Source organism: Zeus faber, assembly GCF_960531495.2.
Source record: "Zeus faber genome assembly, chromosome: 20".
NCBI lineage: Eukaryota > Metazoa > Chordata > Actinopteri > Zeiformes > Zeidae > Zeus > Zeus faber.
The window spans coordinates 4,935,312-5,007,073 of NC_137207.1; the positions used below are offsets into that span (position 1 = coordinate 4,935,312).

At 41.9% G+C, this 71,762-nt stretch overlaps 4 protein-coding genes across 4 annotated transcripts in view; 3 read left to right on the forward strand and 1 right to left on the reverse strand.

The window, feature by feature from the left end:
* Positions 1-12,855, forward strand: part of zc3h7bb (zinc finger CCCH-type containing 7Bb) — a gene marked incomplete at both ends in the record, with an annotated part of 37,427 nt that extends 24,572 nt beyond the window's left edge. Inside the window, 8 exons of the mRNA XM_080020858.1 lie at positions 340-440; positions 1,615-1,796; positions 8,239-8,318; positions 9,063-9,301; positions 9,874-9,979; positions 11,018-11,126; positions 12,579-12,712; positions 12,820-12,855. Of these exons, the coding sequence (XP_079876984.1) occupies positions 340-440; positions 1,615-1,796; positions 8,239-8,318; positions 9,063-9,301; positions 9,874-9,979; positions 11,018-11,126; positions 12,579-12,712; positions 12,820-12,855 (987 nt within the window). The remainder of the gene's footprint in view (positions 1-339; positions 441-1,614; positions 1,797-8,238; positions 8,319-9,062; positions 9,302-9,873; positions 9,980-11,017; positions 11,127-12,578; positions 12,713-12,819) is intronic.
* A 13,303-nt stretch (positions 12,856-26,158) lies between these two features.
* On the forward strand, positions 26,159-34,551 carry tefa (TEF transcription factor, PAR bZIP family member a). Its single transcript, XM_080021198.1, has 5 exons — positions 26,159-26,622; positions 27,947-28,312; positions 30,189-30,412; positions 31,955-32,166; positions 32,605-34,551. The coding sequence occupies exons 1-5, from the start codon at positions 26,583-26,585 to the stop codon at positions 32,636-32,638; spliced, it is 876 nt and encodes a 291-aa protein (XP_079877324.1). The 5' UTR covers positions 26,159-26,582; the 3' UTR covers positions 32,639-34,551.
* An 18,485-nt stretch (positions 34,552-53,036) lies between these two features.
* On the reverse strand, positions 53,037-56,729 carry phf5a (PHD finger protein 5A). Its single transcript, XM_080021954.1, has 4 exons — positions 56,635-56,729; positions 56,235-56,258; positions 55,639-55,805; positions 53,037-53,217 (listed from the first exon to the last, which is right to left on the reverse strand). The coding sequence occupies exons 1-4, from the start codon at positions 56,684-56,686 to the stop codon at positions 53,128-53,130; spliced, it is 333 nt and encodes a 110-aa protein (XP_079878080.1). The 5' UTR covers positions 56,687-56,729; the 3' UTR covers positions 53,037-53,127.
* A 4,120-nt stretch (positions 56,730-60,849) lies between these two features.
* Positions 60,850-71,762, forward strand: part of aco2 (aconitase 2, mitochondrial) — a 16,666-nt gene continuing 5,753 nt past the window's right edge. Inside the window, exons 1-12 of the mRNA XM_080021953.1 lie at positions 60,850-60,934; positions 62,627-62,769; positions 63,259-63,517; positions 64,625-64,717; positions 64,814-64,972; positions 65,357-65,507; positions 66,692-66,796; positions 66,924-67,015; positions 68,191-68,296; positions 68,411-68,568; positions 71,229-71,302; positions 71,464-71,575. Coding sequence (XP_079878079.1) covers positions 60,899-60,934; positions 62,627-62,769; positions 63,259-63,517; positions 64,625-64,717; positions 64,814-64,972; positions 65,357-65,507; positions 66,692-66,796; positions 66,924-67,015; positions 68,191-68,296; positions 68,411-68,568; positions 71,229-71,302; positions 71,464-71,575 — 1,488 coding nt within the window. The 5' untranslated portion in view covers positions 60,850-60,898. The remainder of the gene's footprint in view (positions 60,935-62,626; positions 62,770-63,258; positions 63,518-64,624; positions 64,718-64,813; positions 64,973-65,356; positions 65,508-66,691; positions 66,797-66,923; positions 67,016-68,190; positions 68,297-68,410; positions 68,569-71,228; positions 71,303-71,463; positions 71,576-71,762) is intronic.

Sequence of the window (71,762 nt, forward strand, 5' to 3'; positions counted from 1 at the left end):
CTTTCAGTGTGGGTAAAATACTTACAAAACGTACAATTTGTACAATAAGATGTAAAAGTGTCATGTTATCTTCATTTCGATTCGATTTCTTTAAAGGTTAAATATTTTTTTAAGGATTTCCTTTGACTACTTTTGATGTTTCCAGTGTAAAAAGAGGTCACGGTATTGAAAATACCAACAAAAACCCTTTGATTTTTAAAATCGCCAAGTATTAAATGTTAAATTTTAGGAACTCTTCCTGCAGGTCTTCCATGGTGGTTTAGAAAGAGGAAAGTGAAGGGCATGTATGAAAGACACGTTTTGAGGTGTAACATGTGCCCTGTTTGTCTCTCCCCACAGGAATGCTTCGATAGCAAGCCCAGAATCATCAGTAAGCGCAGCAAAGAAAACTTGGCTGTCTGCTCAAACCTCACAGCTCGACACCCGTTTGACGATAACAAGTGAGTTCAAATGGATGGTCTGGGATGGATTTCTTTGCTGCCATTCATACAGGTTGTCCAATAAGAGTGATCTCCTAGCGTTGTGTGCTGCCTAAGACCTGCTTCTGCCATTGCTACATTTCCAAAGCGTTTGCGGGCATATGACTCGTAATATTAATATTTGCCACTAAGAGGCAGTGTCGCACTGAACCAAAATGTTCAGGAAACGAAAAACTACCTCGCTGTTATGTTTGAGATGGAAGCATACAAATATTTGTATCAACGCACTTCATCTGCTAGTCATTTTTCAAAGGCTATCCTCGATTTTGGTTCTTTATTTTGTTTTTGTATCTGGTGTCAACACCAACCCCAATAATATGGAATATTCGTCACCATGTCAAAAAGTTGGCGTGTGTCTTGGCGTGAAGAATTACATTACAGTATAACTTAACGTTGGTCTTCATTCATCATTGAGTATTGAATTTTCCCAACTCCACTGTCGCTTACCTTACTTGTAAAATCTTAGAGCAATGAGCAATTTGTTGTTTTTTTACTATTTTAACTGACTTTACCCCCTTGGAAAGTTTTGCTTTCCGATACGTTTTTAAAGGAGTTCTTACAAGGTTGTTGAGATGCTTGAAATGCTTGAATTTCATCCTCTGAAATTTAAGTATTGGAATACCTTCAAAAATAGCCCATTTTGTGCTGAAGTGCTTTCAAAGCCTTTGTAAAAAAATTGCTATAATTGAAAACCTGTGATACTCCCCCCTGGTTTTGTTATTCAAACCATAGCTTCATAAACATGTCCCAGAATGGCTTTTTCGATACAGATTATGCCAGGGAAATGTAAATTTAATCCAGCATGGTTGAATATCGACACTGAGATTAGATGACACTGAGACACTGAATAGATGACAATGAGATGAATATCTCCATCTATCTCTTTATCTCTCTATCTATTTAACGATGGGATAAATGTTATAATTTAATACAGATGACATTAAAAATAGTTTATATATGTTTTTCATGAAGTCCTTGAAAAAAGAAAAATTGTGCTGAACAAAATGTCCTTGAATATAATTTTGTAAATGCCAGAATGAACCATGTTCATAGATAAAGTGACCTTTATCTGCCTCAAACGGCAGATCAAATATTTTTTTATTCACCATCCGATCAATGTTATCTCCATATTCAGGTGCCTTGTGCACGTGGTGAGGTCTGCCAACGTGCGCTACAGTAAGGTGCGTCCCCTGCACCCACTGTGCCAGTTCGACGTGTGCCGCCACGAGGTGCGCTATGGCTGCCAGCGTGAGGACAGCTGCTCCTTCGCCCACTCCGTCATCGAGCTCAAGTGCTGGGTCCTCCAGCAAGACACAGGTAGGGAAACGGCAGGACAAACGCCTTTTTTAGAATCCATTTTGAAGTAGGCGGAATAGTGCAAACAAATAAAAGATACATACTTTATTCATTCAATTGCACTGTCGCAACAGCTTACATAAAAAATGGGCAATAACGATAATAAATCAATAGAATAAAAAATGGCAATATAGAGTAAACCTCAGTTAACTGAAATATACAATAAACCCAACTGTTAACAGTACATACAAGCCTAAAGATTAAATTAATTCAAATAAACCGTAAACAAGAGGGAAAAAAAACAATTTAAAGCTGCATTCAGTGATTTTACTTGACGTTTTCTCACTTGGACAAAAGCACCTTTGTCTCGATGGTGAAAGAAGCACGAACGCAACAGTGAGAGGAGGTGGCAGTGGTTTTGCTTTAGATAAAGATGAAAAAAAGAAAAAATTGTGAAATCAAACTCAATTTCATTTATTGACAGTACCCATATTTCCTCAAATAGTGACCAGGGCTTTTATTTACCCGACTGTCGTCTGGGTGCCGTGCTCCTCAAAAAAATGCATCAAAATAAAAGTGGATTTTTTTTATTATTCTTATTTTTATTTATTTATTTATTTTTGCTCTGAGACAACGGAATGCACAGTGGACCAGAGTTTACTCTCTCCATTATGGAATCCACTGTCCTGATCCAAGGCTGAACATTCCTTAGTTTAAAATGTTTGTATCATTCAAGCGGAAACTAACGAAAACAATACATCTAAAATAAAACACAGTAAAACCTGAACACAGGAACCGCACAGGAACCACATGGAATAAAACAAAAAAATCAGTGTCCTGTTGCGAGCTCTTGCCTTCCTAAAGTTGGAAAACTCTTTTAAATTACACCTTGTAGATCTAATACCGTTTTCACACCAAAATTAGTGGGTTTACCCGTGTTTCTTAAACCTGGTAAACCCGCTAAAAATAGGCGATTATTTTCCGGTGTCTCACGTTCAACGTCACAAACACGCCGCAAAAGGGCCAGTGTGGTGCCAGTGTGATTGGGAACAAATAGTAGAGGAGACAGCAACTAAACAAACAACGACAAAAAACTAAAACTTGAAAGAAAGGTTTTTTGAACCGTTTAAAAGAATCAGATCATACATGAATGCACTTCAGTAAAAGCAGCATGGAGCACAAGCAACATGGATGTATGCATGCTGTAGGTGCGCACTCGCGCACTGGTCCTTCGGCGGCGAGGACCGGCATGGGGCGATGCTGGAGTGACTCGGAGCCCAGCGGGGAGTGTGGGGGTTCTCCGCTGTGCTCCCTACGATGTGATCCCCACACGCACAACATTTCACGGTGCCCCATGCGGAAAAAGAGTAAATAACCTCTGATTTTGACTTTGGTTTCTCAAAATCGGATTCGTCTTTATTGCCAAGTAAGTTTACACGTACAAGGAATTTGTCTTGGTGTACGGTGCATACATGAAATATATATGTAAAACAATAAGTAAAATATTTATTTATATTTATTTCAATGGGGGTCCCAGGCCTTGTTGATGAGGCCAGTTGCAGAGGGGAAGAAACTGTTCTTGTGGTGAGAGGTTTTGGCCTTGTTGGACCGCAGTCTCCTGCCAGAGGGAAGTGTTTCAAACAATTTGTGTACAGGGTGGGAGGGGTCAGCCACAATCTTACCTGCACGTCTGAGTCCTGGGGGCGTACAGGTCCTGGAGAGATGGTAGATTGCAGCCAATAACCTTCTCAGCAGAGGTAATGACACGCTGCAGTCTGCCCTTGTCCTTGGTGGTTGCAGCAGTGTACCAGATGATGATGGAGAATGGACTTAATGATGGAGGTGTAGAAGTGCACCATCATCGTCTCAGGCAGGTTGAACTTCCTCAGCTGCCGTAGAAAGTACGTTCTCCTGGACTTTCTTGACGATGGAGCTGATGTTCAGCTCCCACTTGAGGTCCTGGGAGATGATGGTTTCCAGGAAGCGCCAGTACTCCACAGTTTCAACTGGGGAGTCACATGGGGTGATGGGGGTGAGTGGGGCTGCGTTCTTCCTGAAGTCCACAACCATCTCCACTGTCTTCACAGCGTTGAGCTCCAGGTTGTTCTGGCTGCACCAAGTCACCAGATAATCAATGAGGGTGGTGTCCTCCGCAAATTTCAGGAGCTCGACAGACTGGTGGCTGAAGCTGCAGCTGTTGGTGTACAGGGAGAGGAGCACAGGAGAAAGAACGCAATCTTGAGGGGAACCGGTGCTGATGGTCCGGGAGTCAGAAGTTTTTACCCCGCTTCACGTGCTGCTTCCTGTCAGACAGGAAGTCTGTGATCCACCTGCAGGTGGAGTCAGGCACGCTCAGCTGGGAGAGCTTGTCCTGCAGGAGAGCGGGGGGGGTTCTTAGGTACGTAAGTAATTGTGAAGAGGTCCAGTCCTCTTGACTCTCTAGAGCTGGTAGGCTGGGGCTGGTGGAAGGTACCACGGGGGATGGTATCAGGACTGTCCTATTGCCTTTAAAGCAACAGTAGAAGTTATTCAGGTCATTGGCCAGGCGTGAGTTGTTCATGGAGTGGGGTGTTTTTGGTTTTAGGTTCGTGATTTGTCTGAACCCTTTCTAGACAGAGGCAGTCATTGGCTGAAAAATGGTATCGGAGTCTCTTTGACTGCAGTCGTTTAGCAACTCGCACCTCTTTGCTAAACCTGTACTTAGCCGCTTTTAAACATGTCTCTGTCCCCACTCCTGAACGCCTCTTCCTTCTCTGCCCTTAGCTGTCTGAGTTTAGCCGTGAACCAGGGCTTGTCGTTGTTGTAACTCACCCTGGTGCGTGATGAGACACAGCTCTCTTCACAGAAGCTGATGTATAATGTCACAGCCTCTGTGTACTCATCCAGACTGTTGGTAGCAGTACTGAAAACATCCCAGTCGGTGCAGTCCAAGCACACCTGAAGATCCTCCACTTCCTTGATGTCCTCACTACAGGTTTAAACAGCTTTAATTTCTGCCTGTATGCAGGAATCAGGTGGACCATGACGTGGTCAGTGTCCCAGTGCAGCTCCAGGGACGGCGTGATAGGCAGGTAATAGGCTTACTGTGGTGTAACAATGGTCCACAGTATTCTCCTCTCTGGTGGGGCATTTAATAAACCGTATCTGGGCGGTGAGCATGCGCTGTGTGTCCTGCACGTTGGCTTGCCGTGGTAAGTAAACACCTACCAGTATAAATGAAACAAACTCACGGGGAGAATAGAAGGGTTTGCAGTTAATGAAGAAAGATTCCAGATCAGGAGAACAGTGCTGAAGGATCATGGTTACGTCATTACACCAGCTACTGTTTGTGTAAAAACACAAACCTCCACCTTTTGTTTTAATGCCGGAGAGTTCTATGTCCCGACCGGCTTTGAAGAGTGGAAGCCTGCCAACTGCAGCGCAGAGTCCGGTATCGTTCCGTTCAGTCACGTCTCCTTGAAGCACAAAACAGAAGATGAATCAAAGTCTCTCTTCTTCCCTAACAGTAGCTGACGTTTGTCTAGTTTGTTTCCCAGTGAACTCGCGTTAGACAGAAATATTCCAGGTAACGGTGTGCGATGTCCGCATCGGCGCGTCTCCCCCTCCTACGGCCTTTCACTGTGTATACAAAGTGAGCGCAGCTTTGACCAGAATGTTCAGTAATTCCACAGATCTGGCTTTGAAAGTGGGAAATAAATCCACAGGGCTTGTAGCTCTGGGGATGTCCAAGAGCTCTTCTCTGGTGTACAAGCTCCCGGAATTGCCACAAAAAAACTAAATCAACAAACAAAACAAGACAAAACAATGTGCACCGTACGAGGCACCATCTTGGGTGATATTTTATTTATATATATACATACATACATACATACAGTGGGGCAAAAAAGTATTTAGTCAGCCACCAATTGTGCAAGTTCTCCCACTTAAAAAGATGATCGAGGCCTGTAATTTTCATCATAGGTACACTTCGACTATGAGAGACAGAATGGGGGGAAAGAATCCAGGAAATCACATTGTAGGATTTTTAATGAATTAATTGGTGAATTCCTCAGTAAAATAAGTATTTGGTCACCTACAAACAAGCAAGATTTCTGGCTTTCACAGACCTGTAACTTTTTCTTTAAGAGGCTCCTCTGTCCTCCACTCCTTACCTGTATTAATGGCACCTGTTTGAACTCGTTATCAGTATAAAAGACACCTGTCCACAACCTCAAACAGTCACACTCCAAACTCCACTATGGCCAAGACCAAAGAGCTGTCAAAGGACACCAGAAACCAAATTGTAGACCTGCACCAGGCTGGGAAGACTGAATCTGCAATAGGTAAGCAGCTTGTTCTGAAGAAATCGACTGTGGGAGCAATGATTAGAAAATGGAAGACATACAAGACCACTGATAATCTCCCTCGATCTGGGGCTCCACGCAAGATCTCACCCCGTGGGGTCAAAATGATCACAAGAACGGTGAGCAAACATCCCAGAACCACACGGGGGGACCTAGTGAATGATCTGCAGAGAGCTGGGACCAAAGTAACAAAGGCTACCATCAGTAACACACTACGCCGCCAGGGACTCAAATCCTGCAGTGCCAGACTTGTCCCCCTGCTTAAGCCAGTACATGTCCAGGCCCGTCTGAAGTTTGCTAGAGAGGATTTGGATGATCCAGAAGAGGATTGGGAGAATGTCATATGGTCAATGAAACCAAAATAGAACTTTTTGGTAAAAACTCAACTTGAAGTGTTTGGAGGAGAAAGAAAGCTGAGTTGCATCCAAAGAACACCATACCTACTGTGAAGCATGGGGGTGGAAACATCATGCTTTGGGGCTGTTTTTCTGCAAAGGGACCAGGACGACTGATCCGTGTAAAGGAAAGAATGAATGGAGCCATGTATCGTCAGATTTTGAGTGAAAACCTTCCATCAGCAAGGGCATTGAAGATGAAACGTGGCTGGGTCTTTCAGCATGACAATGATCCCAAACACACCGCCCGGGCAACGAAGGAGTGGCTTCGTAAGAAGCATTTCAAGGTCCTGGAGTGGCCTAGCCAGTCTCCAGATCTCAACCCCATAGAAAATCTTTGGAGAGAGTTGAAAGTCCGTGTTGCCCAGCGACAGCCCCAAAACATCACTGCTCTAGAGGAGATCTGCATGGACGAATGGGCCAAAATACCAGCAACAGTGTGTGAAAACCTTGTGAAGACTTACAGAAAACGTTTGACCTCTGTCATTGCAAACAAAGGGTATATAACAAAATATTGAGATTAACTTTTGTTATTGACCAAATACTTATTTTCCGCCATAATTTGCAAATAAATTATTTAAAAATCAGACAATGTGATTTTCTGGATTTTTTTTTTCTCACTTTGTCTCTCATAGTCGAAGTGTACCTATGACGAAAATAACAGGCCTCTCTCATCTTTTTAAGTGGGAGAACTTGCACAATTGGTGGCTGACTAAATACTTTTTTGCCCCACTGTATATATATAGATTACATTACACTATATTATATCTAGATATTCTAAATGGGATATGAAATTATAGAATAATACACAGATATTCCTGTCTGTTTATGCACCAGTAAAGGAGACAAAATGTGCGGGTACACCCGGGTGTTCTGTTCACATCACAGCCGATTTGAGGTGGAGCCAAGGGAAAAAGCCAAGGACCACAGGACTTAATGACCACGGGCCTGTAGCCCTGAAATCATTTGAGCCCCTTGTGCTGTCCCACCTCAAAGTCATCACTGACCCACTCCTGGACCACCTGCAGTTTGTCTACAGAGCCAACCCTCTACTTCATCCAACGCCTGGACTCCTCAGGAACCTATGTCAGGATCCTGTTTGTGGATTTTAGCTCCATCTTTAATACCATCATCCCGGCTCTGCTGCAGGACAAGCTCTCCCAGCTGAATGTGCTCCACCTGCAGGTGGGTCACAGACATCCTGTCTGACAGGGGGCAGCAGGTGAACATGGGAAAACATGTTTCTGACTCTTGGACCATCAGCACCGGTTTCCCTCAAGGCTGCGTTTCTTCTCCTCACCTCCTCTGTCACTATCTGGTACGCTGCTGCCACTGCCAAAGACAAGAGAATACTGCAGCAGCCAATTCGTTCGGCTGAGAAGGTGATTGGCTTTCCTTCCTTCAGGGAACTGTACGCCTCCAGGACCCTGAGGCGAGCTGGAAAGATTGTGACCGACCCCCCCCGTCTTACTCCGCCCGCCTAGACAGTTCAATTAACATTCCACATCTGTCAATGCGTTACATTAACGCATATTCCATGGTTAATATTTGCGCATACCTGTTAACAAACTCTGTGTGTGTTCTTACTGTTTAACATTTATGTTTCTTGGTATTGTATACACAAAGACAAATTCTTTATACTTGTAAACTTACTTGGCAATAAACATGATTGTGATATGAATCCTATGCATGGAGATAAGTGTCTATCACATCCCCCTACACCAGGTATTACTCACGAAGAGATGGTGCAGGAGTCCAAGAGGCACTGGCACCGGTTGGAGCAGAACGCCCAGAAGCAGCAGAAGGTATTTGTTCAAATCTGTTAAAAGGTCTAAAGTGGATTTCAGCAATGTTCTAATTTAGCTTGCGGGTTGAGGCCAATGTTTACTGATTCAGTAGGCGTTAGGCAGTAGGATTGTTGGCGTTAGAGGGAAATTATTCCCCATCTTAACTTGGAAACGTCCCACATAATTTTCAATTAACAAACCACAATATATGAATATTGTATTACCACTTATTTAAAAATTATGTTGTTTTCCATAGTGTTGTATGGTGAAAAAATTTAGGTTAATATGTATTTCTTTTTATCTTACCTATCCATTCATTTTCTGCCGCCCCCAATTTCGATTTAATTTCAATATTCAAACAATTCATGAACTGTGGCTATTCAGAAGTAGACTATACCTATTTTCTACCTTCCATACCTATATTTGTATGGAATATTGGCATGGATATGAGAGATGATATGGAAAAAACACATCATATATTTTCAGTTCCTTTGCAAATACAACATTTTTTTATATTAACGCAATTGCCCACTTTTGTTGATCCCACATCTTACACCAGTTGGAGCCGCCATCTTCAGCGTTGCAGATTTCCCCATTTGAATCTCTTTCAAGTGTAGCTGTGAATGTGTTGTTGAAATTGAATTGTGTTGAAGTTGTTGACCTGTGTTTTGGGGGGAGGGGTTAAATGATGGGTAAAGAAATCTTTTACCCGACTTTTTCACTTTCACCCTGACTCTCTTGAGATTATCGTCCCTCTTTCAGCCGCTGCACATCCCCCACCAGAGCAGCAACATGGGCTCGGGAGGGCTGGGCGGGATGGGGGGGGGCATGTGTGGAGACGGGATGGGCGGAGGCGGGGTGTCGGGGATGGGTGCGGGGCCAGGGAGGGGGCGGGGCCTGAACCTGAAGATGAAGTTCGTCTGCGGCCAGTGCTGGAGGGACGGCCAGGTCAACGAGCCCGACAAGAATCTCAAGTACTGCACCGCCAAAGCTCGCCACAGGTGTGTCCGGAAAAAGTCATCAGCGGCGTTGGTTTCAAAGTGTTATTTTTCAACAAAACAGCAAGCACCCGTTTCAAACGGCTAACCCTAACACTAGTTTTCCAAACTGGCAAGATCTTTGGAGGTTAGGGTTAACCCTAACCCAAGGGTAACCCCAACCGAACCCGAAACCTGGCTTTCCAAAGTGGCAAGATTTTTGCCGCCTTGGAGTGAAAGGGGCTCAACACCCTGCTGTTGAATTTTACCCAAACCCCCTTTTTAGCTGCTTTGTTTTTCAAACTTTTTACATTTTTGACATCTTCCATATATCTTTGGTTGTCTTTTTTTTTTTTTTTTTTTGTTAGTTTTACATCACAGACCTTATGACATTCATATCTCAGCTGTGCATTTCTATGGCGTCGTAAAAGCCCCAGTCCATTTGCAACTTAATGTCAACGTGTTGACATCAATTTTCTTTTTTTTTCCCGGGTATCGCATCTGCGTTATATTCACGCAGTCATTGCTTCATTATAATTCAGTGGCTTCTCAGAATATCTAACCCAATTTTTATTTACGGTTTGTTCTGCGCCCAGCTGGACTAAGGAGCGACGGGTGCTGCTCGTCAAATCTTTCGAAAAGAAGAAGTGGGTTGTCGTCCGGCCACTGCCCTTCTCGCGCACCTACCCACAGCAATATGACGTGAGTTATTCTCTTCCCTTTCCACAAACTACATGTTCTCCTTCCCGCTTCCCTTTTCCCATGGTTGGCCAGAGATGACTAGAGGAGATCAGGACTTTTCATTTCAATCTAAGGACACATAGCACCAGCGGAAACTAAAATCACCCACCCAATGGTGATTTTTAATAAATCAAATAGATTTTTAGGAAACAAAGGCGAATATCAAATATTATTGTGCTATGGAAACATTACGGAAGCTCTTTGTAGAACGTACTACTGTATATATTTCCTACCTTGAAGTAAATTTACTGCATCCTAACTTCTGCTGGTCGTGTCTGTGGTCACTATGTGGACATATCCCAAAAATTGCAGCATAGCTATAATTTCAGTATCCTGTTCATTCTATTAGCGTGGTCAATGAGAGGGTCGTAGAAGAACCTTGACACCAGCCAAACACTTTGCCCGCTTCCCCAGCCACTTGTGAACTTGAATTGAATGTATTTTAGAGTAGTGTTTTTCAGCTGCTGTGCCATGAGAGCTTGCCAGGTGTGCCGTTAGGAAAAGTCTACTTGGAATAGAAATTAGCTCTATTGTTTCAAGATCAAAATTGCAAGGCTGCAATAATTCATGTAATTCATCAGATCCAGACAGAATCGCACCTCCAGCAGAACAAGTTTCACTCAGAGTGAGGACAATACGAAGTGATAAAAGGTTTGACTCATTTTAGAGATTTGGCTCTTGACAAGTCACTCGGTAAAAAAAGTGTCGCTCCGTTTTCCAACTGTCGGTTCGTTTGATCCCATTGGTGTAAAGCACAGCCAGCGAGGAAGTCTTTTCTCGGTGATGAATGAGAATCAGAAGAGTCGGAACAAATCGTTTTCGAGTCTTGCATCACTACTAGTAGGCCATAATAATAAGCCCAGTTCTATATCTTTCTCACGTTTTAACTCATGAACACCATAGTGGTGAGATTGTTTAATTGCCATGGAAGAAAAAAGGTTGGAAACGCTGCATTAAAGAACGATATAAGGTAGCTTCCTGTTTCTTTGTGCACGCCAGATGTGCGTCCACGTGATGAAGCAGAAGAAGTGCCACTACATCGGGAACTGCTCTTTTGCCCACAGTCTGGAGGAGCGAGATGTCTGGACGTACATGAAGAACAACAGCTGTAAGCGCCCCATCTCGTCTTTGTTTGTTTTTTTGGGAGGTTTTGTTTTTTTTCAGCAGCTGGATGCCCGATCCCATGCCTCAATCTCTCATCGAATGGAAAGTAGAGTTGTTAGTCGTCATCGGAACATCACAATGCGGTAACAACCAGAGATAGCGCTATGTGACCAGCTAACGTCAATAATGGAGATCAAAACCGAACATAACAACCATACAAATTTACATTTTTATGTTGCTTTTTTTATTTATTTTATATATACAAAACTTGTATTGGGGTGAGTCAGAATAAATTGCAGCAGGGTTTGCCATAGAAAAACATGAAACTGAAAAATATGAAAAATACTGCAGGCAGCCTTTAAATACTGAGATGCACTAGATATTCTACAATAATGTTCTTGTTATCCGGTTGCGTAACAACCTGTATTTGGCAATGTGAATAATAATAAATATTGCTGCACGCAGCAATACACAGGGTCCAGGTAAGTCGTGTTAATTACAAATTACAGTTTTCAGATTTCCCATAAAACGTAGCATCACTTCCTACTGACACAAATGTCTGAGTTCACATGAACACAGGGTGGACTTTCTGGCCATTGCTTCTTTATTGTCTTAGACTTCCGGCTTCTCTTTGGCATCTCTAACACAAAGACACGCAAACAATACAATTATTTCAACTACTAACCCAATTATTTCTAAACTCAACCAAAACATTTCGAAAACAAATTACAAAACAAATTCCACTGAATGCAGCATTAATTCCAAGTTCTTGAAAGCACCATTACTTCCTGTTTTGGTGAGCTTTCAACCAGAGAGCCGTGTGTCCACTCTGCGTCCGCGTCTCCTACAGTGAACGAGTCCACTGGTTAATCGATAGTGGATGACATGGCTCTCTCAGACGGATAAAAAAAAATATTTATTGAATAAAAAAAAAAGATCTTATTTAAAGCTTTTCAGGCAGTCTTTTGCCATGTGTTCATCATGCATGTTTATATCCTGATGACAATGAAAGTACGATTGATCATGCAACCCTGCCACTAACCTGAATCTGCGCTCTGTAATTATATACGGAGACGTTTGGAGCGGACTGTGGGAGTCCTAGAGTCCTAGTCTCCGCTTTTGTGGGGATGTGGGCTGTGCGGGGGTTAGGTTGAGAGGCGGAGTGCGAGTTCAAAGACCCGCCACATCAGCTCCTTGGCGTTTGGTGACTTGGGCCACATCTATGATTTGGGTCACATTTGGTCGGTTTTTCACAAATTTCTGCTCTGTATGAGGATCGATTTGGATCAAAGTTGAACCATGAGATGTTTGTGACATACTGGTTCAAACAAGACGTAAACTGTGTTCGTAACTTTTGCCGTTGTTGTGTTTCAGATCGTTTTAGCCTGCGGGCTGGACCCCTAATAATAATAATTAATAATTCTGATAAGATTCTCTCCCACTTCTTCCTCTCCAGTGAGAGACATGCAGCAGATGTATGACATGTGGCTGCAGCTGACCAATCAAAGCAGGCGTATGGATGGGCCCCTCATGACTCCGCCCCCAGAAGAGAAGCAAGTTACCATGACGGCGGATTATTCGGAAGGCATGGTGAGTGGTCGCCAAGGGTAAATGATTTAGACACACACGCACACACTATTCAAATATCTATAGAATGTAATTGACTGGCGTCAAGTTAATGCGTGTGTGTGTTCTAGGGAGGGCAACGGATGTCAGACGGTGATGACCTCTGAGAGTTTTGCTGGGCTGAGTTTTGCTGGGCTGAGGTGCAGTAGCTGAACTCCACAGAGCTCCAGGTAGTGAGAGACAGACAGGCCTTCAACACCAGCTACTACAGTACAATCCTACGCCAGCCCGAATATGTCCAGCCAGCATTGTGGAAGCATATGGGATGGCCCCCACACGCACACACATGCGCACACACACACGCACACGCATAGACAAACACACAGAAAAAAAAACCCCAAACCAATCCAGAGAGAGAACTTGTTGCCCCCCCCCCCCCCCCATCATGTCGCCCTTTAAACGCTGCATCCTAAGTGCCCCCCCCCTGTCTTTTGTTCTAGGAAAGAAAAAGCAACTTTTTATTTTTATTGTTTTTTGGCATATTTTTTTGGAATTTTGTCAAGGAGGAAGCGCTGGTCGTTTTTATCCCCCCCCCCCATTTTTTTCTTATTTTAATTTTATTTTTTTATTTTGATTTTTTTTTTTCCCCTTTGCGGGTTGCTAAACTTAAGATTTTAACATTGGGTCCCTAAGCCAGCATCACAAAGGGGGGAACACGTCGCCAAATCCTAACCTTCCCTCCTTCCCAAATCAGAGATGTAGTGTTGAGAGGGTTGAAATGAAAATTATTAAGTTTGAGAGGTTTGTTTCCTTTCTTCTTCTGCTTCTTCTCCTGGAAGGTGTTGATTTACCCTGTTATACTGTCTGCCACATTGGCGGAGTGCTATGAATGTAATGCCTTGCAAGGGTCTTTAAAAAGAGTGGGTGGCTGGCTTGTTGTTTTTTTTTGTTGTTGTTGTTTTCTTTATAAACAGAAAAAGCATCGCTAGTGTTGGGGAATGTATTTAGGCATATACAACTACATCAGCACAATTAAGAAATTCTGGAAAACGCCCCCTAGATTGCCCTACACATTCACACCACTCCAAGCTCCCTCACTGACCCCTAGACAGAAACAACTTGCTTTTTCAAATCGTTTTTATTTCATTTTATTTTTTACTTTTTCTTTCTTCTCTATGTGCTGGCAAAGAAACGTGGTCGTTGCTGAATCTCAAACTGTCCGTCATCCATCAGGCAGAGCGGCTTTGTTAAAATATTTCTGGCGCCCACTTTGACTGAAGAGCAGCACCCTGTCTTTTTCCTTTTTTTTTATTATTATTATTTTTTTTTTCATTGTATTAAGGAGCAGCAGAGATTTGTTATTGAAGAAGGGGAATGCTTTAATTGTGTGGGGGAAAACAAAACATGATTGAGTGTGTGTGGGGTGATGGAGCAAAGAATATATTTTTCTAGGAAGAATCATGAATATATTTGGAATTAAGAGTGAGGAGCTGCGTCTTCTGTCGAACTGGGACCAGAAATAGATTGAAAAACTAAACCGCATTTTTTTTTTTTTTTTTTTTTTTTTTTTTTTTTTTTTTTTTTTAAGTGTTCCTTATACATACCCAGCTGATGTGGAGTCCCATATCGCTAATAAGTAAAAACCCCGACAAGACTTTCCACCTTAAAAGTAAGAAATCAATAGCTTGTGATTATTAGCACCATCACATGTGCCTAATAATAATAAAGAAATTACAGTGCACACACACACAAATGCACACACACTTGACATGCATCGAACACATCAACAAGGAAATGGGACATCTATCGCCATCGAGCCTACGAGGCGGTCCGAGACGTGATTGAGCTATGTCTATATTCAGATTTCTTTATACACACATTATATTATACATATTTACAGATATCATTATACTACTAATAATAATTGATAACTTAGCGGTTAAGCTTAATTAAATATATAACCTGAAGAACCTTGTATTAATTACATAGAGAAATACTTGCTATTGCTATATGACATGTATCGCTGAACTAGATAATGATAGTGAGATTGTTTATTGTTTTTGGTTTCTATTATTTGTGATTTATTTTTATTTTATTGCTTCCGTAAGGGTCATTCCAGAGGTAGGGGCGGGGTTGTCACACGAGTTGCCTGTTGACTCGCCGATTTTGGATTTCGGTTTCCATTTAAGGAGCAACTAATGCGAGCCCCTTTCAGACTCCCGAGAAAGGGTTTTTTTTTTTTTTTGTTTGTTTTTTTTTTTTGCATAAGTTGATTAAATGAGGATTTTCTTGAATAATTGGCATGTATTTCTTTTTTTTGTGACAAAAGTTTTAGGTTTTAAAGGTTAAGATAAGAATACAAAAGGCCTTGGAAGCTCATCCAGAGCTGGCTAAAAGCGGCAGGTTCAGCTCGTCCTGGCGTTGGGTGTGACGACGCTGAGAAGGTCAGGCCTCCACTGGAATGGCCCAGGTATTAGCTTAAATGAGGGATTGTATTACTACTACTACTCCTAGTATTATGATGAATATGATGACATAATGATTGCTATCTATTGACTATTTTGATTTCTCTCCTATATGCTATTGATATACGTATGTTAATTGCGATGTGTAACACTCTTGATATGTATTCATGTATGAATATTAATGATTTATGGTAAATAGGCATCTCTGTATGCAACAGCGCTGTGTGGCAGAGCAGAAAAAGAGGGGGGGGGGGGGGGGGGGTGTTCTTCACCGAAAGAGGACATTGATTTATGATTAAAGTTACAACAATAGGCGGCACAATTAATTTGCTTTATCATGAAGTTGCCTTTGAGACCATAATACTGGCCAGGCGCTAGCCATATTGATAGATTATTATAAGAGTATAATTTTTCTTATTTCATGTTATTTTACTGGTCTGCCATGCAAAGCAGCTTAGGGGGCAAAAAAAAGCATACATAGAGGTCTGTATACTTCAGTATAGCGCCTTATTCTATATAATATACCTATAAAAAGATACATACCCTTATTGTATAATCCTACTTTCTTTATATATATATATATATATATATATATATGTATGTATGTATGTATGTATGTATATATATATGTGTGTGTGTGTGTGTGTGTACATGCGTGTGTGTGTACATGCATGTACGTATGTATGTATATGCATGCACGTATGTATGTATGTATATGCATGCACGTATGTATGTATGTATATGCATGCACGTATGTATATGCATGCACGTATGTATGTATGTATATGCATGCACGTATGTATGTATGTGCGTGCACGCACGTATGTATGTATGTGCGTGCACGCATGTATGTATGTATGTATATGCATGCACGTATGTATGTATGTGCGTGCACGCACGTATGTATGTATGTGCGTGCACGCATGTATGTATGTATGTATATGCATGCACGTATGTATGTATGTGCGTGCACGCATGTATGTATGTATGTATATGCATGCACGTATGTATGTATGTATATGCATGCACGCATGTATGTATGTATGTGCGTGCACGCATGTATGTATGTATGTATATGCATGCACGTATGTATGTATGTATATGCATGCACGCATGTATGTATGTATGTGCGTGTATGTATGTATGTATGTGCGTGCACGCATGTATGTATGTATGTGCGTGCACGCATGTATGTGCGTGCGTGCACGCATGTATGTATGTATGTATGTGCGTGCATGTATGTATGTGCGTGCGTGCATGTATGTGCGTGCGTGCATGCATGTATGTGCGTGCGTGCATGTATGTGCGTGCGTGCATGTATGTATGTATGTGCGTGCATGCATGTATGTGCGTGCGTGCATGCATGTATGTGCGTGCGTGCATGCATGTATGTGCGTGCGTGCATGTATGTGCGTGCGTGCATGCATGTATGTGCGTGCGTGCATGCATGTATGTATGTGCGTACATGCATGTATGTGCGTGCATGCATGTATGTATGTGCATGCATGTATGTATGTGCATGCATGTATGTATGTGCATGCATGTATGTATGTGCATGCATGTATGTATGTATGTATGTATGTGCATGCATGTATGTATATGCATGCATGTATGTATATGCATGCATGTATGTATATGCATGCATGTATGTGCATGTATGTATGTGCATGCATGTATGTATGTGCATGCATGCATGTATGTATGTGCATGCATGCATGTATGTATGTGCATGCATGTATGTATGTGCATGCATGCATGTATGTATGTGCATGCATGCATGTATGTATGTATATGCATGCATGTATGTATGTATATGCATGCATGTATGTATGTATATGCATGCATGTATGTATGTATGTGCATGCATGTATGTATGTATATGCATGCATGTATATGCATGCATGCATGTATGTATGTATATGCATGTATGTATATGCATGCATGCATGTATGTATGTATATGCATGTATGTATGTACATGCATATGTACAGTATGTGTGTGTGTGTGTGTGTGTGTATATATATATATATATATATATATATATATATAATGCGATAACTATGACTATTCTAGACACCCTTATGAGGTAATTTAGATAAGAGATGGTGGTGGAACTATGTTTTTTTCTTAAGCATTTTTCTTTTTTTTTTTTTTTTTTTAATACTTTTTTTTTGTATTAGTATTTTTTTTCTCCTGTGGCTGGAGAAGAGTTGAGCCGTGTCAGTGTCTTCTTGTCGTCCATTCCACCGTGATACCGGCGCAGGCCTCCAAGCCGAGTGAATGCTCTTAACAATCACTCAATACATTGAGCTGAAGATTTTTACGATCGTGACGTGGGTTGGGGAAATTGACCACAACCTGCCCCGCCCAACATTAAATATCTATAGATGCGTAGAGCTTTGTGAGGTCGCCGTGTGAAAAACTGCTTCGTCCCAAATGTGGCGGGGGAGGTTCTTCCCTCCTTGTCACCGTTGATGATGTAATACCCGACAAGCGCAGAGGAAACATGGGTTTCAGTCCTCTACATTTGTGTGCACTTAAAGATGAGAGGACAAACACACCGGCACAGTGAGGGACCTTATCTTCTTTCTCCGGTTCCAGCTTGCGTTCGTTTCAGTCCAAAGTGCAGACGGTGAGACCCGCTGAATATGTTAATTTGCGGAAATTCGTGATCACATTTTTGCCACATTTTTACCGCGAACCCGCATTGAACATCCGCTAGCAGATACATCAGGCGCTCTATTTTGAGCCGTTTTATTTTATTCCAAGTTAGATTGATGCCAAATAAAGCCCTTATTTTTTTTTAAGACGCAAATGAAATTGCTATTTTTTTTTTTTTTTTTTACGTGGCATTTTGATTGAATTGGCATGGCGTAATAATGAGAGTGATAATAGATTAACTAATAGTCAATTTCTTTAAGATTTGGGTTTAAAAAAAAAAAAAAACTTTTGTTTGTCCCATCTGCTTGCAAAGAAAGGCCTTGCGTGGAATCAATAGGACACCTGACACCCACCCCCCCGGGGGTTGATTGAGGGGGGCTGGACTTTTCTGCTCAGAACTTGCGCGTGATTGCGTGTCTGTTCCAACTCTGGGAAGCGTGAAGAGTTGGCCCCCCGGAGCCGATTAATTGAATGACCGCCCTCCGTTCCTTCGCCAGGGTGCGTAGTGTTGGAGGTGATGCAGCCTTTGACACACAAAATTGGGGGGGGGGACCATGACATCAACATCACTCAAAGCATCTACGTTGATTCGCGTTTTCGTTAATTATTTGTAATGGATTGATGGTTGGTTTATTCTGAGCGACTCGCGTTGAGAAACCAGGGTTTCAAGAAGTGACAAAACAGGGCCTCCGTTTTTGTTTTTTGTGTTTTTACATTGTTGTTTTTTGTTTTATATCCTTGTTGTCTTTGTTTTCTCTCCTCCCTGGTTGGAAGTTAATAATCAAACAAGTGGACCAAATCTCTTGAAAGCATTTAATAAACAGACTGTTTTAGAAAAAGTAATTGGTGCTGTGTTTTTTTATTTATTTGTTTTTTATGATGTCACATACTTAACATTGTTTGGTATTTAGCACCCTATTTACTTCATACAGATGAGAAGGATTTTATTCGGTGTTTGAAAAATGAGCCCGAAACACCCCAATATGTAAGTTAAATCTCATGGGCTTCAATAAATGCCTCATGTAGTTGATAAGCACAATTTGAGGTGTGTATGTGTCTGCTGACCCCCTCTGTTTCTGAGTTTTTTCCTCATTAATCACCAGAACACACCATTAATGTGGTCAGAAGAAGATTGTTTCACAGGGGCTCAAGGGGCCAAACTTTATTTTTATGCCAAGGCTCTCTTTTCGGATCAAGCTCTGGCAAATCTGCAAACCTCACAAGATATTTGTGATGGTGAGAGTACTTCATTGATCTTGCTTAGGGGAAATCTGAATCCGTTTATTCTGCCAGGTACATTGGGTACGTCTGGATTGTGGGGAATGGAGAATAGAATAAATAAAATACACAAACGGTGAAAATAAAATGAAAATAAAAATGTTGGGCATATATTTACGATCAGCCAAAGATATACACAATATACAAATATACGTTCAAAAAGTAAAATAAGTCAAACAGTTTAATAAGAATGTAATAAAGTAGTAGTTATTGGCTCAAGATTTGCAGTGTAGTTATTTTCAATGAAATGAAAAACGAATATTGTGTGTGTGTGTGTGTGTGTGGGTGTGTGTGTTTATATGTTTGTTTGTTTATTTAAAAAACAATTTTTTAAGAAAATTGTTAAAACAATGTTTGGCTGAGGAACCTTTGCAATACCTTCACAGACCCCTCGAGGTCCGCGGACACCAGTTTTGGAGCCCTGTCGTATCACAGTCGGCCAGTCGACAGGAACCAATCAGGACGCGTTGCGCAGCTGCCAGAGTAATCGATGAGGGTGATAGGAAGGGGCGAGGCGAATTAAGTAACTTCTTATTCCTCTTTTTCCAAGAAATCTCTTGATGGCTGTTCCCATGTGAGGGCGGTGCGAACTCCGCGCACAATTCCGAAAACGGAAGGTCGTTAAAAAGCGCCGCATACGAATTTAAATTCCGGCATAAATCAGCAGAAATGACGGAGACGTTCAAAGCTTTTCTTGAGTATCCCTTCTCTCTCCCCGCCATGGATGACAACGGTAGGATGTTTTGTCGTTGATGTTTCGTTTTTGTCGTTTTGTTCTCGAGGGAAATAAAACAGGTCAATTTGGTGCGCGGTAGGGTTCCCTCCAAGATGTTAATTTTATCTATTTTAACATTTGCATTTACTTTTGAACGCTGCGCAACCACGCGGGTGAGAGAGCGTTTTCTGGTCTAGGTCAGATCTGATATGTATCCATCCCTATCTGTCTGTCTATGCATCTGTGCATGTAAGGTTTCTTAAAGGGCCGTTCGGGTCAGGGCATGCATTTGGAAAGCTATTTAAAATGTAAGATCTTGTCAAGGTGGATTTATTCTCCTCCTCTCCGTTTTGTGTGCCTGTGCCAATGTATCGGGGGGGGCGGGGGGGCGGTCAACACACGCACTCAAGAGCCAGCCACGTGTTATTATTACACATCCTCCAGGCAGGGTTTGGATCTGGCTACAGAAGCGGTCTCGTCGTGTCATATGACATTCGAGATAGCTGTGATTTCACAACTATTTTGTGAAAGTGGTGCCGTTTGTTTGCACATTCGACAAGGTCTCACACATGCCGGTCTGGTCATGTTTTGGCCAACACATTCAGATGTCGGAGACAGGTAGGGAAAGGTTGCGTCTGGCCTGACCTGTAAGGGTGTGCGCTCGGTGCAGGTCGGAGGTCAGAGTCCACCCCACTTAAAGGTGATTGGCCACTGAAAAAAAAAATCGCCTTTATCTTGCAACTCATATCTTATTGGGATGCCTCACAATACACAAGCAATAGCCATAGGTTATCGATTGCAGCACACACGCTATTACTATTAACGACGACAGGCTGTCGTTTAAAGTGGTAATCCCTGCGATTATTTTGCTGACATCCCATATTTGATAATCATCCCGTAGATGTACATAGGTGTTTTCGCACCGCAGGAACTTTTTCAAAGTTGTAAGAACTTTTTGGAACTTTTTTGTGTCCGCATTGCAGGAACTAGGAACGTTCGTAGTGCTTAGAACTCTGTTTTGAGGGACTTTCTTGGCACCTACTTCAGGGCAGGGACTGACCGGCACAAGAGGAACCGTCAGTGACGTTAGTGCACAGTCATTGGTTGAACACAAGAGCAGTACCGGCAAACTTGTGTGAAACGGTAATAACAACATCCTCATTTAAAGTAAACATGTATTTATTTACAGACAATTTATTTCCAAAACATAAAAAAAACAGCGCCCGTCCGCCCGAGCTCGCCACGGACTCAGACTGACCGTCGAGTCGGGCAGCCTGTCCTCAGTGCGCCCCAACCGGGGGACATCGCTCTGCACGGCAAGATACGTCGTACACTCTGCAGCAATAAAAAAAAGCGCCAATAAAAAATAAAAATAAAACATTTATTATTCAGATGTATTTATTTCATTTATTTTATTTTCCGACGTTAATTTAATAAAAAACATCCTCATGCAATGTCCTGATGCGAGCCCGTGCCTTACAAAACTCGGAACAAACTTTTCAATTTCACCTTGTAGATCCGATATGAGTGAAGATTCAGCAACTGGATTGCTTATTCGTCGCATCAAATTTGTTCCGATTTTGGTGGACTGATTATGTGAAATAAGTTCAAAGATTACAAACTAAACTAACACGGAACTCATGCTGAAACCCCCTTTGGCTTCACTTCAACGTTTCTAGTGCCCGTGTGAATACAACCAGTAAAAAAAGCCCTTGAAGGTATTTAGTTCTCCGGGGATCTCCCCAGTTTCTAGTTCCTTTCAGGGAGTCCCATGAACTGTTCGGTGTAAAAACACTTTTTGTGTGTTGTGTTTGTTCCTCTGTGCTGTCTCTATTGTTGGGGGCGGGGTCCGCCATGTCTTCCCAGCATGAAGTGAGAGGCATCTGCGGTGAATTTGGTGAGGCGGCATAGCTAAGTCTTGGTCAGTAAACTGTTGATATGGATGAATATTCACTGCATGGCGAACATCACCTCAATTCCATGTCCAAATGTCCACGATGGTTTTTGCAATTGAGCTTCGTCAAGTTACAGACATATTTTTAACGTTGTTTGGCTCCAGAGCATTGGAAAACTATGGAGCATTGTTTGTAATGGGATGTCTCAGGCTCATATGACAGAAAAATGCTGAGTCACCCCTCTTCCACCAAGGCATGTCAAGGGCAGGTTCAGGGCCGGTGCCCACTCTGAAACCAGATCTTTGTGTTTTGACAGCAAAAGAACCGGCTCTGGAACCGTAAAACTGGTTCTAGAAAGGCACCACTTTGAAACTGGAAAAGAACCAAGAATGGCGTATATTGAGGTCTGGGGAAGGGGACAAGCAAGCTCGAGCAAAATATTGTGATCGGCATTTTTTTTTTTTTACTGTTTCAGCCATGCGGAATTCATGGATGTAAAATCTAGTTTGTGGAGCTTTAATGTGTAGAAATCAAGAGGACATACTGTAATATATATCATATTTCTAGCAGCTCGCCCCGGCACAATTAGCACTGCAGCAGTTCCCTACCAAATTGGCCCTATTTTCACCACAATTAAATAAGGAAAATTATATTGTACTTGTTTTCAACGCTTACATCGGCATCTATCATGTTCTGCCTGTCTCATTACTTAATCCAATAATAAAAAAACAAAGCACCACAAAACATAATAATAATAATAATAATAATAATAATCATAAAAGCTGCAGGCAGCAATATCCAAGGGTCCAGCTTATTTGTTTTAGGTACGTATTACAGTTTTCTTTGTTTTATGTGAAATGCATCACAATTTACTAAACGTATAAACATCAAACATCGTGGAATTGCGTTGTGTAAAGTTTTACATGTGTATGTGTATAGTTACTTCCATAGAATTTTTATTTTTATTTTGTGACTGACCTGGACATGTTAACATAACATAGTTACGTCCATGTAATTTGATGAATCCAACTCTTATGGCATTACGTATGAAGCATTTCAATTTCAGCCAGATGTCAGACATTGATTTGAGTTTGTAATTTTTACATAAGCGTATGAGATTGGTCAGTTCTCAATAACTGTATTAAATAGCTGATTTTATGGTCTTAATAGTGTTTTTAAGTTCCAAAGTAGATTAATTAGTAAATTACGACAAGAAATTACAAAACAAGTCAGATAATTGTTTTATTAAACAGTTCTCCAAAGCAGCTGGACAAAAAATTTGACAAATATCACAGTATTTATAAAGATCAAATTTCAAATAAAAAAAATAGATTATGAAAATGGCAATCTTAAGAAAAATAAATAAATGAAAAATGGACAAATTGTCTGAAATTGTCAAGGTAAACAGTGTTTATAAACATTGTGTTATGTCATTTTTTACCGAAAGAAAACAATGTTTAGGAAGTGGAGTTTTATAATGATAGTTTTATTTTTCATGTTTGTGGTACATAAACTATGCCATCTTAAGGAAGGTAAATAAAGAAATGATTCACCTTAATTTTCTTTTTTTTTTTTTTATCGTTTTCTCTAACTTGGTCATGCCAGTCACCATATTGTTGTCAGTGTACCTGACATGGAAATATCCACCTGTGATAAATTGTTGTTGCATGGCAGAAATGTTTGTGATTAAGTTGGTAATTTTGTATTTGATCAGGTAACGGTGCATGACAGACATTGTCATAGTTCATGTAACATCCAAGTGAGGTTACATTGCATTATTGGATATTTCTAGAGTGCAATTACAGTTATTATGGAATAATTGTAAGTCACTTTGGATAAAAGCGTCTGCTAAATGTAATGTAAATTGTAAATGTAATGTAAATTGTAAATGTAATGTAATAATTTGTCAATATCACAAACACTTTCTGCCTTTTCATTACAGTTTGTTAAGTTTAGGTATAGGAAAATGTCGTTACATGACGTTTATTACAAAAAAATATATATTTTAAACTACATCTTGTCATTGTTATATCTTACCTTTTTGCATTGAAGTACATCTGGAGTCCTGAGTCTGGAGTTTTGTCTCGTATACATCAATTATGACGTATTCATGTCCATTTAAGATAGCAGTCTAATTTACATCATGTTTTTGTAAAGTTGAGTTGAGTTTTTTACTTGGATTACATTTTCAGTAAGTTATGTTTCCATGAAATACGGAAAACGTTGTGGTATTTCTGTGGGTTATAAGCATTGCAAGGTTGATATTTTTCCGACGCCTTGCTGGATCTTGAATGCATCACTCAGTCGCAAATTTCAGTGTTTCTGAGTGGACGTGCTGACAAATTTTTAAGGATTACTTCTTATTCTATTTTTCATTAATCCGGCAAAGTAATGTGGACCATGGATATAAAATATCAATCAAACAGATCAACTGACATCTCACAGGTAAGAAGTTATTTAAATATACACGTAAATCTATAGTTTGGTAATGTCGAAACACTACAGAGTGAATGTGTCCACACCGCACACTGGACACAGTCCAACTGCACATTCTCAATCGGAATCTGTACATTTATAGTAAATAATATGATGACGTCATAAAGCGCCTTACTGTAAATCTCATCTCGTTCATTTTAGAACGAGACCTGTGACGTGTCAGTTAACCAGACCAACTGAATATTTCGGGTCAAAGTTGTTTGGTTTTTTATGAATATCTGCTTTGTATGTGGATCGATTTGTATTCAATTTAAACCACAAGATCCTTGTGACATAGCGATTTAAACGACACCTCGACCGTGTTCGTAGCTTATGCCGAAGTATGTGTTCCAGATAATTTTAGCAGGGTTGGTCATATTTCTCTGTAATATCGATCTAAATTTGGTCGTTTTTTTACTAATATCTGCTCCGTATGTGGATCGATTTGGATAAAACTTCAGCCACGAGATCTTTGTGACAGCGCAGTTCAAACAAGACGTCAACCGTGTTCTTTGTGTTATCCCGAAGTTGGTGTTCGAGATAGTTTTAGGCCTCAAAATTCTACGAATTTTGGGCTGGACTCTTAAGAATAATAATAATAATAATAATAATAATTTATATATATATATATATATATATATATATATATATATATATATATATATATATATATATATATATAAAATCATTGTCACCAATCCTGATGAGAAAGCGGAGATGTATGCAGACATCTACCTGTGACGTAATGACATGGCTCTTGGGCCCGTTTTTCCCAGGGAAAAACAAACCGGTTCTTAGAATGTTCACATATTTAACCAACTGTGCGTCTGTGTGCTTAGTGTATGTGTGTGTCTGTGTGTTTTTATTAAGCTAATCAAATAAGCACCCATCTTAGGGTTGTGTTTTAATCCACTCCATCCAGCAAAGTTTCAACCTCACACCAATAATCTTGTTTTTGAATTGCTGCTCATTAATCAAATTCAGGCATAGGCCATTTTGAGCACATGTTGATTAACAGTTATTTGAAGCTGTAACAACAGCCTTCTACCGACACATTAACACATGATCCAAATGCGTGTTTGGGCTGAGTTTGGGTCCACGTGGTTCTCAAGCAAACAGCTATGCAGAGCATGTCTTCTATGGCATTCAACCAGCATCACCACTCAAGAGGGCAAACGCGCACAGGTGCCCTGTGAACCTGTGGCAAGTTACTGTGTCCCAAATACCCTGGCGTACAACGAGAGGATTTTGCCTCCTGCACACGGTCTCTGGTTACTTGTGGACCATTTGTGTCTCTGAACCACACAGGATTCCTGCAAAAACAAGACACTAGAACAAGACAAACTTATTAAGAACAATTGTAAAGATGGGCAGATAGATAGATAGATAGATAGATAGATAGATAGATAGACATACTTCATTCATCCCTGGAGGTAAATGGCAGTGTCACAGAAGCACACGTCCGAAAAAATAGGTGATCAAAATAAAGTGATTAAAAATAGAAAGTGGTCTTATGCAAAAAGGCGATAAACTCAAAAAAAAAGTGTGAATAACAGACTAGAAAAAAATATATATTAAAATATAATATTATAACTATATTTTTAAAACATGTCTTTCTTGTATTGTTTTCATGACTCGTTTCTATGAACACAACACAATATAATGGTCATTTGTGTTTGTTATTGTTGTTGTTGTTATTGTTTTTTATGGTAGTGCATGCGTTTCAGTTTACGTAATATCTCTGCCTTTGACCTGTCGGTCACATGCAAACATACATACAACGTTTGGCACGTACCCTTCAGTGCAATTTGAGCGTCTCTAATGAACTGGAAACATACACAACGTTTTACAAACGCAGGAGACCAGTCCCGGGATGAGGTGGTCCCCGCCGGCCGCCATAGGCGCGGGGCCATTGGCTGTGCGAGCCGATATGTAAATAACCTCACGTTTGTTTCCATGTGACGGGGAAATTTGGGCCCAAACACCGCTGCGGTCGAGGAGGATATCGGGTTGAAGCGGTTTCTCTCGGTTTATTCAGTTCAACGCGCAAATAACTCGGTCAACCCACCAGTTCGCATGTGGGGGAAGCGATAGCTACTGGTGGCTTAACGGAACCCCGAGCCCTTCCAGCCCGGTCGCCCGGAGCCAGTGTACTGTGTCTTTAACTCTTTAACGCTCCCTCTGTCGCCAACTTGCGAGTGTTGTTGGGTTATTTAAGCCGAGCTCGGGGCGTGCACGCATCGACCAGCCCATTTTTGTTGGTTTTTGCCATCGGTTGTTTTCGCGTCGAAGCGGTCAAATTGGTCGGTTTGGAAAAGGAAAAGGTGTCGGCGGAAAGGGTACCCGCCACGCTGGAAACCGTCGCCGGCGCCCCGGGTTGTATCCCGGCGGCGTTGAAGAACATCATGGAAATCCCACCACCCAATCTGCTGGAGGGCGACGACGGTAAGGCCACTGGCTCGGGACCATATTTAAAGGACCCTAGTTTTTCGTGACAGCCAAGGACAACCAAAGATCGCATTTCTAGGTCCCATGGACAAGATGGACGACACTAACCACCTCTAACCTTATACCTAAACTTAAAACCATATGTAACCTAATACCTAAACGTAACCATCTCTGACCTCAGACCTATACTTAAAACCGTCTCTAACCTTATACCTAAACTTAACCTTCTATAACCTTATACCTAAATTTAACGATCTCTAACCTTGTACCTAAACTTAACCATCTATAACCTTATACCTAAACTTAACCATCTCTAACCTTATACCTAAACTTAACCATCTCTAACCTTGTACCTAAACTTAACCATCTCTAAACTTGTACCTAAACTTAACCATCTCTAACCTTATACCTAAACTTAACCATCTCTAACCTTGTACCTAAACTTAACCATCTCTAACCTTGTACCTAAACTTAACCATCTATAACCTTATACTTAAACGTAACCATCTATAACATTGTACTTAAAGCTATAAGGTGTAAGAAAGAAAGTAGAACTTGGTGGAGTAAACCATTAAAACTACAGTACGAGTAGTTAGACAAAGTAGTATTTGGGTGGAATAAGCCTTTAACTGTAATTCACTAGGTAGCGCTGTCGCGAATAACTAGGGTCCTAGAAATGCGAGGGACTGTGGCCCTGAAACTGCAGCCTCCCCAATTGCTGGAACATATTGTACCATCGGTCTGTACTGGGGCAGTATTGAGGTAAACCAGTTGGGCCGAAAAACATCACAACAACAGACAAATACATCTGCAAGTTGACGGAACAAGTGTTTTGTTTGATCAGTGACTTTTGAGGCATATTTTTTTATTTTCTAGATTTAATTGTTTTATGACTTTTATTTTTGTGAAAATAAAAAATATAATGCAGTATAGTAAATCAATCAATAATAAAACAAATTCATTTTTTTCTACTTCTGCCTATGAGATACCGTGTGCATGACGTCACTTTACATAACTTCATAATAACATTTCACATAACTTTATAATAAGGTTGTATTCAGGCTTTGCTCAATAACGTAAATGCATAGAACAACCAATCTCACAGTATTGCACGAATGCACATGAAAAAAAATGTTCTCCGTGACACATCTGTATCTACATGTAACGGTAGAGGTCCTGTCCAGTTATTCTCCTTGAGCTTGACCCTGAATATATTTATTTTTATTTTTTTTTTCTTATTTGTGTGTGTGTGTGTGTGTGTGTGTGTGTGTGTGTGTGTGTGTGTGTGTGTGTGTGTGTGTGGGTGTGCGTGCTCTTTCAGAGAACGACAAGGAGAAGCTGTGCCTGGATGATGACCTGGATATGGGAGGGGGAGGCAGTGGAATGGGGCCTTCTGCAGCCCTGACCCCTGCCATTTGGGACAAGATCATCCCCTACGATGGTGAGAACTTCCACCTGGAGTACATGGACCTGGAGGAGTTCCTCCTGGAGAATGGCATCGCCACCATAGACGGGGACTCCGAGAAGGGCGGCAAAGGAGGGACCAAGCCCAAGGTGGTCAGTGTAGCCAAGGGCCCCGTGGCCCCGCTGTCACTGCTGCCCATTCTGGAATTGGACCAGCACGAGGGGGACAAAGTGGTCACCACCACCTCCAGCCAGTTGGATATCGGTTCTGAGATCAGCCTGGGTGAGGACAGGGTCAATGAGGGGGGATGTTATTGATGAAAGTAGCCAGAGTTCTGCTGGAGCACAGCTTGTGCGTGCTAATAATTGAAAGAATAAGTGTGCTCTGATTCAATAAATATGATATATTTTACAGTATGTGCACTTGAGGCCGGCAGCTTCTGAGAAGTGCCGGGACGCACTGGTACATGCTCTATAAGAGTAGTTAACATTATGGATATGATTCGGATTGTGATATCAAAGATAAGATAATAATTCAAATGGAACATGATGCTCTGATATGATGTGTAGAATTAGGTAAAAAGTCTGAGTCTCTGCCGACTGTTAGAGCTCCCAAGAATTTCTTTTATTTATGAAATTGTATGACATTTTGTTACACCTCAAAAAAATAACATTATTTATAAACATTTACATTTACATTTAGTCATTTAGCAGACGCTTTTATCCAAAGCGACTTACAAGGGAGAATAACATTCAAGCTACATTGCGACAGAGACATTAGTGTAACAATAAATACTGCTAGGAAGTGCTAAGTAATTGTAGGTTAGGACAGGAGGTACTCACTGAAGAGCTGGGTCTTCAAGTGCTTCTTAAAGACAGAGAGGGAGGTCCCTGCTCTGGTCATTTTTGGCAGCTCGTTCCACCAACGTGGAACTTCAAATGAGAATAACCTGGATTTCCATGGTTGTCAACCGGCAGAGCCAGGCGACGCTCATGTGACGAGCGCAGCATCCGGGGGGCAACATGTGCTCTTACAAGAGCATTTAAGTAGGCGGGAGCATTCCCAGCAATCACTCTGTAGGCCAGCATAAGAGACTTGAACTTGATGCGGGCGGCTACAGGAGATTATATAGATTATAGATGATAAAGATTTAAGGTGACTGGACTCAAAGTTACTGATTCAGAAACAAGTGTTTTCTTTACAAATCAAGACTCAATAAGGTCAGGGTAGTGTTGGAAAAAAAAAAACATTTTTAAATCGAATCATGTATTGCGTCAAAACAGACTTCTCTACAACAACGACTGTACCTCGCTTAATTCTGAACCGATTTTCATGAAATTGAGATTTTTTATAAACGTGACAAATTGAACACAATACTGGTTCCTGTCACTGGAATTTAATTCAGTTACTAGGGGCAGATCTAATCATATTCTTTCATCCACTACCATCTTTAAAGGATGAAGGTATCCTGCTTTCCTCATATTGCACTTTCATTTAACAGTTGTGTATTGCATATTTTATATATTTTAATATTTTATTTAAACATTGGACTTCTTGAATGTTGTATTCATTTATTTATTTTTATTTTTTGCTTATCCGAAAAATGGTCTGATCCTTGACTCAAACCATGATGCAATCCGAACTGTGAGTTATGTGATACGTTGCACCCCTAGGTGCCATAGTGGTAGCGGGTGCCCAACCCAAAGGGATGTTTAAAACATCCTGCACATGAACATTTTTTTTATTCAGAGTGTTCATGGAGCGGAGGGGCTCTCCCGTGCGGTTGAGCCAAACAGCACGTCAATGTCACATTATGGTCACTTAGCCAATCATATATAAGGGGCGTCGTAAAAATTTGCTAACAAACTGTGTTTGTTTGTATGCAACTCTGTTAAAACACTACTTCACTTTGTGACTTTTTCCTTTAAAATAACACAGCATTTTGTGCTGGTGTTCTTAAAACTTTCAGTAGGGCGCAGCAGTGCTACTAGGTAAAAAAGTTAGTCTAGAGCCCTGTTCACGCATTTAAGTTGCAGATTTATAATGATCTGCATTATAAATGTCATTATTACACCCATCGCAGTCGGCATAATCTACGGCACGTGTCGCATTCATTCACAGATCTCTCTTTAAGCTGGCATTGTTTGTGTGTATCCAGAGGTTTCCACAGACAAAGACAGGGGGGCGACCCCGGACCCCCTTGACCCGGAGGACGTCGAAGTGAAGGTGAATTTCGAGCCTGACCCCACAGACCTGGTTCTGTCCAGTGTGCCTGGGGGCGAGCTGTTCAACCCGCGCAAACACAAGTTCTCCGACGAGGAGCTCAAACCTCAGCCCATGATCAAGAAAGCCAAGAAGGTGTTGGTGCCCGAGGAACAGAAGGTAGAGCAACCCCCCAGCATTTAACATCTGCTGTCATTCCACCTCATACAGTTGAAAGGAAAATTTGATGTTGTTAGTTATAGATAGACTTGCAAAATGATAGTGTCACAGCAGCTCACCAGAATAGACTAATAAAGTAATGAGAGTACAAATATAAAATAAAATGTAAAATTTACACTAAAACTAAGGATTACCTGAACAATTGCAGTATACATGAAAGCTAAGGATTAACTCAAAGATAGAAAATAGGGAATGTTCAACAAACAACCTAACCTAAGTTAAGCAATGAACAACAAAAACAAATATATAGAATTGACTATTACAATAACGTACTGATAAATGGTAAACAATAAGTGAAAACCTAAGGGTTAACAACAAGCAACAAAATGAAGTTGGAAAACCAACTATAAACAATAAAAAATAGCAATATTAAATGGTAAAATAAACCTACCAAGGATCCACAACCTCTCTCGTTTTCCCTGACAAAATTTTGTGAAACCTAGACCCAGCTCATCTGGCTGCCACAAGGCCTCACTTTCAATTCTTAAAGGGGCCCTATTATGCAAAACTCACTTTTTCAGTCCTTGTACACCTACACGTTGGTCTCTGATGGGCCTACTAATACACAAACTGAAATAAGACATCCCAGTCATTTACTTGTGAGTTGTCTGTTTCAGAAAACATGTCCCGAAACGAGCCGTTCACATTTACTGCCAACCACTACGTCAAGGTGGGCATCAGTAGAATTAGAACCCCCCCCTACCACCTGAGTAACTCATCAAACAAATCTTTTAAAAGAAAGAGGAAATAATACCAACTATCCATAAAGAAACTGCAGAGGATGGAAATAACCGTAATCCTAACCCTAGTATTTAAAAGAAAAATAATTCTGCTGTGTGTTTCTTAAAAAAAAAAAGAGTATATGGTACATAGGCTGTGGCGCCTTCTCCAAACAAAACTAATAAAAATAGTTTGTTTTTATCGTAGATTTATTTATTTTATTTTCCGACGATAACATGAAACACAAAATCCCCGTGTCAGAGTCCCACTGCGGTGTCCCGGTACAGTGTCCGCTTGGAGCACGGCAACCAAAGTTGGAACAAACTTTTGAATTAGGCCTTGTAGAGCTAATATGAGTGAAGATTCAGCAACTGGATTGTTTATTTCTTTCCTCAAATTTGTTCAGAAACAGATTTTTGTGGACTCAGGTGAAATCAGTGAAAGTTACAGAGAAAATAGGTTGAAATCTGGAAGCCATGTTTAAAAGCCATTGGCTCACAGGCTTAGGGAGGGTGGCTCCTCCCACAAAAACGTTGTGGAATAAGGTGGTATAGAGATACTGTATATTAGAGTGGCTAGAATGCATAATCTGTGTGGGGTTTTTTTTTTTTTTTTTTTTCAGAAAAAAAAACATGTTTTTTGGGACCTCAGACATCATTTCTGTAAAAAGGAGCGTTGTAGGTCCTCCTTTATATTTTGTCCGTTTGCAAACCTTTTGTATGCTTTTGATTCATTCATTATTCTTCCCCACAATCTTCCCAGGACGAAAAGTACTGGCAGAGGAGGAAGAAGAACAACGTCGCGGCCAAACGCTCCCGCGACGCCCGCCGCCTCAAAGAGAACCAGATCACGGTGCGAGCGGCGTTCCTGGAGCGTGAGAACACGGCGCTGCGGACGGAGGTGGCCGAGCTGCGGAAGGAGTGCGGCCGTTTCCAGAACGTTGTGTCTAGCTACAAGGACAAATTTGGACCACTGTAAGGGAGCAACCGAAACGCGCACACACGTACACACACAGGGCTAACTTGAATACAACCGACATTTTCTTTTTCCGAAACAACATTTGGTTTAACATCAGCGGGGGTTTTAAAGTAACCGTGAGTTGTTGGGTTTTTATTTTTACTTCATATTTTATTGACGCGGGACACCGGCGTGACAGTGTTACTCCGCTGTTGTGCCACGGAACAAGGTAGTAGAAAGGGGGTTGGGTCTAACACCACACAGAGTAAACAAAAAACATCAGCCAACCTCCCGGACTTACACAAAATCATTTATCATGGACCAATCTCACACTTTTAATAAGAATAAAAATCTTGTTCGTACTGAGAAATAAATGGCACAATTATGTGTAACGCACCCACCCCTCTCTTATTTCATGTGTGATTCATCCGTCCGCTTTTCTCTTCTCTTTTAAGTGCTCCGCCAGAGGAACCCCTGGAAGAGCATTGATTTATTAATTAATTTACCCAGTGAATTTGGATAAAGAAATCAACCAGCAAATATCAGATGAGGAAGATTACGAAGAGGGTGTTGTACGTGAGCAGTGTTGAGCTCCTAACTTAAAATTTGTTATTTATTACTCGTTACTCCACTGCACCACTCGTTATATTACTTTCCTGTTACACCACACTATAACATCTGTTTTTTGTTTTGTTTCACGACAAAAGTGAGTAGCTCCTTTTACTGACTCTTTAGGAAACTTTCCGTTTTTCCGATTTCAACCGTCCGATCACAACTATTGGGGTACATTTTACCGAATCCAATTACGACTATCATGTGATCGGGGAAAGTAATATTATTACTGTAATGCGTTACAGTTATAATATTATGCGTTATTGCCACACTATGCAAACAACTAGGCAAACAAATGGCGTCCCAGTGAATATACCGCATGTTACGCGTGTATTTTTATTGGGGTTGTAGTTTTCATTTTCACAGGGATTGGGATGGGGTTGTTCATGAGATGAACCCATTTTTTGTCTTAGAGAAATTTCAGTAGTGTAGATTGATAAGCCGTTTCAAACATAGTTCCTGGCAAATTACTGGGCTACCCTTTCCGGCACCGCTAGTGATTTTCACGATTCACACATGCAACTACATTCCAGAATATTTCCGTCTTGCACCTTTTCACACATGCCATGATAAACCAGAGTAGATGGGGCAAGGGACAGTCCATTCCAGTTTAGATGCAATAGTTGGACTTCTCTGTTGGCAATGGATATACGCTCTGAACCGATTTAGTTTTTTTCCTGGCTCTCAAACCAGCGCTTCGGTTTTCACCTCCCCGTCTCCCCGCCCCTCCTGGACGGACCCTTCCCTCCGCTGATGGGGCCAGGACAGAGCCCCATCCCCGGACGCAGTGACCCCAACCCAATGTTATTAAATTGTTCTCTGCCTCTGGAGATGGAACATTCTCCACCTCTCCCTGCCCACTCGCTCCCTCAGGCTGCATGAGGGAGCTGCACCGCAAGGATTGTTCCTAAGCCCCATTATTCCAAAACCCAATTGTCTGAAAAATGTCCCATTGCAGCCATCCAGGAAGGTCAGATGACCTCATTCTGCATAAAATGTAGCCATGTGCTTCTCTGTTTGGGAAAAAACAATAGGAGATTCAGTGTGGACAATGGTCAGATGAAGAAAGATACATTTGCCTTATTTATAGATTAGATGAATTTCATTCAAGTTATTATTTGAAAGGGTTGTTTAAATTATAGTTAACCTAATTTGTTAACTTGTTACACCATAATATGGAAATATGTTTCTAATTATTATGCAGAATTAGGACATCAGACCTTCCCGGATATTTGGGGTTTTAAAACCGCACCTCACGCATTACTGTAAAAGACACGTCTAGGGTATGGGCAGCATTTTAAAGAATGTTGGGGTTTTTTTGTTTTGTTTTTAATAACGATTTTAGTTTTGTCAAACACATTTTGAGAAACAGCATTTAAAGCTTGCTTCACATCGAATGCATAATATCCAGAAGTCGGATGAAATGCAGTTTCGCGTCACAAAATAAATCCAGAACAGCGAGTAGTTTGCTCAGTAATGTGTTTTCCGACGGAAACTCGGCGCATGAGTTGAACAATTAAAACAGAGCATGGATCAGAGTGCAGTGCCTCATAGCCTCGTGCAGAATCAGACTCTTCATTGGAATAAATGGTCTCATGTGTTGTCCGTGTCGAATTAAGTGTGAAGCAAGCCTAACACCTTCTTTCTGAGTCTGAACAGTGGTCGAGGCTGTATATACACATTCATTGGAAGTGGTTAACTAACAGATGTTCCTTGCAACTCCACGCAAAGCAGGTTTTATATTGTGAGCATGTGGTTTTCTAAATTCAAATAAAGTTTGTTTCATTAAATGTGTTGCTGAACTTATTACTTACATGTTATTTCACTACACATACAGTGGGGCAAAAAAGTATTTAGTCAGCCACCAATTGTGCAAGTTCTCACACTTAAAAACATGAGAGGGGTCTGTTATTTTCATCATAGGTATACCTCAACTATGAGAGACAAAATGAGAAAAAAAAAATCCAGAAAATCACATTGTCTGATTTTTAAAGAATTTATTTGCAAATTATGGTGGAAAATAAGTATTTGGTCAATAACAAAAGTTAATCTCAATACTTTGTTATATACCCTTTGTTTGCAATGACAGAGTGTGTCAATGTTTCCACCCCCATGCTTCACAGTAGGTATGGTGTTCTTTGGATGCAGCTCAGCTTTCTTTCTCCTCCAAACACGACAAGTTGAGTTTTTACCAAAAAGTTCTATTTTGGTTTCATCTGACCATATGTATGTGGCACATGTACTGGCTTAAGCAGGGGGACACGTCTGGCACTGCAGGATTTGAGTCCCTGGCGGCGTTGTGTGTTACTGATGGTAGCCTTTGTTACTTTGGTCCCAGCTCTCTGCAGGTCATTCACTAGGTCCCCCCGTGTGGTTCTGGGATGTTTGCTCACCGTTCTTGTGATCATTTTGACCCCATGGGGTGAGATCTTGCGTGGAGCCCCAGATCGAGGGAGATTATCAGTGGTCTTGTATGTCTTTCATTTTCTAATAATTGCTCCCACAGTTGATTTCTTCACAACAAGCTGCTTACCTATTGCAGATTCAGTCTTCCCAGCCTGGTGCAGGTCTACAATTTTGTTTCTGGTGTCCTTTGACAGCTCTTTGGTCTTGGCCATAGTGGAGTTTGGAGTGTGACTGTTTGAGGTTGTGGACAGGTGTCTTTTATACTGATAACGAGTTCAAACAGGTGCCATTAATACAGGTAAGGAGTGGAGGACAGAGGAGCCTCTTAAAGAAAAAGTTACAGGTCTGTGAAAGCCAGAAATCTTGCTTGTTTGTAGGTGACCAAATACTTATTTTACCAAGGAATTTACCAATAAATTAATTAAAAATCCTACAATGTGATTTCCTGGATTCTTTCCTCCCATTCTGTCTCTCATAGTCGAAGTGTACCTATGATGAAAATTACAGGCCTCTCATCTTTTTTAGTCTGAGAACTTGCACAATTGGTGGCTGAGTAAATACTTTTTTGCCCCACTGTATGTATGCTCGTATGTGACAAATAAACATCTTGAATCTTGAACTTGACAGAGATGCTCAAAAGTAAAATCCAATTCAATCCACTCACGTTCTCAACTGAAAGTCATCCTGAGTTCAGCACAACTCCTTGATCTGCTTCTGCCTTACAACCGGTGGTCTACTCTAGTAACCTCGGAAGAATCTTTCCATCCTTTCCTCAAAACACATTTGAAATAGCTTTGGGGAATATCTCCCCTGTTCTTTTTATGTGTATATACACCGCTCAGAACATTAAAACTACCGACAGGTGAAGTGAATCAGTTTCCGTTAGAAAACATTGGTGCCAGTCAAAGTGTCCTGGAATATTTCAATTATCCGGACAAATGGGAGAGATTCCGATCAAATATTATCTGTGGGTCACACCCAGTGGCTCATCAGCTGTAGACCCACACCTGTGCCCCGGAGGCAAAATTCTCCCCTTTGGCGCGCTGATCTTAAGCCCTTTTCTGACGGGACCCAGTGTCGGCGAGAGCCTGCCTGGTCAGTTCATGCACCGTCTGGAGCCGCTCCCAAAGGTGGTGAAAATAGTCCATGCCCGGCTCCCCGGCCACATCTTGTTCAGGGGGGAGGGCTAAACATCAAGTTCGCAGGGGTGCAGAGCTTGTGTCCAAACCTGAGGGCTGCCGGAGTCCACTTAGTGGACTCTTGCACCGCTGTCCGATATGCCTAAAGGACCGAGTTGCATAGCGAGTTGGGTCGCCAAGGTGCGGTTGAAACGTTCGACCAATCCGTCACTCTGTGAGTGCAGCGGCGCAGTCCGGGTATTTTTAACTCCCAGCCAGTGGGAGACCTCTGCAAACACCTTAGCCTCGAAGTTCTGACCCTGGTTCTGTGCAGCTCCTCTGGCACCCCGAACCAACAGAACATCTCGTCCACCAGGCGTGCAGCGGTGGTGGCAGCACTCTGGTCAGGAACAGCTTAAGCTTCTAGAATGTAGCGGTTGCCCTGTTCTGTGGCCGGAAAGGGGCCCATCTCGGGTGGCCGTGGACATCTTGTCCACGGCCACCCGCTCCATGGGCGCCCCCACCTGGTACTGCTGCAGAGGGGCGTGAGAACGTCGTGTCAGCCCTTTCTGAGCGGTGCAGGTGTCACACCGGTGGACGTGGACCTCCACATCTTGACAACACCCTGGCCAGTAGAAGCGGGACCGGAGGCGATGAAGCGTCTTGGTGACCCTGAAGTGACCAACCCCCACAGAGCCATGGACGAGCTGGAGTACTCTGGAACGTAGCTGGTGAGGCACCAGGAGCTGGAAGATGTTGCGATGGCCAATTCAAAGTGCTTTAAATAAAACATCGGAAGCATCAAGACGAAGTGCAAAAGAAACACATTGTAAAAGGAAGAACACATTATAAAGTTAAGAAATAGAATGCATAATATCAAGTCATAAAAGTGACAGTGCAGTGCAAGAAATTAATATTTGGTTTAGCAAAGGCAGCGGCAAGCAGAAAAGTCTTCAGCCTTGAATTAAAAGAGGTGAGAGTTGCAGCAGACCTGCAGTTTTCTGGGAGTTTGTTCCAGATATGTGATGCGTAAAAACTGAGTGCTACTTCTCCATATTTAGTTTTGACTCTGGGGACAGAAGGCAGACCTGTTCCAGACGACCTGAGATGTCTGGATCGTTCATAACGTAGCAGAAGATCAGAAATGTATTTTGGCCCGAAACTATTCTGTGCTTTTGAGGTGTCTGGAAGGTTTGAGGTGAATAGGTCACTGAGCTCCCAAAGCTGAGATATAGAACGGGAATAATATTAACTTATATTACTATTAGATTTATTACCTCTATGTCACACGGAGAACGAAAACAACAACGGGTCTGTTTAGAGGTCCTCTGGGAAAGGGAATTGTGTTGATTCTTCCAGCTTGAGCAGAGGAGGAAATGTTTCGATTTATGGCAAGACAGAGGCTGAGCGGGCACCTATGGGTTGTAACCAGATGTGGTATGTTATCTCTACAGCTTTAAAAGCGAGTGCCGAGCGCTGCTTGGCAGAGAATATATCCGGCTCCTGTTCTCTCCCAGGCCGTCCATGGCAAGTCTGGTTTGATGCAGATTTGTGTAATAAAACTATTATTTTAATCAAGTCAGTGTCAGCGGTCACTCCTTCATTCATCAACACATCACATTCATTAAGAAACTACAAAGTGGCGTCACGAATCAGGATCTGTTGGGCCTCATCTGCCGATGCTGCCTGCTCCAGTGAACCGCCACTCTCAGGGTGAGTGACCTCTCACAAAATTGAGCTGTTATGTGGTCTGGACCGGTTGTGTTTTTGGCAAAGAGACTGCACTGAGATTATGTGGAGATGGAGATGATGTGTTGACGTGTGAAGTGAGTTTCCTTCTAAATTGGGGTTTATTAAGATGTAAAAGACATAAATAAGGGGAATAAGAGAATAATAAATGATGAAAAAGAGAATTAAGTTGAAATAGAGAATAGAGACGAGAGAAATAAAAGATGAAGTTAAAAGTTAAAGGCTTAAAAGAAGTGGAGAAAGTAGAAGTAAAAATTGTAGAATGGCAGAACTAGTAGCCAAAAGTGATTTAAATAACCATGCAAAAGTGAAAAAGAGATAAAAGTTACAAGTCTAAAGTAAGATGAAAAAGATAAAAAGTGAAAATGAGATAAAAGTTAAAATCCTAAAGTAAGATGAAATAGATGAAAAGTGAAATAAATAGAGTTACAAGTTAAAGGCTTAAAAGATGAAAAATAAAGTTTGAGAAGAAAAGTGAGGAAAAAACAGGGCAGAACCTGCCCTGGAGAACTAGTGAACATGCATGATGAGAGAATCTGATTAAAAAGAATTTGTTAAAAGTTTGGCCAAAGTGAAAATTTTGATGAAATTAGAAAAGTATAAATGAGTCGACGTTAAAACATAAAGCTAAGCGCTGTTGAAGTCTTTGGGGGAAAAGAGGAGAGACGGGTTTTTCTTTTTTTCTTTTTGTGTGTGTGAGTGTGAAAGTGCCGCGGCTGCAGATGTTGAAGAGCTTTGTGTAATGTTTTGTGTATGTATAAGTGATAGAGTGATATAGAATATATGTGTTATTAAATAGGTATACATATGTGGTGAGCAGTTGAATAATACATAAAGAGAAACATTTCTTGCCCCTTTAGTGATAAACATATATGAGCCTGTTTACGGACTTTGTAAAGTTGATAAAAATATATGAGCCTTTCTTTAAGGACTTTTGATAAATATACATGAGCCTTTTTCTTTAAGGACGTTTGATAAATATATATGAGCCTTTTTCCAAGGACATTTGTGCATTTGATAAAGGATATGAACCTTTACAGGACTTTATATATTTGATAACAAAATGAGCCTTCTGAAACACTAGAGCCGCAGGCTGCCTACACATGTATGTACACATTCAGGAAAGAAAAGAAAATCTCCTGCTCTGAATTGAAAGTATTTGTTTTAGGATTTGTGAATTGTGAGTTTTTTCTTTTTCTTTTTGTGCTTGGGGTGTGTGTGGCGGTGATTTCTGTGAATCCTGTCTGGTTGAAGGAGCGGATGGTCTTGTTGGGGTGAAGGGAGACACTGGTTCCTGATGCAAGAAAACAGGTTTTGTGTTTCGGCTGCTGAGAGAAAACGGCTTTGATTTACGACTGGACATAACTGCATTGGGCTGGGCTGTTCCTACAGGAGCCAAAGCAAGATGTTTACTCGTTGAGGACCAGTTCAGGCTGGAAGTCTTTGCTAAATTTAAGAGGTGGAGCAAGGGGTGGTGCCTCACACAGAGTGGAACTTAGTAAACTCCTCCTGAAAAGAGGGGCTGTGATTGAGCCCCCCCTCTACTCTTTTCTCTCAGTAGTTAGAAGAAAAAATAATAAGATAAAATAAAATAAAATAGATAAATAGAATAAAAATAACGAATTAAAAGTGATATCAGATTAACTAATATACTCTTTGGACTTTAAATGCATTGCATGATTAAAAGTAACCATTGCTTTATTTCAAGTGCGCGCAAAATAAAAAAGCTGATAATGTATGTCACACTGAATTGTATTACAGTGTGTATAAGCATTTAGAGTGAGCCTAAGTCACTGAACTCTTCTGTTGTTCTTTTTCTTTTTTCTCTCTTCCTCTCTTTTACTATGCTGAGTGAAAGCTGGGGGAAAGACAGAGAAAATGGAATGAGTCTGAATTGAATCATCCAAAGGCAAGATGACAAGACACCTGGTAGATCTTCACAGACACTGAGGCTTGCGGATGACAACGTTCTGGAATCCTGAATCCATCTAAACCAATTAAAGGCCAGTACGGTTTTATCCACAAACTCTTTCAACAGACCTCACCTGCATTTACCTTTATGCCTATACATTTAGTTATAATATACGTGTTTAGTTTGTTTTCACATATGGGTTTGTAGTAGTTATTTTTCATACATTTGCAATTATTTAGTGAGAGACTTGGCAACAGACTGACTAATTAAGGCATTTGCCTAATTAATGGAGTATTATTGATTGATTGATCACATGTGGAAAAGCTGATTTGATTTAAATACTGTTGAGTTCTGTGAATATTGGTTTCATTATCTGAGTATGGTTTATCTATGCTGTTTTGAGAATGAACACTGATATAATTTTGATAATTTAATATAAATGAGTGTGATCAGATGCATTAGATGGTGAACAAGTGAATTGGCTTTCACAAGTGGGAAGCGATTGGTCTCCTTTGGGGTTGGCAAATTCAGCTGTTTTTGGTTGAGTGTGAATACACGGGGCTTTATAAACAAATTTTAAGATAATTCAATTTGATTTACAATAACAGAAAAATAAGAGGGTCATTAGGATGTCAAAAATGGATACTAAAATTACAAAAGTAATCACTCCTATTGATGTAGTGCAAAAAAATAATCCCCTTATTAAAGATATTGCAAAAATATCAGGAAAATGGAGCAAGCGTTGGTCTGACATTGAACAACCATGGCCATTTGAAGGAACTCTTAACCCGGATGTGATAAAAACAATGCAGGTGCTTGTGTCCACATATAAAGTAAATCAAAAGAAAGGCATGAAAGGAAAGAGACGCACGGAGAAAAGACAAACAGAACTTGGCATTCTGCAACTGTTCGCAAAGGAGGGACAGACATGGTTCAAAGCTGCAAAGGAAAAAAGAGAACAGAGTAGACAAGAAATAAAGAAAAATGAAAAGGAAACAGAAAAATTGATGGAGAAGATTACCGCACCCTTCTCACATACAGTATCTGTAAAGAAGCCCCCACTTTATGAGAAGGAGGTGAAGTTCACTGATGTTTATCCCCAGCTCCCAGTGATTACACAGTAAGGCAACTATCTCTTCAAAGATGAAGATGAGCAAATAATAGAGATGGGCAAGGCTAAAATAACCATCAAGATGCATCCGAGCTCCAACACTACCAAGAGAAGGAACCATTTGGGAAGCAGACAACGAGTCAGAAGTTTGGAAATAGGAGAATAGATTAGGAGTGACTCTGACGAAACTATTGGAGGATACGACCCAGCAGTCAGACAGATGTTGGCTAAAGCGGATAAAAAAGGAGATCGACCAGTGAGGAAAATGGCACCAGGAAAGGACGACACGGATGAAAGTTAACAGGGTGAAAGCGATGAAGAATCGGAGAAAGAAGGTCCGTCCTGTTTTCAACCGTTAGCAGCCAGCACTGGGGTAGGAGATGACAGACGCATGGTTTTAAGAGAGATTGAGAGGAGTATAGACAGATGCCTCAAGGACATAAGTGACTCCCCCTGTCCAGAAGTTCAACAAGTATTGGAAAAACAATTACACGAATGGCAAATAACAGAGAAGAAACTCCAGAAGAAAAAGCCTCAAAAGCCAGACACGTTGAGGTATGGGCTATGTCCAACAAAAGGAAAGAGACCCGACAAAATGTGTCCAGTGAAAATTCGAGGACAAAATTTAGAATACAAGCCCTGGCAGAACACAGACATGTCTAACATACTTGAAAAGGTACCCACTCTTCAAGATGGAGCACATCCGTGGATCTCAAAGCTGGAAGAGGTTTTGGTGGGAACACAGCCTGCCATGGGAGATATTAAAAGACATCTGGCTAGCCTTATTGGAGTCCCAACGATGGAGGAGATCCTGCAGGCGGCAGGCCCTAACAGATATGTGGCAACTGCAGTATATGACCAAGAATTGTTTGCTGCAAGCAGAGGTCGGATGTGGAGAGCATTGAAAGATGCATTTCCAACAATCGTACACCCGGACAACATCTTTATCGAGGCATTGGGCCCACGGGAAAATCCAAGAGCTTATGTGTCAAGAACTCATCAAGTGTGGAGAAATGTCACAGGAAATGATCCAGATCTGAATGAAATGTAGAAATCAATTCTCCGAGCTAAAATACAGAAGGGCCTGCCTCTACAAGTGAGGAGCAAATTGGCAGAAGTGGTTGGTCTTGGAAGCATGACCAAAGGTGTTTATACGGACCACATAGCGCATCAAGTGGAGCTATATCGGGAAAAGGATCATGACCAGAAGAAACAGGACCAGGAGACTCTCAGAAAACTCAACCAAATACAGTTGGTGGATAACAAGAAGAAGGAAAAGAAACAAGCTGTGGTTATGCAGAGCCAGTCACAACCAAATCAATTACCACCACAACCACAGCAAGAACAGATTCAGGTTCTACCACCTGTGGTCCCCACTGTCTCCTTTCCACAGCTAGTTTTTGACCAACCACAAACATGGAGAGGAAGAGGTAAAGGAAATTTAGGAAGAGGAAGAGGAGGAAAATTCCAACAGTCTCAAGGAGCGTGTCATAATTGTGGACAACCAGGTCATTTTGCACGTGACTGCTACAGGTTCAGAGGAGGCTTCAGAGGAGGCTTCAGAGGACAACCACAGCCACCCAGGGGACCGGCGAACCCTTACAGGGGTCCGGAACCTGGTTTTTAGCGGTGCCCAGAAGACTTGAAAGGGAGGTGTCAGCTGGTAGTATCAGGGCCGGAGCAAGATCCAAAAATAGAGGTGAAAATAAATGATAAGCCATTGGAAGTAATGGCAGATTGCGGAGCAGCTTTCACCTGTATTCGGCCTGAAGATGCTATACATCTCCCCATGTCTGACCAATTGGTACGGACAATCGGGTTTGAGGATGTGAAACAGCTGATTCCTCTCACAAAACCAATTGAGCTCTGCTGTAGAAATCGGAAAATCACACTACCTATTTTGGTGTCAGAACATATGCCCATTGCACTCTTGGGAAGAGATGCTATGTGCAAACTAAATTGTACAATACCATGTACACCGGACGGCTATCTGGTGGATGTGCCACCTGATGTCTACCACCAATTATCTATGGCACCAGAGACCGAGACTTCTTCAGTATATTGGATTGGAAATCTTAGTCCAGAGCTATTAGGGCCAGCCAAGATGTGGGAGAAGTTTATTGTGGCAAATATGCCTGATGCTAAGCCCCCTGAGTACCCACATCACTGCACCCTGAAATATTTCAAGAAAGCTGACCAATTGGATCCGGAAGAATGATTGAGTAGTCAACCCAAGCATGTTCAGCTGACATCATGCTGCATAATTGTGGGACCACAAGGTGCAGCTATGAAGATAAACACGAATGAGTATCTTGAGAAAGAGTACGACATTGAGAAAAGTGTGCCACATGTGACTTTAATGGTGGCTGAAGGATTTGAGCAGATGCATATAGGAGAAATGATGGCAGAGCTAAGGAAGCCGTTTTTTCACCAATAAAGGAGAATCTTGCTATCTGGATAAGTGAAGAACAGAAGTTCATGAAAATCATGATTTCAGCTCAAGGACAAGGACAACCACAAGTGGTACAGATGACACATGAGTCAATGTTCAGCGCTAAATTGGACTCAGACAGCATGAAAGAGGAGATGCTGCAACAAATTCCAGAATGTTTGTGGTCACGACATAGTACTGACATCGGACATGAAGTCAGCCCAACCAGTGAGAGTTGAACTGAGACCAGGAACCAAACCTCCTTGGAAGAACCAATACCCACTAAAGGAGGAGGCAATCAAAGGGATTGAACCACAAATTGAAGGACTGTTTAAAGCAGGTGTTGTGGAAATATGTTTGGATCCTCAGAGCAATACACCTATATTGCCTTTAAAGAAACCAGATGAGTCCTATCGCTTGGTACATGATTTAAGGGCAATAAATGAAGTGGTGCAGGATTTTCCAGCAGATGTACCAGATCCACATACCTTGTTAGCCCAAATTCCTCCAGAGGCTACACACTTCACAGTGTTGGATTTGTTTGGAGCATTTTTCAGTGTTCCACTGAGCCAAGAAAGTCAAGGGTTGTTTGGATTCACATACAAAGGACAAACCTTTAAGTACAAGAGGCTCCCTCAAGGATTCAAACATATCCCGCACATTTTCAATAAAGTGTTGCAGGATGACTTGGCTGGGATTGATTAGATCTTGAAAAGTACTGTCATTCAGTATGTGGACGACATCGTCATCTGTTCACCAGATAAGGAAACGTGCCATGAGGACTCAATCCAACTGTTACAGCTATTGGCAGACAAAGTTCAAGTTCAAGTTCAAGTTCATGAGATTATTTGTCACATACATATAAATACGGTCATACATATATGCAGTGAAATGTCATGACACCCGGTGATTATGCACAATAAGCTCTATAAGCTCTAAAAATAGTAAAAAATACCAAAATGTGCGTAATCGACACAAGGTGCTCGCGCAGGCAGCCGCAAGGGGAGGCGCCACAATCGCGATTCTGGGTCCTATAATTATATAATAGGATTAATTGACTGTGTTGTATTAAATATAGATTTAAATCCTCCTGAAAGTAATTGAACACAAGGCCTCTCAGAAGAAGCTACAGTATTGTCAAGAAAAAGTCGTTTATTTGGGTCAAACAATAACCCATGGACACAGACGCATCTCTGAGAGTTATTTGGAAGCCATTTGAACGGCACCAAAGCCTAGAACAGTCAGAGAGATGATGATACAGGGACAAGCCCTCAACCTGTTTCGTATTATTCTACTGCCTATTCAGAAGTAGAATTGGGGCTACCATGGTGCTACAGAGCAATGGTGGGAGTTCATCTAATGTATGAGAAAGCATCATCAGTAACTATGGGTTTCCCAGTGACAATTCTTACCCATCATAGTCTCAGTAATCTTTTGAATTTTGGTAAATATACATTGACTATGTCTAGGCTAAGAGACTATCATAGGCTCTTAGAGCAGGAACATGTCACCTTAGTAAGGTGCGTCACGGTAAATCCAGCTGAGAATTTACCAACACCATAGGATGGAGAGCCACATGATTGTGTTCAGGAAGTAGAGAGATATGCAAAGCTCAGATCAGACTTGCAAGCTCTCCCATTGCTTGTATCAGATGTGGAGTATTGGACTGATGGGTCCTGCTATCGAATAGGAGACACATTAAGTGCTGGTTATGCAGTAGTCAAAGCCCAGGGAACTGAATTTGTTGTTGAGATAGCAGAAGTAATACCACAACCTGCTTCTGCACAGTTGTCTGAGCTTGTGGGCCTGACTGAAGCTTGTCTATTGGCCGAAGGCAAGCGAGTGACAATATATACAGATTCTGCATATGCACATAATGTGTGTCATTTATTTGGATCAGTGTGGAAAAATCAAGGATTTAAGAAAACCGATAGTTCTCCGATACAGCATCATGCCCAAATAATGAAATTGTTGCATGCAATGATGAAACCAAAGGAAATAGCTGTAGCTAAGTGTGCAGCACACAAAATTGACTTGTCAAGGGTCACACAAGGTAACAAAGCGGCTGATGAGGCTGCTAAAGCAGTTACAGGAGCAAACAAAGCAGGCAAGGTTCTTCTGGTCACCCATGAAGTGGACTTGGAAGATAAAATCACGCTCAGAGATGTGATTGCGATGCAAGAAGCGGCGTCAGCCATAGATAAACAATTATGGTTGGACCGAGGGGCCACACAAGATTCTACTGGTCTGTGGAGAAATCATGAAGGACTGATGGTAGCACCCCCTGACCTTCTAGGTCTGATGATTCAGGAAGCACATGGGTTAGCCCATGTTGCAGGGGGGGAGGTAAGGCGAAAAATCACGAAAGAGTGTGGTTTCTGGGCACTGTACTTGCTTGAGCAAATTGATTATGTCATAGGCAGATGCACAATCTGTCTTAAAAATATTGTTCGGAGGGGTGTGATGAGTCCACCCGGTCACATTCTAACTCCAACAGGTCCCATGCGTGAGTTGGTTGTGTGTTTTGTTGACATGATAAGACCAATAGGAGGTAAAAGATACATGTTAGTCGTCATGGATAGATTTTCACGGTAGCCTGAGGCATGTCCAACCAAGTGTGAAGATGCTCAGTCAGTTGCAAAGCCAAGTTCTTGTGTTGTGAGGTCATAAGCAGGTGGGGACTCCCAGATCGCATATCCTCAGATAATGGGAAAGAGTTTGTGGATAGAACAGAAAAAATTATTCTGCAAAAATTGGGAATTAAACAACATTTAGTAGCTGTTTATCATCCGCAAAGCCAAGTAGTTTGTAAAAAAATGAATGGTGTGCTGAAAAATTGCATTGTTAAAATCTGTCAGCATACAGGACTGAATTGGGTAGAGGTGTGTAGTTAGGAGCTAACACCAGTAGAGAAAGATCTATTCTGAATATCTAATTCCATCATATACTCAAGTCTATTTTTGACTGAGAAAATGCATGGACAAAGGGGGGAAAAGGAAAATGTTAATCAGATATTGGAATAATGTTAAAGTATAATGCAAAAGTGAAATTATTATACTGTATTTGATGTTTGTGCAAGATACTGGCTGGTGATTCTTTCTTTCAGGACCAGTCAGAGGATGGCTGTGTCCAGAGATCCTAACAGCCTAATGGACTTGAACATTCAAACATGGACACTCGAAAATGGAGGATGAAAATGGACGGTGGACCCTGAATGAGGACATCATGATCAGAAGTGTCAAGTGAAATATCATTAAAAGTTGATGGTGTTAAAAAAGCAACAGTTCAATACATACATATGTGTCCTGAATGTTTTTATAATGTTGGAGTTTGTTTATTACAATGTAACCTGTATTATTGACGAATATCCTGTACTCTACACTATATATTTTTAGCAAGACATATTACTTTGATTTGCTATTGGTTTCTTTGAGTTGTCTGTAATAGGATGAAGTGAATACATTGGGACCTCAAGTATTTAATTTTTTGCGGTTTTTGAGGGACATTGGTGATAGGTAGGGAAAGGTCCACAGGAAGGTCTTATGGGTCGAGCCAGCTTGACTTTGGACAAATTTTTGATTTATTTCTGAGGTTCTAAATGTATGCATTTATATGTAACATCCTATACAGTTTTCTAAACCCTTCGTCTTTTTCTGTTAATTGATTTGGAGTACCTTAGGTGGTTGCCTGGGGCAGAGGGGCCGTGAGAGAATTTTCCTGTCTTGATTGTTTGCTGGATGTACTAAGAAAGGAAGCTGCCAGATGGGTTTTTCACTCTCACACTCCACAAATTTGCTGTATTGATACGACTAAGTATGGTCAGAAGGGTATATTATAACCAATTTTGTTTGATATTAAGTGATTACTATTTAGCCAATTAACATTGTATGTTCAATTACTCTTCTCTCTGTCGAGACTTTGTATAGTCTTGAAGGGGGGAATATGAGGTGTCTGGAAGGTTTGAGGTGAATAGGTCACTGAGCTCCCAAAGCTGAGATATGGAGCGGAGAACGAAAACAACAACGGGTCTATTTAGAGGTCCTCTGGGAAAGGGAATTGTGTTGATTCTTCTAGCTTGACCAGAGGAGGAAATGTTTAGATTCATGGCAAGACAGAGGCTGAGTGGGCACCTATGGGTTGGAACCAGATGTGGCATGTTATCTCTGTACAGCTTTAAAAGCGAGTGCCGAGCGCCACTTGGCAGAGAATATGGCAGCTCCTGTTCTCTCCCAGGCCATCCATGGCAAGTCTGGTTGGATCAGAATCAGAATCAGAATCAGAAATACTTTAATAATCCCAGGGGGAAATTACTTTTGTTACAGCTCCAAATCTACATACAACATATTTACATACAACATATAATAATTATTAAGAAACATATTTATATATAAATATATATATAAACATATCTATATGTTATAAACATATCTATATAGAGTGTAAAATGTACAGTTAAAAATGTGCAAAAAGAAGAAGGTGCAAAAGTGGAAGTCTGTGTTTTGAGGTCAGATTACAGAGAGTCTGACTCTCTGAGGGAGGCGTTGTAGAGATTGATGACCACGGGCAGGAATGATTTCCTGTGGCGCACTGTGGTGCATCTGGGTAAGAGGAGTCTTCTGCTGAAGGTGCTCCTCTGCTGGGCCAGTTTGTCGTAGAGAGGGTGTGAGACATAAAGAGGGTGTGAGACATAAATGAGACATTTTTGATGCTGATTTGTGTAATAAAACTATTATTTTAATCAAGTCAACATCAGCAGTCACTCCTTCATTCATCAACACATCACATTCATCAAGAAACTACACTTTAAAAACCAACAGTAGTATTTTGAAATCAATTCTTTGATGGACAGTGAAGCCAGTGTAAAGTTCTGAGAACTGGAGTAATATGATCTACTTTCTTAGTCTCAGTCAGGACTCGAGCAGCAGCGTTCTGAATCAACTGCAGCTGTCTGATCCATCTTTTAGGGAGACCTGTAAAGACACCGTTACAGTAGTCTAGTCTACTAAAGATGAATGAATGGACAAGTTTTTCCAAATTCTGCGATGACATAAGTCCTTTAATCATTGATATATTCTAAAGGTGACCGTAGGCTGACTGACTGAATCTAATTGTTTTAATGTGGCTGTTGAGATTTAGGTCAGAGTCCATGATTACACCAAGATTCCTGGCTTAGTTTGTGCTTTTTAACAGTACCGATTGAAGCTGAGCGCTGACTTTTAGTCGTTCTTCCTTGGCTCCAAAAACAATTACTTTAGTTTTCTATTTGTTTAATTGGAGTAAATTCTGGCACATCCTATCATTGATTTGTTCAATGCACTTGCTCTATGATTGTATTGGACCATAGTCCCCTGGTGATATGGTTATGTAAATGTATGTGTTGTCTGCGTAATTATGGTAACATATTTTGTTGCATTCCATAAAATCTGAGCCAGTGGGAGCGTGTAGATGTTAGACAGGAGAGGCCCCAGATTGGAGCCTTGGGGAACTCCGAATGTCATTTTTGTCCGCTCAGCTGTGTAATTACCTGTAGACACAAAGTAGTCCCTGTCCTTTAAGTAGGATTCAAACCAGTTTACTACCGTGCCAGAAAGTCCCACCCAGTTTTCCAGTCGGTCTAGTAATATGTTGTGGTCGACCGTGTCAAATGCAGCACTGAGATCCAGTAATACTAAGACTGAAATTCTGCCACTGTCTGTGTTTAGATGGATGTCATTGAAGACCTTAACAAGAGCAGCCTCAGTGCTGTGGTGTGGTTGTAATCCTGACTGGAAGACATCATTCAAGATTCATAACAGTTGTGTTGTGCCAAGAAATTGTTCAGCTGTTGAAAAACAGCTTTTTCAAAGATTTTACTTAAAAACAGGAATTTTGATGTAGGCCTATAATTGTTCGTTAGTGAGGTGTCTAGATTGTTCTTTTTTAAGAGCAGCTTGATGACGGCTGTTTTGAGGGCCTGTGGGAATAAGCCTGAGAGAAGGGACGTGCTGACAATTTGTAGAAGATCTGAGGCCATGCGATTTGAAACATTCTTGAAAAAGCCTGTTGGCAGAATATCAAGGCAGCAGGAGGAGGATTTCAGATCTTGTATAATGTCCTCCACGTTTTTATGGTTGATCGGATCGAATTGTGGCATGTATTTGAATAGATTTTTAGTGGACACAGGGACAGCACATATCCTGTACCGGATATGGCGCCACTGACTGCATTTAAAATTTTCAGAATTTTGTCGGTGAAGGAGGTGGATTCATTGCAGGCCCTGGTGGATAGAAATTCAGAGGCTGTCGACACAGGAGGGTTTTGTTGGTCTGTCGACAGTAGTGAACAAGCCTGCCGCCAGGGAAGATGCTGGACCTAGGTGGAGACAGTGGCCAGGAGAAGAAGTCGTCTTCATCTTCCTCATCTGCCGGGAACGGAGCAGCGTCAAGTACCTCGGGGACCGCCTGGTCCAGCGGAACGTGCCCCGTAAAATATCTGCTGTGGCTGGCCTGCTCAGCCGCGGATTAGGCCTGGCAGGGCTTGCACAGCAGTGCCTCTGCGAACCCGGAGAGAGCGTGCTCCGCTCCTAGACAGATGAAGCACCTGTCATGGAGGTCACCCCCCACCGCCAGACCGACACAGAGGCAACGGGCTCTTAAAAGAGACATTTTTGGATTTAGCTCCATATCAAGTGTTCTTGAGGTTTAGTGTAGAATATATTTTTCATCAGCTGCGCTGAATTGAAAAAGGAGACGAGTGGCGGGCGCCGGGGACTTATATACTGAAGCTATGCTTCTCCACCCTGATTGGCTGAAGCGAGTGTATGATTAAGCTATCAGCAGTCTGCATACACAGTTGGATGTACAGTATACCATTCGGTGCGTAGCCCCTAAGGGGTGGACACCTCCTGACATTAAACATAGCATGTGCATTATTATTGTTTTTGGCAATGATGTCGGAAAAGAAGAAGCACCTAGCATTTCTCAATTCCAAATCATAAATGCAAATTCTCCCTTTATAGATGTCATAATGTATGTTGAGATTTTTTGTTTTTCGTCACTTGCGTTCAGCTTTTTGACGCTCTGTTTTTTCTATTCCTACCACCATGGCATTTCTCAATGGAGATGTTTTCTTACCAGAGACCACCTTCACCTTAGTGAGTGCAGTGGGTCCAATAACATCTGTAATTTTAGAATTGCCCAACTCCACCTCCTTTCTTATGCACTCTAGCTTCTCTCATAAAACTGAAGTCGGGAGGGCTTGACTCGATAAGAACAGCTGCAGTTATCTTAGTCGAACAACGTTTCGATCATTAATTGGCGACGGTGGCACAGGAGGTAGAGCGGGTCGTCAAGTAATCAGAGGGTTCCTGGTTCTTCCTGGCAGCACGTCGAAGTGTCCTTGAGCAAGACACTGAACCCTAAAGTGCTCTCGATGAGCTGGTGTGCACCTTGCACGGTTGTCGCTGCCATCGATGTATGATGTATGAATGTGTAGGTTAATGTGAGGCGTGTATTGTAAAGTGCTGTGAGTGGTCGCGAGACTGGAAAAAGCTGCAGTATAAGATGCAGTCCATTTAATTAAAAATGTTTTTCCTGCCAAAGACCTAACATTTAATAAAGCTAGATTCAGTGTGTTAAAAGCATTAACAGGACTGTTGCTGATGAGGAATGGATGCTAAATTTGTCACATTTGCTGAATGGGTTGGGTGCTTCCTGTATCTGAGCAGATTCACCATTGTTCACACATTCACACAGCACACCACACGCTTTGGATGGTGGCCGGTGAAAAGAGGTCTCTGCGTTTAACCCATCCTGGCTTGTCCTTCCTCCAGGGGCACAGCCAGGAGCAGTGGGCAGCATTTTGGACACACCCAGGGACCTGGTGATGAGTGTCCATTGCTGGTCAGACGATGAGTGCATGTTTTTGGTGGGGGTCCTTACTGACGTGAGGGAAACCCCATGTGAGCATGGGGAGAACATGCAAACTCCACACAGGAAGAGGAGATAACCCGCCAGAACACAGTGCCAACAGCACCCCAGGCGGGAATCAAACCCAGGGCTTTCTTGCTGTGAGGCAGCAGTGCAATGCACTGCACCACCGTGCCCGCAACTGTTATTCCATTAGCCTTGCAGACTGGACCCAGCAGGTATCAGAGATATTAGAGTGTCTTGTATTTTGTACACAAATAACTGGTCGTGCTGTGCTTTTATCAGGCTGGGGAGACAGAGGATTATTCGGATGGCGTTGTAACTGTGACGATTGTGCCAATGGTGGAGGTGGATGCTGATGGGGGCTTGGAGGAAAGAAAGTAGGAGTAGGGTGGCGGAAGGGCATCGTGAGTGTTGAGTGGGGTGGAGATTCTTCTTCCTCTTGGCTCTGACTCATGCTTAAAGCTCTCTTCAAGCAAGGGGGTAGGGGGCTAAGGTGGCTCTCTTTCAAGGTTTTCACTTTGTGTTATGTCTTCACTTTGTGTTATGTCTTCTTGTTTTGATTCCTCCTGCCCTTGGTAGAGCAAACAGATGCAAAAAAAACTGAGAATAAAAGAGGGGATTTATTACCCGTACAGAGACCTCCTGTTTCTTGGTCATCTTGTCGGTGCTAATTAGCCGTGTGTTACCATTATCTTGTCCACTATTTTGAGTCCATGGTAAAGTGGTGTCGTTCCCACATAGTCCATTCACTTCCACGTTCACTTATAACCTGTGAATTTGTTTCCAGTACTGCAATCTTCTGTAGGGGGGGGGCTCTGTCCACTGTAGCCAGTGCTGGTAGTAGTCCTTTATAAACAGTTGTAAAATAAGTGTCCAGTTGTAAGATGGAGCCAGTGTTTCTTCTTTCAGCATTGCAGCAGGAAAATGGTGCTGCGACTGGTGGAAATAGAAGCAAAGCATATGGGGAACATGTCTGCTCTGCACCAAGAACAGAGCAGACTCCCTACTAACGTCTTGGTGCCAGATACCACAGGACACCTTCAGACGTCTTGTGGAGTCGGGTCAGAGTTTGAGTTTTGGGGGACCTACACAATATTAGGCTGGGGTTGTGGGTGATCGGTGTATATAAATACATTAAACATTGTTTCTGGTGCTGATGTTCTTTTTTTTTTTTAGTAGAGGCATCATTTTAGATGACCTTTTCCATATTATGCAAAGAACTATATTAGAATAGACGATATTTTTCATTAAGGTGTTAAATTATATTAGTGAGGCATGTTCTCTCCCTACTGTGCTTGTTATACATGCAAGTAGATTGTCTTTTGATTTCGACCACCAATAATTCAAACAACATCTGCCCCAAGTAATATTATAAAAACAAATTGGCTAATTAGGCCAAATATTTGTGACTATAGGATATGTAAAAAAAAAGAAATAACAAAACACCTCAAAATGCAGTTTAGGAAATAGACAATGGTCTGTCAATGTTGATCACATCTGAATGAAACATGAAAATACTCACTTGGGTTAGGTAGCCCAGGCCTTAAGCCCAGTTTGTGAACATTATTATAATAATACATTAATAGGCGTTAATATGGAAAAATAGGCAAGAACAAAGAAACAATATAAAAGGGGTGCTTTATTGAAAAGTCAAAAAAGGTTTGAGGGGAACCATTGTTGCAACAAAACATAAGAAAATGACTAAAAAGCAAAGAAGGCCTCAGTGTCTTCACCTCTTCTTGAAACCATACTTCTTTCTTTCATAGAACAGATCTGTTTTGGAGCTGCCCAGGTTGACGATCTTGGGACAGCCGTCACGCTGTAGAGACAAAAAAATAATAATAGTATAACAATTTGTAGAAATCAGATTGAATATATTCCGCCAGATGCATTTACATGCACGAGGAATTTGTCATTGTGAGGATTGGTGCGTATATAGATTAGCATTTTAAAAGAGCACGACAGTCTGAGAAAAACAATAAAAGGCAATAAAAAGTAAAGTAAAGAAAGTGCCAAATATACACAAATACCCCAAAACATACAGAACATACAAATGTGATTCTATGAACAGGATAGGTTATTGGTATGGGCAAAAATTATTATACTATATTATTCCATGTATTTAGAAGTACCTAGCAATTCGCCTCTCTCCCAGTGCCAAAACTCATTCAGTACATAAACCCAACAATAGGCCTAGGGTTTGCATGACGGGTGGGGTGCGAGCTATGTGGGTGGGGATGTGGCGAGCAGCTGCGATCTTGCCCGTCACCCTCCTGCACCGACGTGCTTCTTGTCCGTCCTGCAATTGTAATTCCACTGATATTAGCCTTGAACACATACACTCGCACACAAATCCTACTCAGAACAACACTCCACCAGACCATGGCCTGCGGGGCAAGAGGGGTGCGAGTGATTCAGGTTCAACTTGCTTGGAGGACTCACACCCTGACACCCCGCAATTTTAACTGCAATTGTCAACAGCACATATTGAGCACTGGGGTTTTCCGAGGTGGCGGGGTACTGGTGGGTTGGTGTGGGGGTGTGGTTGGCTGGGGGGCAGCCGGGTGGGCTCCCTGCCGGCTGGGCTCAAGGCCCGGCAGCTTGCGGCTGGTGTTTTCTGGCATGCTGCAACCTGGCGGGGGTGCGGAGAGCGCCACCGGGTGCCTCTTGGGGCCCCTGAGGGGCTGCTTGCTGTTGTGGATGTGGGTTGGGATGCGGCTGTCGGCCTTTGCCGGAGATGGTGGAGGGCCCATATATCTGGAGGGCTGCTGGCGTCGGCGGGGGGGAGGGGCTAACATCCAGGTGCCCTGCACTGAACACATTCAGCTATGTGGATGGGCACTTTGGGCATGCCTCGCTCTTGCACGGGGTTCGGGTGGGCATGGGGCGTCCTACCGGCTCGCCGCCAGGGTATCGGCCTGTCGGCACAGAACCTGGCTCCATGCCTGCGGTCTGTGCCTGACACCTGCGGCCTGGGTTCTGTGCCTGCATGTGGGGATGGGTTGTATGTGTGCGCCTCAGGGGTGCGGAATCTCCTCATGCTTTCTGGGACTTAATCATCTGTTTTTTGATACATGCTGTCATCCAATGTTTGTTTTTCAGTGTACATGTTTGTTTTTCCATGTACATGTTTTTTGGTTCTATGTTTATTTGTCTCTCCCGTGGTGATTGGTGATTGTTGACATGGTAGATAGTTCTCCAAAGGGGGGGGGGGGGGGGGGGGGGGTTGGTGGTGGTTCTGTATAACCAAAAACTGTGTTCATCCTACAGGTCATCCACAGGACAGAGTTATTGCAGCAGTTCTTGACGATTTAAGAATTAATAAAGAGTTGCATTAAAAAGCTGTGATTTCCAGACTCCGTCTCCTGAGTGCTGTTCACAATTGAACCGTCACCATTAGTTTTTTCCTTATTGAGTAAATATTTAATATTCCACAAACCATTGTATGGTTGGAACGATTTCTTCGTAAAAAGATAGTGTTTATGAGAAGCGATTAATATATAGGTTAAATGTAATATTTTACTGTCTGAAACTACAACAACTTATTTCAACAAGTCTTTTTACTGGTTGGATTGGCTGGGATGTGGACTTATCAAGAATAAGGCAATGTTTTCCATGGATCTGAGTTCATTCTGGCCTTACAAAATGAAATTCAAGGACTTTCAAGTACTTTTTAAAGCACAATTATTTTCTTTTCCAAGGACTTCATCTTTGTCTCATTGTCAATTATTTATATATTATAATTAATTTAGTTATTATTATTATTATTATTATTATTATTATTAATAATAATAATAATAATAATAATAATAATAATAATCTCATTTCCATCTATATTATACATCTATATATATATATATATATATATATATATATATATATATATATATATATATATATATATTATACGTCTATTTCCAACCATGCTGGATTAAATGTACATTTTCCTGGCAGAATCTGTCATAAAAGTGATTCTGGAAAATTTGTATTACTATTAAGATCACTTAATCACAGGTTTTCAACTATAAGGTTTTTTTCCAAGGACTTTTCAAGCACTTCAGCACAAAAGGGGCATTTCCAAGGTATTCCAGTACTTAAGGGCAAAATTCAAGGCCCTAGTAAGAACCCTGATGGATCCAAGTAGTTGCAGGGAAGCAGGGAGTCATGTCTAAATGACAATCGAGAGTACACTCCCACAAATCAACCTTCAGACATCAAGAGTACTTTCCCGAAAACGTACATCCTTCTCCTGGATGGTGCACTCTTTGCAGTAGTAGGCGTCGGACACGCCGGGTCCTCCGCAGATGACGCAACGCCCCTGGTAGGAGCCGTAGTTGCACTCGTCACAGATGCGCACCAGGGTGCAGGGCCTCACGTAAGAGTCACAGATCACACACTTGCCATCACCTGGGAAAGCGGGGACAGAATTTGCCACAATAATTTGTAATAATAATAATGGATGTGTCATGATCAAAAACCAGGTTTTTAATTGTTTTAATGGCCTGTTACTGTCCTGATGTTCTCCTAACCTATTTGCATTTTATTGCCATACAGATAAAACAGTATATTGGGCCCTCGTAACTTTCTATTGTTTCCACGGCTATTCAGGGCTAAATAGCCGTGCACATTAAAGTTTTTATGTGTTATTAACATTCACTAAAGCGTCAAAGATCACCGCACTATTCAATTTGTCAAATTGGGAAGAATGGATGAAATCCTAAATGATGCTTCTGGATCCAGAGGCCAGCCCGGTTGAGAACCACCGGCTTCAAAAATGCTGTACAGGTAACCATAATGCAAAGTCAAAGAACGGCATGTTTACACCTACATACTCACATTTCTCACAGAGTCTTCCAATAGCTGCAAAAAAAAGCGAAGGAATATTTTAGCAAAGATGATCAACTTAGTTGTATTCTATACTGTAGGTGTAGGCAGCTAGCTTACACTTGACATTTACAGTAGGATATAAACACTCAGTAGTGTAGGTTGACATCGATTTACATTAAGAGCAAGTCCCATAACGTCAATTAACTAATATTATCCTCGCAAGTCAATAATAAAGATAAATAAACAGGTGAAATGTAGGAAGGGCAGCAGCTTTAACATGGCTACCGCCATTCAAACCCATGCTGCAAGGTCTGCGTTCTTACAGTGAAGAATTGAACCGTGGGGCGGTGGTGATAATAATAACGCACATACATTGTTGCTGTACGTTTTAATCCAAAACACAACGTACCGACACCGGCTTGTTTCCGACAGAAGATCAGATCTGGATGATGCTTGGCCATGTCTGCTAAACGCAACGCGAGCGCTGTGAGAGCTGAACCTTGACCCCAGGCTTCTTCTACGCGCCGTGTTCGAGTGAGAGGACACGTGAGCACCCCCTGTCGTCTCCAACCTGTAAACGCATCTTTTTAAGTTCCATATACAGGAAATTTCAAATAGACAAAAACATAACCACATCAATAGATAGATAGATAGATAGATAGATAGATAGATAGATAGATAGATAGATAGATAGATAGATAGATAGATAGATAGATAGATAGATAGATAGATAGATAGATAGATAGATAGATAGATAGATAGATAGATAGATAGATAGATAGATGGATAGATAGATAGATAGATAGATGGATAGATGGATTGGTTAGTAATCACTAGGGATGTGTTTTCGTAGGCCAACCCGGAAAGTTAGCATCGCCCCGGTTGGATTTTGGATCTTTGCAGAAAGAGAGGTCTGTGGCAAACAAACGTTTATGATACTTACATGTTTTCTTCAGCAAGACAATCTGGACGAATGGACACCACTTTTATGGTTTTGAAGCATAAATGCAATGGCCAGAGGTAAAAGGCTAACGTTAGGCTTTTACGAATTACAGCGCGGTCACATGACTTTAGCGTCACCGCCACTCAGCTTCCAGTTTGAAGTTAGATTTTGCGCGCTGACATCTTCTACAAAAGCCTGGAAAGTTTGAGTTAGAATAGTTTGCGACAGTGTGAGTATAAACACAACTAGAGGCTGTAAAGGGGGGCTAGTGAGTAGGTAGATGACTACCCGTGTTCAGCATGATGACGTTTAATTTCCCTGACAACCTCTGCAGTCTCATTTAGTCACAGGTTAGACACATAAAAGCTTCATAAATTCACAAGTGGGATATTTACTGATGTATTTTATGTTTTCCAACAAAACGTGACAATCTCTTAAGCTGGTGTTAACCACGGACCTTATTTCAGGCATCTAACCAAAAAAACAATTTTAAAAACCCATTGACTTCGAGACGAGGGAACCGGAAGTGCAGAAATGCTAACTCATTTCCAGGTTTCAGGACTCATTCCTGCAGCAGTCTATGAGTGCACGTTACAGATTTGTTTGGTTTAAGGTGCAGTGTGTAGAATTTACGGACTTGGCAGAAATGGAATATAATATTCATAGGTTAGTTTTAATTAGTGTATAATCCCATGAAAATAAGAATCGTTTTGTTGCTGTTGTCTGAGAATGAGCTGTTTTGATCTACATACAAGTTTATTCCACCATCTCTTCCACGGAGGCCGCCATGATGCATCGCCATGATGCATCGCCATGGGGAGGGGTATTCAGCTGGTTGCCATCTGTAACCTCACTCCTAGAAGCCACTAAATTCTACACACTGTACTGTAAAGAAAGACAGAAAGAAAGAAAGATTGCGCATCTGTTGATGGCCACTCTTAAATAACATTCAAGAGCCACTTACAAACTGTCGTTTGGATGACATTTAGAATGTCAAGTGAACAGTATTTCCATGATGCATTTATGGCTACTATCAATCCCCCGCTTCAGAGGGCAACCTCATGTTTTGATCAACTATAACAACTTGTCATTCAAGATTCAAGATTCAAGAGGTTTATTTGTCACATACATAATCATCATTGCCTCTCCGTCATTGCTTCTCCAAGAAGTGGATAATCACCACAAGTGAAACACAGAAACATACAAAAAGTAATTGACAAAACAATATAAAATTGAGAAAGATTGGAACGACATTTACAGCACATGGCCTCTTGCTGTACGAACTATAGGAATAAAGGAAAAGAGAAGAGAAAGATGAAATCAGAATTGTGTTCAAGAGAGTGTGAGAGGCAATTGCTGGCAGTGTGTGTGTGCATATGTACACAGTTCAGAGATTGTTCCCCAATTAATGCTGGAAATGAAGTCAGACACCACAGATACACCACAACCACAAGAACATTCCAAGCCCATAGCATCAGCTGTGAGGACATTTAAGCAGGGGGAGGCCGCTAATGCAACGGTAAAGGATGCAAGCCACTATAAAAACCCAAAGAAGAATAAGAATGAAGAAGGTACAGTCAGTTCTTACACCAGAGAATAAGCCACATAAATACATACAATGCACAGATCAATAAAGAAGGAATCCTCAGTCTGTGTAAACATGCTGCGGCAGGGATGCTCTATCCAGTTTGCCTGGTACCAAAAGACCAGTCCAGCACCTTCTATGGCACGGCATGATGGGAGAGGCACCTGGCAAGGTGTATGAGTCTGTCCGTAGATAACAGCATACATGCACAGACTGCAGAGCTTGGAAGGCCTGACCTACTGTATCTAAGATGGCTGACTGGCCTCTGTTTAAGCCCTCTACTCCATGGATGTAGACTGTTTTTAGCCACCTGAGGTGAGAGCGGAGTGACATACTGAGAAAAGGTGGGGAATACTCTTTGGGTGCTTTACCACCCTTTTAAGTAACTGAAAGATTGACCTTCTAAGTAACTGAAAGATACGAGGCTATGTATCTAGCATTAATGATCACGATTCTGTAACTCCCTTCTAAGGGAGCCTGATTGCTTTTTGCCTCGGCTAGTACATGCTGAGACTGAAATCCTGAGTTGCCCGAGATGGAGACTCTCACAAGCCCTAGTCAACCGTTTCTAGTGCTGCTTCATCAGACTGTATCTACTGTGTTCAGTCTAGGACATATTGTGTGTAATCACCGGGTGTGTTGCATTGACATTTCACTGCATATGTGTATGAAAGTATGTATATGTATGTGACGAATAAACCTCTTGAATCTTGAATCTACCCAATCGGCAGGCTCGTTAAAAGTGTCGGGTCTCTCCAGTTTCCAGCCAACATCAGTGAAGATGCTGAGTGATCGTGTCATCGTGTGCTGTCTTTGTGACATCACAACTCTCCTCCTTCATAGCTGAGTGTGCAGGTGAGTTATACACATGCCGCCATTAAAACACAATAAGAAGGGGGAGAACTCCTCGACACGGTGTTGAGGGAAGACGCGCGCGCACAGATTTAGGTAACAGCGAAGGGCGGTCATGCGACATTACAATCGGATTTCACCGATTATGTCGGCGTGCCAGTTTTACTCCAGAGAAGAAGATACTGTACTGTATCTGGTAGTGATCTAGCCACTGTAAAAAAATATATATATATATAATAATTGAATTAGCATGATTGGCATGAAAACATAATTTATTACATGAACTAACCTGCTCTCCATCCACTATAAATTATTATTATTATTTTTTTAATTGTTTATAATTATTCCCCTACAAAGAAACGTTTTTTTTATGTTCTGCAACTAAGTGTTTATTGCTTAATCCACTGGGACGGATGCAGCTCTTGGAATTATAAGAAACCATGAGTCCAAGTGTCATACGACTAATATAAAAATACACATATGGTCTACACACCTATACACATAGGTCTGCCCAACCCGTATGATAAAACTCATTGAAGTTCAGAGATTAATCTCAGAATTCAGACTTTTTCCTCAGAACAAAGTCGGAATTCTGACTTTTGCCTTCCGACTTTCTGAGATTTGCTCAGTTCAAATGTTTTTTTTCAAATGGCAATGACTTGTTCTTATGTGTCTCGAGTTTACGTACACAATATATCATTAGTTTTCCAATTACGCGTCGAGTATTCCTTTCCTCCGCATAACGGACCTTTAACGACTTACGTCCCTAAATGAACAGCCCTTCATGGGTTGAACCTTTACCAGGGTTGCCAGGTCTGTGTGACCGAAGCAGCGTAATGGCCAATCAAACCCAGCGGAAAGCCGGCCGGGGGCGGCACACGCACGGAGAACCGTGTCCCCGTTACGCACGGCTTCGTTCCATACGTTCACCCAGGCCGCGGACGACAAACTCAACCCGCGGAAACGCTTCAAAAGTAGCCCCATGCCGCGGGAAAACCGTGGACCTGGCAACGCTGACTTTTGAACTCACCTCGATCCTTACGGGTTTATACATTCGAACAGAATGTGTCGATCTCTATTCGCGTTTGTTCTGGATCGTACTTCATCAATATTTTACCACCAACAATTCCCAAGCGTGCTTGTCTAATCAGCCGTGGTTTCATGTCCTCGAATGCGATTAATATAGTACAATGGCTAATCGCGATTTTTTTAACTCTTCTAGGATCAGCCGCGCTCACGGGTGAATAAAAGCCCACGTCATCATTGCGCGACACATCTTTGTCAGTGAACAAAATGGCAACCTACTGTCTCACCATCGCCCGGCTCCAGGTAAGAGATAAACCTGCTTCACCCGAGCCCGAATGTATACCGTTGAGGGTCGGAATCAGCTACCTGATGCGACAGAGGATGAGCGGAAGTTATGGTTTTACGAGGGTTGGGTAGCAATTCCAACGGCTGAGGAATACCGGACGCTACCCTCCTAGCCAGGTCACTGTGCCCCTCAGCTCGGTCTCACCGTGCAAACCGCGGGTCGAGCTTGACACGTACTTCACCGGTGAAGTACATGGTTGTTTTTTTTAACCTATCGGTTATTAACAATTCTGACTTTTTGACTGTGGGAATATAGACTGTAGCTTTGTTTATCCCTAACGATGGCTATATAAAGGACAGCAAGGTTAACACAAGGTTAGGGCGTTTAGGGTGCTACACAGGCACTGGCAAGCGACCCAATGTGTCCCCAATGCAACAGTGCAAGTTATTTACAACATTTTTCAATTTTTTCGTGTTTTTAATTTATAGCGATATTAACGTCAAATACACTTATGAGAAACCGAAAGGAGGAACATTCCAACAGACATAAAGCAGCAGCATACAGTTTACAGAAACATACATTCCTTCTAACAGAGGACATAATGCCTAATTACAGTGACAGTACATTATAATAGTGATAACAGTTTCAGCATATGCAAACAATGGGTTGTAAGGGCCTGCCGTGAAGTTGAGATGCATCGTTGTAGACCTCAACTTGGTGAAAAAGTCTGAAGGACTGAAAACCCGACTCAGGTTTGATGAAGATCAATAGATTTCCACTCATTAATATTAAGCTTTCTGACTAGCATAATGGTATGTCTTGCCCAAGGACCAATCTCAAGTCTGCAGATCAACTGCAGAAGGTCAAAGAAGGTACTTTTCTGCTATTCATGCTTCCTGGTGTGTATAAGGTCGGGTCCCCCACCTTAAAGAGTCTAGTGGGGGTCCAGTATACTCAGAAAAAAATCATAATTCAGAATTTCCAGTCCAGTTATAATCCAGAAAGAGGTTTTCTTAAGGTACCTTTTAAACACTGGACCATTCACGTCTGTAAAGGCTTGATTTATATTGAGAACAACAACAAAAGATGACACCTGTTTAAGGCTAGTGTTGTACCCAAAACATACAGTGAGTGACGGCACCTCCTTGTCCAAAGCACCGCTCATCTTGACAGTGAAAGGCAGCTGAGCGTTGGTTGTGGGTTCAGCTGTTTCACCAATCAGCTCCCACTCCTTATAACAGATAGACCACGGTCTTCATTATAGGCTTTTGCCTGTCTTGACAGTTGATTAGCTTCAGCCACCGCTCGTCAGTTATTTAAAACAATATACAGATATACAAAATGTGATTCTGTGCACAGGATAATTTAAAAGGCTATGATGAGGGCTAAGTGGCAGTATAGTAATTAACATATTGGTTGTGGTATAAATATAGATGGGACATTCTGTACAGGATTTAATCAATATGTATTGTATACAATAAAGCAGGCATCGATAACGATGGATGAGTATTTTATTTTTATGAAATATTGTTTTTTTATAATTATGTTATTACTAAATTATTACTTTGTCTACAATCACTAAATCGAAGTTATCACTGTCATTCCCCCATTCTTTTCTATGTTCACCACATAACCCAAATGCAATGGTACTGTAGCCTAAATGACATGACGCGTCCTTTCCTCCTTCCCTTCTGTTCCGGCTTCCCCAGCTGGCGCTCGGCCAGGGTGCCCGGCGCCTGCACGTGTCCGCGGCAATGAGCGCCAAGGCCAAAGTGGCTATGAGCCGATTTGAGCCCACGTCATTTGTCGACTATGCGACGTTCCAGTCAAATGTTGACGTTGTACGCAAAAGGTCAGCACCGATCTTATCTACCCCGGTATTTACATCAGTCCACATTGCTGTTGCATGCAACACTCATTTATCTGGGTGTTTGATTTGCTGTATTTGATTTTGACCACAGAGTTTAGTTTACTCTAGAGTGTCTAACATCCCTGTTTTATCAGATCGACTAGCAGGGCCCAAATTACTGTGCGTTCCTCTGTGATTTCAAGTATTGTGTTAAGAGGTGGTACCTAGACACATCAAAATATGCATTCTGTCTTTGTTTCTGTAAATTTCTGCATACTCTCTGTAATTACGGACTCCACCCTTGTTAAAGGCTTTAAAAGAAACATGTAATTTAAGGGTTCATGTAATTGAAGGGTTCACAGGCGGTCTCCTAAATTAGCTTTTTTAAATACAGGTACGCACAGTTTCTCAAGCCTTTCCAAACAAACTGGAAGTTGAGTAATTTTAAGATGGCCCTCACATTTACGGCATTTCATGCTGCATTCTCTCCAGGCTGAACCGACCCCTCACTCTGTCAGAGAAGATTGTGTACGGCCACCTGGATGACCCCCACAACCAGGACATCGATCGGGGGCGCACTTACCTGCGCCTGCGGCCCGACCGCGTGGCCATGCAGGACGCCACTGCTCAGATGGCCATGCTGCAGTTCATCAGCAGCGGGCTGGCCAAGGTGGCGGTGCCCTCCACCATCCACTGCGACCACCTGATTGAGGCCCAGATTGGAGGGGAAGAGGACCTTGCCAAAGCAAAGGTGAGGAGTCAAACCTTCCGTTCCAAATGAAGTCAGAATATACTCTGATACTTTAACGCATATGGTTGCATGGGTAGATGTGTAGATACACTGCATGACCAAAAGTATGTGGACACTCCTTCAGATAAATAGGTTTTAGTTTTTCTGTTCCAAACATTGCTGTTGGGTGTATAAAATCAAATCTGGCAGTTGAACCGGCTGCACTATGCTAAAGAGCTTAATGGCTTTCAGTGTCACGCCGTCCTCAGTTTGTCAAATGCTGTTCTGGTCACACAACTGTAACTGCTTTTACCTTGAATTAGAAACTTCTTGGAGCAGCTACAGTTAGTTAGTAAATAGATCCAAAATAAAAACACAGGCACGGGGAGCCGGCACGCACCAGTGTCTGGAGGAGAAACAAAAAAACCTCTGCTCTCTCTGAGTTAAGCTTACGTTTTTTTATTTTCCATACAAGTAGGAAACTAAGGCAACAAAACAAAAAAAAATTCTCTGTCAGATCATATTATATAATGCTATATTAGAATGACAAGATTTGCATATAGAGCAGCAGGTATGGCCGGGGGGGGGGGCGGACGGACGGACAGACAGACATACCTGCCCCTCTATATGCAAATCTTGTCATTCTAATTTAAGAAGGTGCCCTTCTTATCAGGCCCCCTATTTGTTTTAATTTTAAATTAATGGGTGTCGAGGGAGCAGATTGTCTGAGCAAGATATATTCATGAGGAGCACCTCATAAACCTCACACCTCGGCGCACCTGCGATGTGCGCACAGCAGCTCCACTGTCCTGCTCCGTTTGCCCAGAACGGCAAAATGCCTAGAACTGGAGGAAGTGAGACCTGTTCACCAGTGATTACTGGACAGCTCTGAGCGGAGAGGGGGAGAGCCTCCGCCCCCTCTCCCTCTCCTCTGCTCTGCCCCTCTCCGCTCCAGTTTCAGAACACGATAAACTGCACTTACATCCTTTCAATGCTCGGATCTTTCCTGGCAATAAAAAAATCTAAAAATGTCATTAATGTCAATCGGCGATGGATGATTAAATTATAAATCGGCCCAAGTCCACCCTGTATTAATTCTAACTTCATTGTCGCTGTCTCTCATCCTAGGAAGTTAACCAGGAGGTCTACAACTTCTTAGCCAGCGCCGGAGCTAAATACGGAGTTGGCTTCTGGAAGCCTGGCTCTGGAATCATCCACCAGGTATTACAATTCTACTTTTAAGATTCAATTTTAGGCCCGGCAGATTACCCATTTGATTTTATTTGCTGACCCTAATGAACTTGGTTTCCACTTTAGATCATCCTGGAGAACTACGCCTACCCCGGTGTGATGCTGATCGGCACAGACTCCCACACGCCCAACGGTGGCGGCCTGGGTGCCATCTGCATCGGAGTGGGCGGGGCTGACGCTGTGGATGTCATGGCCGGAATCCCCTGGGAGCTCAAGTGTCCTAAGGTTGGTGTAGGACTGTGGTCACTTTGTAAAATCGTTCGATTCCACAATCACGTTTCCATCCAGATATAAGGATAATTTTTAAGGACATTCTTTGAAATGTTACAATTAATAAAATGTGACTTGGGATTGCCGGTTTGATCCCCGGCTCCTCCTGCAGGATGCTGAAGTGTCCTAGAGCAAGACACTTAATACCTAACTGCTCCCCTAGACTACCCCTAGATATGTCGGATACTAGGGTGGGTCAAATGTAGGGAACTAGTTTCTCCCAGGGGGATTATACTTATACTATGATGGGGGCATAAAATAAAGACGTCTAATTAATCACATCAACTAACTAATCATCAACTGCAAATGTCAACATGCTACTTCTCGGTTTCATAACAGGTCATTGGAGTGAAGCTGACGGGGAGACTGTCTGGTTGGACTTCTCCCAAGGATGTCATCCTAAAGGTGGCCGGCATCCTGACGGTGAAGGGAGGCACCGGCGCCATCGTGGAGTACCATGGGCCTGGCGTGGACTCCATCTCCTGCACCGGTCAGTCAGGCGCAATGGAGGCTGTTGGAGGGCCACCTTATTCTACCGTCCCTACTTTGGTCACTTTAGCGCTCACAAAGAAGTAATAGAGTAGTTTGTCAATACAGTTCCATGAAACTTTATCCTTTTGTCTAGTGAAACAATTGGTCTCTCGCAAATAATGTCTTATTTTCTTCAATGCCTTGATTAATATGAACTTTATTTAAATACAGGGTTCTTACCAAGTCCTTGAGGTGCTTGAAGTGCTTGATTTTCGTCCCCAGAGGTTTGAATACCGGAATACCTTGAAAATAGGCCCTCTTGTGCCGAAGTGCTTAAAAAGTCCTTGTAAAAAAAACATTCAAATAGTAACGTAATTAACATTTTCCAGAATCGCTTTCACAACGAAGATTATGCCGGGGAAATTAAAAATTTAATCCAGCATGGTGGGAAATATGACAGTGAGATCATACAGCGATCAGCCAAAACATTAAAACCACTGACAGGTAAAGTAAAGAACATGGATTATCTCATTCCAGTGGCACCTGTCAAGGGGTGGGCTATATTATGCAGCAACTGAACAGTCAGTTGATGTGTTGGAAGCAGGAAAAATGGGCAAGTAAGGATCTGAGTAACTTTGACAAGGGCCAAATCGTTATGGCTAGACAACTGGGTCCGAGTATCTCCAAAACGGCAGGTCTTGTGGGGTGTTCCCGGTATGCAGTGATTAGTACCTACTAAAAGTGGTGCAAGGAAGGACAACCTGTGAATTGGCGACAGGGAGGGAGAGAGAGAGAGGTTATATTTTAATTCATTCACATTGAGAAAAAAGTCATTTTTTAAATAAATATAGTGCTTACAAAAGTACTTCAAAGTCCTTGAATTTCATTTTGTAATGCCAGAATGAATCCTGTAAAATAAAACATGTGGGCTGTCAAGCCACCCCAAATGTGCTAATCAACAAAGTCCTGCTCCAAACATTGCCTCCAAGCTCCAAACATTTGTACCAAAAGAAACCAATATATAAAAACTGAGTGTGGATTCTCTGTAATCTAGCAAAATTCAAACCCTTACGGTCATTCTAACAATTCTAGAATATCTGGCTCATGTTTGTGTATTGAAAGGCTAGATTTTAATTGAGTGAAATTGGTTTGTCGTCTCACCATATTCAAGTCTGTTGTGCCGACACGTCTTTCTGGCTTCAGGAATGGCCACCATTTGCAACATGGGGGCGGAGATCGGAGCCACCACGTCGGTATTCCCCTACAATCACCGCATGAAGACATATCTTGAGAAGACGGGTCGTGGAGGTGTGTCGAGGGCTTTGGCCCATTGGTGCAAATGTGTTGTTTGACCACTGACAAAGGAAAAACAATGAATGACATCAAATCTTATTTTTTTTTACCTCAAATATTCTATTCTGTACTATCCTCTCAGATATCGCTGCCATGGCCGACAAATACGCAGACCTGTTGGTCCCTGATGAGGGCTGTGAATACGACGAGGTCGTTGAGCTCAATCTGGACGAGGTCAGTCTTCCACTGTTATCTGTTATTTTTTACCTCAGCTGTTCCTTCCAAACCCGGGCCCAATTCACCATTCTGCTATTTTTCACTTTTCAGAATATTGCGTGCGTGTGTGTGTGTGTGTGTGTGTGTGTGTGTGTGTGTGTGTGTGTGTGTGTGTGTGTGTGTGTGTGTGTGTGTGTGTGTGTGTGTGTGTGTGTGTGTGTGTGTGTGTGTGTGTGTGTGTGTGTGTGTGTGTGTGTGTGTGTGTGTGTGTGTGCGTGTGTGTGTGTTTCAAGTAGTGCTGTCAAACATAAGAATTCAATCAATCATGAGGAATGATATTGGTGCCATACATTTGACCTTAAAGATTTTTCCATTCATTTATTAAAATGTTCCATTTATAAAAGTAGTTTGAGTTATAGCCATACTATGATTTGATTGTTGAGAACAGGAACACAAAATTATGGGGCTTCCCCCTGAAAGTTGTCAGTCGGAAACCTCTCAGTTGACGGAGGTTCGTCAAGTCGAGCAGTCGTTATTTTTTATTTTTATTATTAGTGTCCATTGTAATAACAGGATAAAACAGATAGACATTTACAAAATGACGGGGCACGGAGGAACAGGCATGACTCATAGACACATTAACATTAATTTCTGTGCATTTTGCACGGAAAAGGTGATCAGGAAGTGTCACGGAGAAAGTGTTGCCATTAGCATGGTTTCGTTTCATACGCAGTTCCGTGAAATAACGAGACGTGAAATAAAATAACCAACATTTGAAATATAATCAGTGTTTTGGCGCGCCGATCTTGGGCACCCCATTGCTGGCGCACGGGTCACTAGCGCATTGTCAGAGAGGGAGCTCCCTCTCCACGCCCCTCCCCAGGATGCTGCCCCGCCGCCGTCGAATATTCCGATTGAACAGCCAAATCTGATTCAAACAAAATTCTGAGTTAGGGACAGTCCGACCTGTACAAAATTATCTTTATAACATTGTTCATATTGTATTGCATTATCAAAATGCATTTAAGTGCAAGAAAACGTATTGCGCTAACACTTTATTAACGCGTTAACTTTGACCAACTTCTTAATATTGATTATGTTGGAATATAATTTTACTTAGAATCACTTTACCAACATGCCCCCTTTTTTTTTTTTTTTTTTTTTTTTTTTAAATTATAAATGTTTCTCTCCAGCTGAAGCCCCACATCAATGGACCCTTTACCCCTGATCTGGCCCACCCAGTTTCCGAAATTGGTGCTGTGGCGGAGAAGAATGGCTGGCCCCTGGAGGTCAAAGTCGGTGAGTGAGACTTGATATGTACATACGGGTTGTCAAAGCATTTCATTTAAACATACATTGAAGTTCAATATAAAACCACATACTGGTTCAGTCTTCCCGCTCTCCCTTTTGTAGGTCTGATTGGCAGTTGCACAAACTCCAGTTATGAGGACATGGGCAGGGCTGCCTCTCTGGCGAAGCAGGCTCTGGACAAGGGCTTAAAGTGCAAGGCCCAATTCACCGTCACGCCCGGCTCAGAGCAGATTCGTGCCACCATCGAGAGGGATGGATATGTGAGTGCCGGTTAATTATATAACCATAAAAAAACAATTCAATGGAAGAAACAAATGGCAAAGACAAATGTCAGCTCATGTGTTTGGGGGGCGGGGGGGGGCGCTAAATCTGATTTTAGGATGACTGGAGACAGATTTCGATGTCTGCTTTACATGCAATAAATAGTGATGCATTAAGATGGATTAAAATACCAGTGTGTAAGATTTATGCTGCTGCTGAATGCAGCATAAATCTAGATTCGATGGAACACGGTAGATGGCGAACCGGAAGCCATGTTAGTGGATGACGGCAGACCAGCACAGAACACCAGCAATGGTACACGGCATTTGCAAAGGGCAAAGTCAAAATATTTTAACTTTTTGCCAGCTTCAGACAGAATTTAAGCTACACGTTACATAGGCGAGGAGCCGATTCAACTGCACGTCTGTTGCGGCTGCCAGAGTTTATGGAGCCTATAGATGCAGTCTTCTCTGGAATATTGCACTTAAATGGCCTAAATAAAAACCTTGGATTAATTTTATAAAAACATTTTTTTTAATTTTTTTTATTTAAGGTTATATTTATTAATAAAGGGGACCTAATATGAAAAACTCACTTTTTCAGTGCTGGCCCACAGTAGAATTGGAACCGCCCCCCATCTAAGTAACTCAACACAAAAAGGATACGGTAGATAGGCTGGAGGCATAGATGTATTCATTATTAATTTACATAAAACAAAAAAATCCCTTGGTGTAGTGTCAGTGTCCCCCACGAGCTTGGAGCATGGCAACGAAAGTCGGAACAAACCTTTAAATTCAGCCTTGTAGATCTAATAGGAGTAACGATTCAGCAACAGTATTGCTTATTTCTCGCCTCAAATTTGTTCAGAAACAGATTTTGGTGGACTGATAAGGGGAAATCAGTGAAAGTTTACTTACTTCGTACGATGGAACCCAGACTAAAGTAGGCTCATAGAACTAGAGGCCTCAGTAGGGTGGCACCACACACAAATAACAGCCGGTTTTGGAGCAGGATGGTATAGAGGCATGTTAGAATGGCTAGTATGCATAATTTGAGTGGTATTTTCAGCCAAAAACTTCAAAAACATGTTTTGGGGACCTCAGAGACCTACTGTATATTGCCCTGTGTAAAAAGGAGCATAATAGGTCCTCTTTAATTGCATGGGGGCTGTTTGCAGATGGAGGATTTGGACGTGGTGTTGTCGTGGCTTACTTGTATAATAATATAATTAATAATTAAATAATTATTAATAAAAGAAGGGCTTCTATTGCCACTGGAAACCAGGTGATAAGCCATTGATCACTCAGTTAACAGATCATCGGTCCCCATTAGGAAACAGATCTCTATAGATGCAGTCTCTGGAAGTTGCATAACAATATCCATAATGCCAAATCATTCATTGTCAAACCTGCTTGGAGATGAATATGATGCTTTATAGCCGGCTAGTGTGAAGGTACCCAACTATGAAAGACGATACTTTTAGTAAGTAATGTAACATTAATTTAAAGCAGCACTATGTAACTTTTTGGGGATTTTCAGTTTCTGGGTGCAATTGCACTTTTACACCATCGTCGTAAAACTTAGTCCGGTGTTCGAAAATACTTTATTTTACCAGACAAATTTGAACCTTATCAGTCACGTTTCAATAAGTCTATAGTACGAACGCAAATATAATGTACACCAAGGTTACAGCGCCCCTCGCCGCTTCAGCGAGCACTCAGTCCTCCACGGCTCCCCTGCGTGGCCCCCTGCTACCTTTGTAGGTACCAGATGTGCTCGCACTGGCAGTTCGGCTCACACACGCAAGCAAAGGGTGCCACAAACCCCATTGCCCAATGAAAGTGAGGGCCGGCGCACACTGGCAGAGGTGCGGGTGCCGGGCTCCTCTGCACCGCCGTGGAGATGGAGCGGCCATGATTTGTATGAGCATTATTACCGGACATTTTGACCAGCAAGTTTATAATTAATTATTATTGGTTTTTTTTAATAGATTTTTTACCAAGTAAAAAATAAATGTAATTACCGCAGCCAAACACCAAGTTAGTGACGTAGTTCCTTAAAGCCTAACACACTTTTTCCGTGGTTTCCTACCCGAACACCAAAGTTACATAGTGCAAGAACAGGTGTTCAGGGGGTGGGTGGGAATGAAAGAGGTGCCATTCTCCATATTACAAGTCAGTGTCCCATCAAAATGATTTTTAAGCTGTTTTTAAGGTAAGAAACATAGTGTTGCTTTAAGTTTGCAATAAAATAATAATAGTAAGCTGCATTTTTATGCATTTATGCATGCATTACTAAAATGCAGCATGAGTGGCATCTAACAGTGAGGTTGCAGATTGCAACCAACTGAGTGCCCCTCCCCTCACCCCTTCCGAGGGTGTAGGAGAACCTACGGTGGCTACGGAACTCGCGATAACGCGAGGACCGGCTCCCTATGTAGATATAAACGGCTCATTCTCAGGTAACGAAAACACGATTATTTTTTTCGTGGGATTATACACAAATTAAAACATACTTACGAATATTAAAATCTATTTCTGCCAGGTCCGTTCCGCGAGATTCCACTAAGTGTTACACACTGGTCCTTTGAGTTCAAGCCTGTTATTATTTGTCGTTAATTCGGATAGAGGCTAAAACTCAGCTTTGTGTCTCCTTTCAGTCAAAGATCCTCAGCGACGTTGGCGGAGTCGTCCTTGCCAACGCCTGCGGACCCTGCATCGGACAGTGGGACAGGTAGAGTTGTGTTTGATTTAATCCAACGTAAAAATATAGTTTCAAAGTAAAGAACCATGTTGATGATTTTCATATTGTGATGCATATATAGATCGAGGTACGTTTTATTTATTCTTTTCAATTCTTATTATTTTTCTTATTTGTCCCTCTCCGGTATTTAGGCGTGACGTGAAAAAGGGAGAGAAGAACACCATCGTGACCTCCTTCAACAGGAACTTCACCGCCAGGAACGACGCCAACCCCGCCACGCACGCCTTCGTCACCTCCCCTGAGGTAGGCTGATGCACAGCCGTGGAATTAATTGGGGGGGGGAAAATTGGGTTTCCATAACATAGCACAATAGTTTATCGCAGGAACAATAGCCGCATTGGTATTGGTTAATGATAGTTTGGTTCTATGAAGTAGATAGCTGCCATCTATACATGCCTGTCTTGAAGTTAGTCGGATTAGAAATGTATTA

Bases quoted from the DNA above. Each gene is read 5' to 3' on its own strand.
- tefa (XM_080021198.1), top strand. From the start codon at position 26,583: ATGGAAATCCCACCACCCAATCTGCTGGAGGGCGACGACG. The intron at 26,623-27,946 runs GTAAGGCCACTG...GTGCTCTTTCAG, and splicing joins TCTGCTGGAGGGCGACGACG to AGAACGACAAGGAGAAGCTG. The intron at 30,413-31,954 runs GTAGAGCAACCC...CAATCTTCCCAG, and splicing joins TGGTGCCCGAGGAACAGAAG to GACGAAAAGTACTGGCAGAG.
- phf5a (XM_080021954.1), bottom strand. From the start codon at position 56,686: ATGGCCAAGCATCATCCAGATCTGATCTTCTGTCGGAAACAAGCCGGT. The intron at 56,259-56,634 runs GTACGTTGTGTT...TTTTTTTTGCAG, and splicing joins TCGGAAACAAGCCGGTGTCG to CTATTGGAAGACTCTGTGAG. The intron at 53,218-55,638 runs GTACGTTTTCGG...TTGTCTCTACAG, and splicing joins GCACCATCCAGGAGAAGGAT to CGTGACGGCTGTCCCAAGAT.